Genomic DNA, 72089 nt, shown 5'->3' with positions numbered 1-72089 from the left:
GGTCACTAAACTAAATAGCAATGAAAGTAAATAAGCAAGATGAATTGAAAAGGGTTGTAAACAATTGATAAAAAGCACTAGGGTGTCATGGGGTCATAGGGGATTCATGGGAATTGATCATACAAACATGTTCTCAAATTATAAGCAAGCAATTATTGTTGTGATGGATTGAGTTGGGTTATATCTTACAATCCTAGGAAAGTTTGGGTCCCGGAGCCGAATCGATTAGATTGTACAACACCTACAAGTCGACTTAGTCTTCCCTACTCAACAACATGCATGGTCTAATGAGACTCGAGTTGGTTTATGTCTTACAAGTCTCATTGAAAAGGAATGTGATGGGTAAAAAATGCAAGGATTCATAGGCTCGCATTTCATCAAACATAACACATGCATGAGTTGAGATGAAAACAAGCAAGCAAATAAACCATGAAAGCATATTAATTTAAGCATGAATCATTCCCCATGTTGGTTTCCCCTAATTACCCATTAACCCTAGCTATGGAACTACTCACTCATTATCATGTTGAACATGCTAGCAAGGTTGTCAATCATACCAACAAAGTGAATCATGATGAACAAATGAGAGTAATTAGCAATAATTAAAAAGGGATTAAGAGAATTATACCTACTAATGATTCCAATAATAAAGCAAAGAATAAAAGAAGTACTTGATGCTTGATTGAGAGGTTGTCAATCTCCCAATAATAACCCAAATAATCTTTAATTACCCAAATAAAGGATGAACAAAACAGAGATTAAGGAAATAAAACTTGTATTAAAACTTGATTAATTGTTGATTACAAAACTAAAGAGAGATTTGATTGATATTAACTACTCAAAGAATTGATAAGAAGAACATGCTCTTCTAATTAGACTAATGGGGTATTTATAGTGGGGATTAGGTATAGGAATTAGGGTTAACTAAGGGCTTAAATGACGATTAAGTCCCTACTTAGGGAAACGCCGGTATTTTCTGAAGGATGGGCATCTTTCTTGAAGTTTGAAGAAACGAAGTTGCGCTGTCTTGGAATCCGTGCGTCTTTGGCTCGGGACGGCCAGATTCTTGTGTCTCTGCCTGGGCGTCTTTGGGAGAAGATGGGCGGATTCTGGTGTTGCTGCCCGGACGTCTTTGGGAGAAGACGCACGGATTGTGAAGGTGGAGGACGGCCGTCTTCTAGGGAAGACGCACGGGTTGTCATGCAGCTTGCTTTCTTCTTCTTTTCTTCCCTTTTTTTCATAAACTCCTTGGGGATTTCCTCGGGGATGCAAGGATCTTTTCTCATCATTACCCATCTACTATAGTATGTACAAAGGCCTTCTAATCTTGTCTCTCCTTGATGCTTGGTCATTGAATTCAATCAATTTAGTCTCATTTTACCATGAAAATGCAAGGTTTGCACTCCTTTCCTACCAATGACACAAAACCTCAAATAATATGCAAAACAAAGAACTAAAGACAATAAATGACCCAAATATGCACAAAAAAACATGGGAACAAGGCTAATTCGGGGACTAAATATGCTCTAATTATGGTCACATCAGTGGTCCAATGACAGTCACTGCTAGAGGTAATTATGACTATTTCATTACTTTTACCGATGACATGAGTAGATATGGGTATATCTACTTAATGAGGTATAAAAGTGAAGCTTTGGATAAGTTCAAAAAGTTTCAGAATAAAGTAGAAAACCAATTAAATAAGAAGATTAAAGCATTACGATCAGATCGTGGTGGGGAATATTTAAGCAATGACTTTAAAGATCACCTTAAAAACTGCGGTATTGTATCTCAGTTACCTCCTCCTGGCACACCACAATTAAATGGTGTGGCTAAAAGGAGGAATCGAACTTTATTAGATATGGTTCGATCGATGATGAGTCAAACAGAGTTACCTAAGTCATTCTGGGCTTTTGCCATTTTATTTGCTGTACGATCACTTAATATAAGTCCCACTAAAGCAACTGACAAAACTCCATATGAGATATGGAAAGGGAAGGTCCCGAATATACGATACATGAAAGTATGGGGTTGTGATGCTTATGGCAAGAGCAAGTCTGATGATAAGCTTGCACCTCGTTCTGAAAAATGTATTTTTGTAGGCTACCCTAAGGAAACTTGTGGATATTACTTCTACACTAGTAACGAGAATAAAGTGTTTGATGCTCGTGAAGCTGTCTTTCTAGAAAAGGAGTTTATTTCTAGAAGACAGAGTGGGAGAAAATTTGAACTTGATGAAGTTCAAGAGCCACAAACTGATGTGACAGTGCAGGAAGATGTTCGTTCTACGTCTGAATCGGTTATTGTTCCTGTTGAACCTAGGAGGTCAGAAAGGGTTAGTCGCCAGCCTAATAGATACCTTGGTATTATCGAGGAAGATGGTGACTATGAGGTTTTACTTTTAGAAAGTGATGAACCCAAGACCTATAAAGCAGCTATTACGAGTTCTGACACTAAGTTATGGTTCGAGGCAATGCAATCCGAAATGGATTCCATGTACGATAATAAGGTATGGGACCTGGTTGACATACCTAAAGATGTTCTACCTCTTCAGTGTAAGTGGATATTCAAGATTAAAATCGGCATGGATGGACATAAAGATGTTTACAAAGCTAGATTGGTTGCAAAAGGTTTTACTCAGGTTCATGGTTTACACTATGATGAAACTTTTGCACCAGTTGCTATGCTTAGACCTGTTCGGATAATGTTAGTGATTGGTGCATTTCATGATTATGAGATATGGCAAATGGATGTCAAAACCGCTTTCTTGAACGGGTTTCTGGAAGAGGAAGTGTTCATGACACAACCTGAGGGTTTTGTGGATCCTAAAAATCCTAACAAAGTATGCTAACTTAAGAGATCCATTTATGGTCTTAAGCAAGCATCAAGGAGTTGGAATCATCATTTTGATCATGTTATTAAACAGAATGGTTTTTTTTAAGTGTTGAGGAACCATGTTTATACATGAAGTTTAGTGGAAGTAAAGTTGTTTTCTTACTTCTTTATGTGGACGACATATTACTCATTGGGAATGATGTAGATATGCTTGCTTCTGTTAAGAAGTGGTTGGGAAATCACTTCCAAATGAAAGATTTGGGAGAAACTCAGCGCATCTTGGGTAACCGGATCTATAGGGATAGAACCAAAAGGATATTAGTATTGAGTCAAGAAGCCTATATCGAAAAAATTCTTGACCGATTCAATATGAAAAACTCCAAGAGAGGTTTTCTACCTATGGGCAGGGGGATCACTTTGAGTAAGTCATAGTGTCCTACTGAGCCTAAGGATATTGAACGCATGAAATCGATTCCCTATGCTTCCGTTGTTGGATCGATCATGTATGCTATGATGTGTTCTCGTCCTGACGTCTCCTATGCTTTGGGTATGACGAGTCATTTTCAGAAAACTCCAGGTGAGAGTCACTGGATAGCCGTCAAGAATATTCTAAAGTACTTGAGAAGGACTAAAGATTCATTCTTAGTGTTCGGAGGAGAATCTGAATTACGTATAAGAGGTTATACGGATGTGAGTTTCTAAACCGATAGGGATGACTTGAAATCCCGGGCTGGTTTTGTCTTTTTGTTGAACGGAGGGGAAGTTTGCTGGAGAAGTTTCAAAGAGTCTGTGACTGATGATTCTACAACGGAAGCTGAGTACATTGCAGCCTCAGAAGCTGCAAAGGAAGCTGTTTGGATTAGGCAATTTTTAGAGGCACTGAATGTAGTTCCGACGGCCGAGGATCCCATCACTTTATATTGTGATAACAGTGGGGCTATTTTTCAAGCAAAAGAGCCTAAGTCTAGTAACAATTCTAGACATGTACTTGGGAAATTTCATGTAATTAGAGATTTAATAGAAAGGAAAGAAATTACAGTTTGTAAGGTTGGGACAGCTGACAACATCGTAGATCCTTTAACCAAGCCATTGTCTCAATCTAAACAAGATAGTCATGTAGTTTCGATGGGATTGAGACGAATGCCAGAACTGTTGTAAGTTATATGATATGTAATAATTAAAATATCGTATTTATTATTTCATATATGATAATTGCATTTATCGTCATATTCAGTTTTATGTCTGAATTTTATATACTTTGTTTTATCCAAATAGATTGTAATGACAATGTCGAACTCTATTAAAGTGAACTGGATTAACATTGTATTTTGTCCCTAGTTACTTAATGAGGTGACGTCTCGGAGTGACTATATTGTAAGGCGACAGATGTCAGGTTCGACTGTCATATGGTCATAGTGATGACTGGTCAATTACATATGCAGATTGTGAGACAATTTGTCGGACATTGATCGTTTATAGAGTCCTTTTGTTTCTAGGTCGTGGCAAGGATTTCTATTTATTCCTTTGAGTCAATTCTTTAGACTTGTGACTATTTGTCTGAGTTGGTATGGTTTTCCGGTGGCTTTGGTTTTTGTTCTAGGTCGATCCATAAAAGAAGGACGATGAGCATTTACTGGGTCATTGTGATCTGTATCGAATGAAGAAAATAGGTCAACGGAATTGGCCTTTTAAGTCATATCTTATCTCAAGGCCACTTGAGGAGAGATGGCTGTGAATGCGTGGCCACGCTCGGATGCGATCAATAGTAGGTTATCCGGTCAGACAGTTATTCTCCTGATCGAGGAAACCACTTTATGATATGATCACGTGCAAGAACGACCTGAAAGACATGTTGCATTGAGTGGGAGATATTATTGGACAAGAGAATTGGTAACGCACACTTGTGTCGGACAAATGGGAGATTGTTGGAGTAGTGTCCTCCACAATAAGTGCGTTTACATAATAAATCTCGTAAAAGTAAGATCAGGGATTTGTTTATTTTTTTGTCAGCTGGTCATCGTTAATCGGTAATGATTGGCTGACTAGAGCTTGACATTACTGTCATGTGACGGCGGTGATCAGCTGATCCCTTTAGGTCACACCTATAGGATGATGCCCAAATGGAAAAACTAATTATTTGTATGAGATACAAATTAATTAAATCCTTGTATTAATTGCCTTTTAACAAGTCATGTGAGTGTTTTATTTGATGATGAGTTACGAACTCGGGCCAAGGGGATTTATTATTTAATTATTTAATAATTAATTAATAAATTTATTAATTAATAGTTAATTAATATGAGTTGTGTATATCAGTTTTGAGGTGAAGGTTATTAGCTATTTAATTTACAAGAGGTTGTAAAGTTAGCTAAATGGGGTAGTATTGACACAATGTATGTTGATAAAATGGTCTCATGATTAATTAATAGTTAAGTAATCATTAGTGTTTAATTTGTATTATTTAACTGTTAAATAATTAAATTAATATTTAATTATGTAAGATAATTAAATATAAGACTTATAAGCATTTGTGGGACAAATGTCGAAAATCGAAATGGACTAAATAAGGTTCATTTGGACCGAAATATATGAGGTCATTAGAGACCACTTTTGTCAACATTTGGTGGAAAATCACATGTGATGTTCCTCTCAATTGTATACATTTGAGAGGTCTATATATCCCCCTTATTTACACGTTTGCATGAGATGAAATTTTGTGGAAAAAAATCCTCTAATTATCCTCCTTTGGTTGGTTTACTTTAAAGAGAAAAAGGTGTCCATTTTCTTCATATTCTTCATCATAGCTTCATCAATTTGTTGATCATAAAAAAATCAAATATAATTCACAAATAATAATATTCATTATATAATATTATTAGTGTAATAATATTACATATTACAAGGTTATTACTATAATTATCTAGTTAGTAATTCTAGTAATTTTTGGGTTGATTCTTGGGTGTTACCATAGGAGGTACTCTTCTTTTAGTACTAGAAGTTTTTGGAGGATCATCCAATTGTAATAGCTCAAGAACTAAAAAGGTAGGAGGCCTTTGTAGTGCCCATATTTTGCCTTATATCAATGTAACGAACTTTTATCTTAAGATGGTTTAATACCATCTTTTATACTTTTATTTGCATGCATGTAGATTTAGACCATTTTAAATTAATTTGTATTTTTAATATCATAAGATGAGTATTAATATGGTCTAAATAACTAACAATAAAAATTCAGTGTCGACACGACGCAAGGGTGACTCTGATAGACTTTGTTTATGTAAGTGCAACTTCTTGCCAAGAATGGGTGACAACGCGTATCAAATCCCTGAGGTAGAAGGTCCGCTCGGCTGGGGAACACGAATTGATTATCTTCTCCGGACACATTTGCCTTCGCTTGCTTGTTTGAGATCCCTCCCTGAGGCATGACGATTCAGAGAGCGGAACTAAGACCTTCCCATCGTCTGAACCAAGCACTAGGCTATGGGCAGTTTTATTTTGGACTGTAGTTGAGACTCGAAAGATGTTTGAGGATAAAGGACGGGTGGCGTCTTGAAAGAGAAGCCCCCAAAGGGAGAAGGTGGGAATTTGACAAAACAAGGAATGAGCGACGTCTTGTAGATACCCAGTATCTGCTGAGACTCCAATAAACACCCGATGATTATCGGACTACAACATGTTTTGGGATCGCAGCGTTTGATCGACAGTTTGTGTACAACTTTACGTCAGAAAACATAAAACAATTTCGAAAACAAAACATTTCAAAACATTTCAAAAATACTTGGAGTGTTTAATGCACGGTGACGGGGTCGCGATGACACTAACTAGAGTCAAAACCGACACCGGACCAAAAACCGACTCGAAAATTCAAATCCCGACTCCAACAACGAGTCAAACCGAGTCAAACACAAAAACAAAATATCTCAAAGCCTTCTATGCTTAGTTTTCCCGGATTCATGTTGGTCAAGTACCAAACATGTGACTACAAAACCTAGGATAGAACAAATCATGATTGCGTTTGTTGTGAAAGCGACAACATAGCTCGAAGACCCGCGACGTGGCTGGCGCCTCTTTGAGCAGCCCAGGTGGCCACGTCGCTCAAAACTCACACAACCACTCATTCTCCTATAAATACCCCTCAAATGCCACCCATTTGAGACTTACGCGAGTGTCAGCCCCCTATTTTCTCCCTTAAAATTCTCGACTCGACTTCTAAAGTTACAATCGGACGCGTGTTTACGAGCTACCGATCGTAAACACGAGCCTTACACATTGTTTGGTACCGTCATCGTGCATTAAACCACTTGACCTACCACTTCGACCACTACACCATCACTAAACTTTTAAAAACACTCATTTTACTTACCAAAACGGTTTTAAACCGAATTTTTTCCGATCAAACAAGTTGTTACACTTACGTCGGTCACTCGCCATAACCAAACATGTAAGTATGAGGGTGTAAAAATCCTCTTTTATTATGTTTTCATTTGTTTCATGACTCTAACATGCTAAAACATGCATAATATGAACCAAAACATGGAATAAACGAGCCAAAACTGATTTTTGGTCTGAGGCAGAAGCCCCTTAGGTCGCCAAATGGCTCACGCCTAAATGGGGTACTCAGACCAGAGATCAACCGTGTTTGTTCTCGTCATTTCCCTCAATCCATTTTTCATATTTGTAATCGGTTTTTTACCATTTCAAGTATTTTCGAAACCTTTTTGTTTTATTTCACATGTTTTAACCATAAAACATTTTTCACCCTTGGTTCTTCATATCGTGACGGTTAAATCCGTGTTTCGGTGATAATATTTGGTTAATTACATTTAAAAGTTATTTTAAAGCCTTTTATTTCATTTCTTTACATTTTCAAACAAACATATTAGTCACCAACACGAAATCATCCTTGGTTCTACATACCATGCCGGATTTTAACCCGGGTACGATGATGAGTATCGACTAATTACATTCAAAATGGACTTAAAACAATTAGTACATGATCATTTTCGAAACTATTCATGTCAAGTTTGTCAAATCTAACCCGACACCGAATATTATCAAATAATGATGATTATTCGAGTCTAGTTCTTCAAATCAACAAATGCGGTCTAAACGACCCTTTCAAAATCAAACCGGGTTCAAAAACCCATTTTTAACACGTTTTATAACGTTTTCTAAACAGTCAGAACACGGCATACAACTGTTGGCTAACCCGCGCCTCAAGCAGGCCTTTTCCTTCTCATTTTCAAAACCAGAGGGAGGCTTCTTACACCGCCGGATGGCTCGCGCCTCTTATAGCCGTCTGGTACAGGGCATGTTCCCCTTCCAGCATTAGTCCAGGACGATCCCGACTCCGGTTAACCCAGATATAGGACGGATCAGACGACTATTCGATTATTCAAACCACATTTGCAAAATGCCATACTAAGACAAATAGATCATGTTATGCACCCTAAACCTAATACGGTAAATGGATGTTTAATTTCCGTTTTGCATGCAAATCAATCATTAATCCAACTCGACATCTTATACTTGATACTTGGATTAAATCAACCGACTTAGAAAGCTCTCACATGTTAGGTTTAAATCATTGGATGCGCATTCATGCATTTAAACCGTTTTATCAACTTTTGCATTTAACCAACCAAGATCGATCAGTAGAGGCCGCTAAACGCGGGCGGGATTGGGTGTCTGATTAAAGGGCTTCCCAATACGTACCTTCACCTCTTACTCAGAAACTTTGGATAGTGGACGACCTTATCCAGGGCGTACGAGAGTCATTCTAGAGATAGGATGCTAAAGAGGGACGATTTCCTTATCTTTAGTACATATGTCAAACGCTGCTTTGTGCTTCGATTTGACCGAGGTATAAAGTGGATTTCGAACGGGTTCCAGGCATCCCACAAATGATTGGTGGCAACTCCGAACATCTCTACTCATTTCGAGACCCTTACCGAAACGAAACCGACCGATCTAAAATGATCCGGTCGAAAGCATTTTTACGCCGCCGAGCGTGGCTTTCAAAACAGACCGCTGCCATTGTCCACAGATCGGCTGGGCATACGCAGGTGGGCCATGTCCACAGATTGGTGACTCCGCTGGGGAAAACTAGGACACTTACGTCTTTGTGATCCCTAGATGATGAGACTCGAACGAGGTCTTGGTTGGACTACATTAATTGATATTACGGTCACGGTCGGGTTCCTTGTCCACAACCTAACCGTTTTCGACCAATTGGCTCGTCTCGTCGGCGTGAGTTTTCTCATCCCCGCATTTCAAATCACGATTGAGTCAAGCATACCATTGACGTCACACATTTCTGTTTCGTCAAAGATCTTTCATCACTTTCGAGCACGAGGCTAGGGCACCCTCCTTACACATTTTGTTTGGATTGGTATCCCTCTCGCAAATCGGGGTTTGATTGCTTGGTGTGTAACCCACCCTTTTAAGCCAAAACCCGTGTCAGCATGATGCATAATATAATGAACTGTGAGTGCTTATGTGCTAGTTGATCATAAGTCCTTCCGTGTCATTTTCAAACTTTCAAAAACACCCTTTTTGCGCCGTTATAATGGCCATTTCAAACCTCGGTCTTTCGCCGGCCGATACACGCCTTTCTAGGCCGTCATAATGACGATTTTCAAACCCGGTTTTGTATAACCATTTCAAATCGCCTTTCTAGGCCGTCGTAATGACGATTTTCAAACTCGGTTTTGTATAACCATTTCAACACGCCTTTCTAGGCCGTCGTAATGACGATTTTCAAACCCGGTTTTGTATAACCGTTTCAAATCGCCTTTCTAGGCCGTCACAATGACGATTTTTTAAACCCGGTTTTGTATAACCGTTTCAAATCACCTTTTTACGCCTTTATAATCGCCACGTCTAGACACGGATTTTAACCCGTTTCGCGCCGACAATGGCTCTTTCAAAACCCGAGAAAAGCACACACCCTTTTCTCGAGACACTTTCGAGATCCCGAGGACCATGCACCGTCCCCGAGACCTTTTCAAACATTTCAAACTCGATTTTCAAAACATACAATTTCGAATTTCAAAACGGTCTTGGGAAGAGACACACTGTTTTCCGAGCCTACTCAAACTCAAACCGTCTTTTGCAAATAAACTTAAGACAACCCTTTTCAACTGATCGCCTTGCGGAGATTTCTATCTTCGGAAGCCGCCCATTAAAGCGACAAATGAATCTTTTTGAAAATTCCTATTTTCGAAAACTTCAGTCCACCATTCCAATTCCGCCTCGTGTCTATCGAGTCAAAGCAAACGTACTTATGGGTCTTTACTTATGAGTCGTCTCACCACGAGACCCGTCCAATGGCGTCACGCCGTCATGTTGGACCCATGTCAAAGGTTCGGTCAAACACCGTCACGTCATAAATCGAGTCAGCACCGAGGGACCACACACGGTCGCCCCGTCTTGTTAAGTCGGTCATTGTCTCGTCCTTTGTGTTGACTGCGTTCAGTCTTGGAATCATGTCGGATTGAGTTGTAATGTGAGCCGTTTTTCTACCTCAGAGCCGTTTTCCTTTGTGTTGACTTCGTCTGTCAACCACAACAACAATGATAACAACAGAGATGTGACAACTGATCAGCTAGCCAGCCTGCTTACCGCTCTTAAGGTCACTCTGGATCGCGTCGAGACCCTTATCGACGCCCTGGAGAACAAGAAAATTGGGGAACAAAATATCCCACCTCTGACTGAAACTAAGAAGAGGCTGAAACTCTTGGAAGAGCAGCTCCTAGCCCGGGGCAACAATAACCACCTTCAAAATAACTACCCTCAAAATAACTACCCTCATAAAAATCGCCCTCACAAAAATATTCCACACAAGAACTACCCACCGAGGAATACCCCTTCAAGGTATCCTCGAGACCCTGAAATTAACGGCATATGGCGGGACGATGTTGAAGATTTCTATGTCATCCCAGGGAAGGAAAAGCGGACGAAGGAAATAGGACACCTCACCCGGTCCGGATGTCCTTATCAGAATCCGAGCAACTCAACGACCGTTCCAACAACGAATGACCAAATCGTCCCAGAGGTGGACACTCAACCAAAGGCCCCCGAGAACTCAATCCTGAAACAGCTCCAGAAAGCAAAAGCCGAAATCTCAATTTGGCAACTAATCGCAACGTCTTTTGAGCATCGACAGGCCTTGCTGCAGGCCTTGGGAAAATTAACTGTGCTCTGCACCTCTTCTCCAGAAGAAATAGTGGCACACATGACGAGAGACGCCCCTGATCTGAGCAACCCGGTCGTCTTCTCCGACGAGGATATTCCCATGTTCAGAGCCAATCATAACCTAGCCCTGTACATCACCTACAATGCCTCCAAAAGAATGTACCAATGGCCCTCGTAGATGACGGTTCCGCCGTGAATGTCATTCCTTTCAAAACTGCCTACAGGCTGGGCATCAAGGAATCTGATTTAATCCCAATGAATCAGGGAGTACGCGCCTACGACGGCACTTGTCGCAAGGTCGCTGGGCTAGTCACTTTGACCGTCGTAACCGGACCCTTAGAAAGACAAACCATCTTTCAAGTGGTCGACATCGACGCGTCCTTCAACATGTTCCTGGGACGTCCCTGGATTCACGCCGTCAAGGCGGTCACATCAACGCTGCACCAAAAGATCAGGGTCCCCTTCAACGGGAAAATGATCACGATCCTCGCTTCCTCAATCAAAGCAGTTATGAGAAGAGGGGTGGCGTCCCAAGCCATTGAGGAGGGCGACAATGAAATGTGGGGTTTCCAAGCCGTAAACGCCATAACTGATGAACCTGCAACCTATGAGTGTGACCCGTTCACCAACCTCACGATCAGCCGTATCATGATGCGTCAGGGTTATTTCCCGGGTTTGCCGCTCAACCCACTAAAAGACCCAATGCCTCCCTTGAAATAGGCTAAGGTCCCCAACATTCCCTTTGGGCTGGGATACGAACCTACCAATGAAGACATCCGGGGGATGAACCTCCTAATCCAAAAACGCAAGAAGCACGGAGTCACCCTCCGTCCCTACCACCTGACTCTTAACGGATACTTTGTCCCCGAGGGAGAGTCTGAACTCTACCACGGCTTTCCGGAGCCGATCTATGACTCTGTGGCAAGGGCTAGATACCGGGAGTGGAAGTTTTCCAGGACTGCTACTTTATTCCCGACAACATCGAAGATGCATCAACTGAGTCCAAACCGTCACCATGCCTTGACGGATAAGCTGTCCACTCCTCTTCGTAGAAGATAACATCAAACACCTCGACTATGAGGACATCATCAACATCGCCCTGAAAAACAATCAGTTTGATCCAACCGCCTTGATCTCCGATACTGACCCGGAGAAAGCTACCCAGGGCTGGAGGAAAACCATCAAATGGACCGATCGCCTAGGCCGCATTGTCAAGATAACAACTCGAGAAGGCCATATGTTCAAGGAGGGAAGTGAAGAAGGATCCGAGTCTGAGTTTGAATCGGAGTCAGAGTCTGTTATAGCTCTTAACACTCCAGATGTCCCAGTCAAGGTCCCCTTCCCACTGTTTTATCACAAAGGCGTGGCTGATTCAGAGGCTGAGTCTACTAAGGTCACCCCCACTCCCATGAAAGTTGATGACCTGGAGTCTGTTCCAGGGGCCACTTCCTCTGTTGTGTCGCCTCTGACTGATCATGAGATGTCTGTCCTTTCCGAGCTTTTCACTCGTGTCAACTTAATGAACGCTAAGTTTGCTTATGACTCGTCTCAATTTAACTGCAATGCAATTCTGAATGATCATGAAGAACTTGACTTGAGTGACTACCCACCTCACTTAGCCAAAGAACTTGACAAGCGGGAAACCAGAACCCCCATCATTGAGGAAACCGAGCCTATTAACGTAGGAACCAACAATACACCTCAAGAACTTAGGATAGGGACAACCCTGGACCCCTCGGAAAGAAAACAGTTCATTAACCTCCTTCACGAATACAAGGACGTGTTCGCTTGGTCTTACAGAGATATGCCTGGGATTGACAGAGAAATTGCAGAGCACCGGATACCCATTAAACCCGGGGCTAAACCTGTGAAGCAGAAGCTACGCCGGATGTGTCCTGAATGGGCCCTAAAAATAAAGGAAGAGGTGGACAAACAGTTCAAGGCTGGGTTCATCAAAGTGTCTGAATACTCGGATTGGGTGGCCAACATTGTGCCGGTACCGAAGAAAGACAAGAGAATTCGGGTTTGCGTCGACTTTAGGGATCTGAACAAGGCGAGTCCAAAAGACGACTTCCCTTTGCCACATGTTGACATTATGGTAGACAACACTGCCGAGCATGCTCTCCTATCATTCATGGACGGGTATGCTGGGTACAACCAGATTAAGATGGCTGAGGAAGACATGCACAAGACTGCGTTCACTACACAGTGGGGTACATATTGCTACACGGTCATGCCTTTCGGCCTCATCAACGCCGAGGCAACCTATCAAAGAACCGCTATTACTCTCTTACATGATATGATGCACAAGGAGGTAGGGGTATATCTCGATGACATGATCGTCAAATCAAAAGAACGGGACGGCCACATCAATGCCCTCCGGAAATTCTTCGCTCGTCAGCGGAAGTATAACATGAGACTAAATCCTCAGAAGTGTGCATTCGGGGTCACCTCCGGAAAACTCTTGGGACATGTCGTCAGCAAAAGAGGCATTGAGATTGATCCAACCAAAATCAAAGCCCTTCAACAAATGCCTCGGCCTAGGAACGAGAAGGAGATTAGGGGATTTCTCGGTCAGGTCCAATACATCAGCTGGTTCATTGCCAAGCTTACTATGATTTGCGAACCGATATTCAAGAAGCTTCGTGCCTCCGATCACACCGATTGGGACGACGACTGTCAGAAGGCGTTCGACAGGATAAAAGAAATCCAATCCAAACCTCCTGTCCTCATGCCACCTCAACCGGGGATTCCTCTATCCGTATACCTGACTGTTACGAACATAGCCATGGGCGCAATGCTAGCACAAACAGTTGGCAACGAGGAGCGAGCCATCTACTACATCAGCAAAAAGTTCATTGAGTACGAGACGAGATATACCCAACTGGAAAAGACATGCCTTGCCCTAGTATGGTCAACAAAGAAGCTGCGGCATTACATGCTCAGCTACACGGTCCACATCTACTCCAAGATGGATCCGGTTAAATACATCTTCGAAAAACCCGTACTAAACGGAAGGATGTCTAGATGGACACTCATGCTGTACGAATTTGATCTCAAGTTTGTACCCCTCAAGGTTATCAAGGGAAGAGCAGTCGCCGACTTCCTAGCAGAAAATCCCGTCAACGAGGATCCAACGACCGACACATGGTCACTTCCTGACGAAGACATCCTTTGTGCCGACTCCGACGCATGGGACCTATACTTTGATGGTGCATCTAATCTGAGAGGGTTCGGGGTAGGAATCCTTCTAATATCACCAGAGGGAGAACACGTTCCGATCTCGGTCAAGCTAGACTTTGCCGTCACCAACAATGCCGCTGAATATGAAGCATGTCTCATCGGCCTACAAGCAGCCATCACACTTGGCATCGAGAGATTGAGGGTCCATGGCGATTCCTCACTCATCATCAATCAAGTATCCGGATCATGGAAAATCCGATCTGACAGCCTAGCTCCTTACCAAGCAAAGATCAGTCAAGAGACCGAGTTCTTCGACCAAGTCGACTACTTCCACTTGCCGCGAGAGGAAAATCAATTTGCTGATGCCCTGGCAAATCTTGCCGCGCTCGTCAACATACCTAACGACATGATATCGATGCCCCTATGTATCTAGAGGAGCAGCGAGCCAGCTCACATTTGTGCCATTATCGACGACGAGGAAAGCCATGATGAACCTTGGTACCAAGCCATCCTCAATTACAAAACCAAAAACGAATTCCCTCCCAACTCTGATTAAAGAGGACAAAGAGCCATCCGTTTACTTGCATCACTATTCGTGATAAACTAAAATCAACTCTACAAAAGAACACCCCAAGGAATTATCCTCCTTTGCATTGACCATCACAAAGCCAAAAAAGTCATGGGAGAGGTTCACGACGGAGAATGTGGCCCTCACATGAGTGCAATGATGCTTACACGAAAAATCATGCGGCTAGGTTACTACTGGACAACCATGGAAGCCGATTGCCGTAGCTACCTCAAACATTGCCACAATTGCCAAATCTTTGTCAACATGCAACACATACCGCCATCCCTTTTATACACCATGACATCACCCTGGCCATTCTCAACCTGGGGCATCGACATCATCGGGAAAGTCAACCCGATAGGCACCAAGGGGCATTGCTTCGTCCTCGTCGCCATCGACTACTTCACCAAATGGGTGGAAGCACAGTCATATGCAGTCTTGACCGCCAAACAAGTGGCCAAATTCATTCAAAACAACATCATCTGCCGATATGGGGTACCCCATGAAATCATCAGCGATCAAGGCTCTCACTTCCGGGCGGAAGCTCAAGCTTTGCTGGACAAATACAAGATCAAACGACATCGATCATCCCCCTACCGTCCCCAAACTAACGGAGCGGTGGAGGCAGCGAACAAAACTTTTGTTACCATTATCAAGAAAATGCAAGACAACTACCGCGATTGGCCGAGCAAACTCCCATTCCCACTCTGAGGATACCGAACCTCCATTCGGACACCGACAGGCGCCACACCCTTCTACCTAGCATACGGTATGGAGGTGGTTCAACCGGTAGAGTTAGAGGTCCCATCTCTACGCATCCTACTAGAGAGTCAAGTCCCTGAGGCGGAATGAACCCGTCGAAGGTACGAACAAATCACTCTTCTAGACGAACGGCGACTCAACGCCTTGCACAACGTCCAGCTATACCAACGACGTATACAACGGGCATTCAACAAAAAGGTTAAACCCAGAAACATCCAAGAGGGCAACTTGGTCCTCAAGTCAGTTCGAGCACCATTACCCGTCGATCCGAGGGAAAAATTCAAACCCAACTGGGCCGGGCCATACCTGGTCAAGAAAATACTTTCGCGGGGCGCAGTGAGACTGAGTGACCTAGACGGGGAGGACTTTATAAACCCGACCAACATAGACCAACTCAAGAAATACTACCCTTGAACCCTATCAACCAACAACTTTGCCTAGTTTTGCAACTAGCGTCGACCTCAACCCTTTTCAAGTCAAGTTCCTCAATATGTTCTGATTTGAAATTGCATGTTTTATCGAGTCTAAGCTGCGGCACCTTGCCCGTTTCAAATGTCCTTTAATCCGTCAAAGGCAACGTCCATAGCACTACCAAAAACAAACCCCCCTGAACTACGAGCATGGTTTGATTTCACCTCCTCAGGTGAATACGTAGGCAGTCACTCTTATGCCTGAGGGATATAACCACAAAACCCAATTCGAATTCACAAAACATTTCGAACTACAATCATGGTTTGATTTCACCTCTTCAGGTGGATACGTAGGCAGTCCTTTCTTACACAAGAAGGATAAAACCATCCCACAATCAAATACAATCATCCCACATACAAAAAACATCCCCATCAAAAAAGAGAAAGGGAAAACCATTCCCTTTCCCACAAAAATACAAAAAATGAGCCTTTCTCCCTTTCCACAAAATACCACTTTCCCAAATGCAAACGTTTAGGACGATTCAAATAGAATTGCCTTTACCAATGGATGGAAGAAACAAGCGTTCACAACTTTCTACACGAGCAATCCTCTTATTTAATTAATAATGGGAGAGATTACAATTTCAACAACAAATAAAGCTCGACGAGTCTACAACTTGTCAAAGCTAAGGTGTCCACTAACACACCTCACATAATAAAACTCTCACAAAACACACAATAACTAGCTAGTACAACATAATAAAAACTCACAACAATAATACAACATAATAATAAAGCGGGTAATGGAGGTCTTCACTCTTCCATTTTACCCTTGCCTTTTCCTTCGGGGTACATCTTCCCCTTGTTCTTCTTGTTGGCCCGCCTAGCATGGGTTTCCTCCTCAGAACGGATCCTCAACGGATCTAAGACGGCGGTGGCCTCCGGTCTAGCACAAGACCCCATATTTGACCCAAGACGAGCCAATGCACGGCCCACCATATTCTTGGGGCCGGAACTCCTCTTCTTCGGTGGTCTCATCACATCGGGGGTAGCTCCATCAACATACTCCTCAAAGAAAGCACGGTTGGCCTCGCCAACCTCTCGGTACTTCAAGTCGACAACCTCGTCCTTACGAAATTTGGATATCTCTTCCAAGGACGGAGCACGTGACCACTTGACATAAGCGGGAGTCACCCATGTCGTGGCAGCGGGGTTTGGCACCTCCCAAAGCGTCCGAGTGGCCCACCACCTTTCAAATAATTCAACAAGCTCGGAGTTCCGGAACACATTCTCTTGGACAAGAGTATCTTGAGCGGGCACCTTTTGTTGACGCCCCATTTGCCTTATGAGCCTTTCGGGATATATGAAGGAAACAACCTTCAAACCCACCGCTATCAAAGAACGAGGACTAGCACCCGAAGCGGGCAACCCCGTGAAGGACCTCAAGTTCCACCATGGCACTACCCAACGGATATGAGGACCACCCTCCTCCGCCAATCTTGCGGCCCAATAGGCCTCGGTGGAAGCAAAATTATCCGGGTACAACTTCTTCCTCATAGTGAGGTGATGGAAGGAGTAAGAAGAAGGATTAACCGGAGTCTCTACATACCTTAGCCTCTCCAATAGCCACACTTGGAGGATCCTTGGCGATCCAATAGAGGGAGCTTTTCCACAAGAGCCTTCCTTGTCCATAGCTTGGATAATCTCTCCATGCACCAACCATGAAGGATCTCTACCATGCTCCATTTGCTCAATCACATGGATACGGGTCATGCTACCATGACATCTTGGCCCCTCCTTCTTCAAGACATCAACAAAGAGGTACACATGGACAAGGCAAAATGCAAGAGCCCTTCTCCTAGCAACCTCCGAGACATTAGCATATAACCGATTCGAGAAGCTGTTGATAAGAGCCAACCTATCCACACCATGTGGAGCAAGAAGAAAGTTGATTTGGCTTGTTGATAAGCCCAACATAGAATGGAAATTCTTCTTGTACCACAACCAAATCGGAGGAAGCACCGGAGCACAACCCGGCCACCCACCAATGACTCAAATTTCTTCGGCGAGAGGACAAGTTTCATCTTTCCGGAAAACGAAAACATGATGTTTCGAATCCCAAAACCGAGAACATGCTTCAAGAAACGAAGGTTGCACCTTGACTTGACGAAGCACCAACAATTGACCAACTCCCATACAATCGAGTTGATACTTCTCGGGAGGCAACAAATCCCGGCACCATTGTCGCAAGGCGTTCTCGAAAGCATCCATGAAATATTTTTGTGGAAGAAGAGGAGTTTGTAGAGATGATTTTGTGTTTCGGATGATGAAACAACGAAGCGTAAACGTCCCTATTTATACAAAAATGATCAGCGCATTTTTCAGAAAAAGAGGAGAGCCGGCTCCCATCGCCAAGACGCTCGTGCCTCTTTGAGGCTCCTCCAGGATTCCCGCTGTTGACTTGTCTCTTTCAACATGTGTTTTCTCCTGACACCTCAAACCTCCCGCCAGGAACCTCGCGCCTCTTCGGGATGATTCCGGGAAATTTTGTGTTTTTTCACACTCACGTTTACATGTTTTCGCGTTTTACGAAATCCGACACGGTTTCCATGACGCAGCTTTAAACATACGGATTTTTCTTTCTTTTTTTTAAGGGAGGAAGAGGTAGTCGCCCCGATCCGCGATGGATCGTTTCCATGTCAGTCGAAATTCCGAAATTTTTTTCGCTTTTTCGCAATTTTCCGGCAAAAATCAAAATCGAAAATTGATAACACGACATCAATTTTCCTCAAAAATTCAAGCGCTCACAAATTTGAGTCTTGACATCAAAAGCCAAATATACTCGTAAAAATCCTTTTCTAAAATTCTTTCCTGACGGTTTGAGTTTTATATTTTTCGAGTCAATTTTCAAAAATTTCGATGCAATTTAATTCACGACACGAGTTAGTTGCTCAAATTTTCAGCAATTCCTTTGAATTACGAACGTGACGATTTGTAACGGAATTTTCAAAATTCGTTTCAAAATTTCAAATTTTAACTTCAAGTCATCTTGGTTAATTTTTGTTTTTTTCAATCAAATGCTTTTACGTGTTTACGTTTTTGCGTATGTGCTATCTGTTGCCTGTTTTCTACAGCTAACGATGCAGGAACTGATGCAAAGCAAAAGGAGAATCAACAGCCGACAGCGCTACTCCGAAACACAACACAAAAAAGCCAACAATCACAAAACAAACTACAGTCCAAAAACACATATATACACCGCCTCACGCAAAATGTAAATATGTACAGACAAGAGTCCAAGTCATGGACAAACTAGAACGACTACTCGACGTCTCCCGCCGGACCAGTCCAGGTCTCACTAGGAGTCACCGCCAATGCAGACACCACCACCAGCTCAGACTCCCTCTCCGGGGAAGTCTCCAGCGTCTCACGCTCCATCTCGACGTGAAGCTCCTCCGCTGCAGCCAACTGAGCCTTCAGAGAGGCAATCTCCGCGTCTCGGCTCCACAGCTCGTCCTCGTGACGCCTCAAGTCCTGGTCCCGACGGATGATCCCCAGCTCCTGGCCCGCGATCGTCGACCTGGCTGCCTCCAACTCAGCACGGACCCGAGCAAGCTCCGCCGGATCCATAGTGCCCTGCAAAACACAATAACAGATCCTCAAGATCTAAAAACGTGAAACACAACACCAAATACACGAAATACAACACACAAAACGTACCTGGGAAAGCCGAGCCTCCCTCGTAGCCAGGTCACTAGCAAGCGCCCTCCAGCGGTTGGCCATCCGCCACAAGTCCTGGTAACTGACAGTCGTCACCTGCAAAACAAAAATGTCCTTCAAAACAATTTAAGGCAAGGCATAAATGAAGAGAATGTTCAAGTCAGGAACTCACCTCAGAACAGTCAACCTCCACTCCATGCCAGTGTCGGCCATCGCGGGGTCCGGTAAGCGCAACTGAAGCTCCTCGCCACCCGGCCCCTAAAAAGTGGTCTCCGTCGGGAAAGCTGGGGGCTGAGTCCTCATTAGCGGGTCGACTCCCTGCCATTTGGATCCACATCAAAAATGACAAACCCTCCTATCAAGGGAGGCAATGAAAACAAAGAAAAGAGGAAAACATACCTCGATCGGGTACCAAGCAAGCCTCGACAACCGGAAGGAGTCGTAGTCGGCGTTTCGCAACAACAGCTCCTTACCTCCTCGACCGTGAAGGTGCTCCTTTAGCTCACCAGGAGTCGACTCCTGGAACAACACCCAGGAGGGTCAACCGGCACGACGAAAGTCTCGGTAAAGCACTGGCGAACTAGACGCTCGCCTAAGTTCCAAACCGGCTCAATCGCCTTCTCCAAGTACAAGCGTAGAGAGCTGCGAGGTCGCAAACGCTCCGTGATGGCAGCCGGCACACCCGTGTAGTGCTCCTAGGGCCGCCCAACAAACTGCATTCGAAACAAAGCTACTCAGCTAACTGAGGGCTCTTTAAGCTACCTAATCGTCCTATCTCTATCTAAGGGAAAGAGGGGAAGAGAACAAGAACTTACATCAGCAACCCAAAGTTTGTTCACGCGACGCCTGCAGTCCTCGTAAGTCGACTTGGTCGACTTCTTCCGAGACACCGTTCAACCCATCAAAGCAGGGTAAGTCGAGGGAACACCGTCTGTAGTCCCCGGATGCAGAGGAGTGAAGTAAGCATAGAACCAAGCCTGTAATCAAACACAGCAAACACAAATTAGCCAATTTCTCAAAAATTGCCAAAGTCAAAACCAAAATCAAAAATAAATAAAAAAACTACCACAAAAAGCGCTCGTACCTCGAAGATGAGGCCGGGACCAACCAGAGCAGGAGCACTACCCGCTCCCACTGTCTCCGGACGCACCGCCGCGTGCAAGTACCGGGTAAAACTCGCCAAAGCCGGCGTAACCCAGTCAAACCGACCTAAAGTGTCAAGGTCGGCATAAAGAGGAAGCACCTTGGTCGACAAGCGCTCGCCCTTGTCACCAAAGTACGTGGAACCCAAGAAGTACCACAACCACAGCCGCGCCTCCCTCGCGTCAGCCTCAACCTCTGCCTCCGGGCTCGCCAACGGCGCCGGAACAACACCTGCCATCCTCTCAGTGAAGTGGTCCTTCACCTAAGAACTCGCAATCAGGTACGGAGTGACGTCGGAAGGCTCCGGCAAAGCAGTACCGATCAAAGCAGTGACCGCAGGGGAGGACACTCTCTCCGGAGTCGCGGTAAACTCAATGGGCAGCTCACCACAGGGAAGGCCGGATACCATGGCAAAGTCCTCTAGAGTCACGCCAACATAGCGCGGATCAAACACAGGTTCGACTTAATCGAGGACCTGTGAATGTCTCGCCAAGCGGCCACCAACGGCCCAAAAGCCGACCTCTCTATCAACGCCCTCGACCCAGCTCGGAGAACGTCTTAGAGGCCCAAGCAGGTAGAAAATCCCGAGAAAGTCCTCATGGTGCCGATTTCCTGAAATCAAAAATAGACAACGTCAGAATGCCTATTTAGGCTCGACATTTCAAAAATGAAAAAATTCAACCGGGGAATGCGACACACCATGCCCTCGTGAGCACGGTAGAAATGGTGTCGGTCCAGTCGAAACAACAACTGGCTACCGTCAAAACCCTCGGCCCACTCAGGCGCCGCCCGTAAAAGCAACCCCCGCGGGGCAGTAACTCGCCTGGCTCTCCAGGTCGCGACGTCAGCATCGTCCTCAGCCATCTCCGCTCTCCGCCTTTTGTGACCGCGAGACTCAATGTGGTGGACAGGGCCCAACTCAACAACCCTGTTGACGTCCTGCAACGTCCGCCTAGTCGCCCGAGGACGTCGCTCCCTCAAAGAAACCCTCCTCCCGGAGGTACTCGCCTCAGCCCCAGCCTGAGCTCTACCGGCGCTAACAGCCCCAACAACACGCTCCTCACGCTCCTCGACGGCCCCTGAGGCCCCGACAGTCTGCTCAGGAGACCTCTCCTCCTCAGTCACGTCCTCCACAACCACAGCGGGCGTGCTAACCGGAGTGCTAACCGGGCCCAACCCGAACAACTCCTCAAGAGTCGCAGCCATGAACTCGGCCTCCTCCGAACACTCTCCTACAACAAAAAGCGTCAGCCGAAATTTCGGCATTACGACGGCATGAAATGGATAAACCCAAAAAAAAAAAAAAAAAAAAACAACCTGCAATACAAAAAACAAGAGGCAATCCCGCCCCAAACCATTCACAAAAAAAAAACAAAAAAACGACTCGCCCCTCTTTTCAAGCAAAAGACGAGTCAAAACCACAAAAACGGCATTTCAAGACCCATACAAAGTCCGCCAACAACCCCAAAATACATTCCCGAGACAATGGGGATTTTTCTACGGTTCAAAAAGGCAATTCATACGCTAATTTGAGCCCAAACCGGTCAAAAATTCAAAAACGACCGCCAAAAGGCAAACGTGAATTTATCACGCCCCAAGGTGACCTAAAATACCAATAAGGTCCATTTCAAGGCAAACTGACTCAATTCAAGCCCAAACAAGCGCTTATTTTGTAAGACGTAAGACCGTCGCAAAAGGAAAAACCCAATTTTGCCCACAAGCATCCAACGAAGGTCCTTAGATGGCAAACACGGGTTTTCCCAACTACAATGCAACCTAGTGGGACCCACTACCCGAGCAAATAAACTTGGCATTGTGAAATGAGACGGTTTCTCGCCTCACTCACGTTATAGGGAGCGGGAACGGGGACCAAAATGCAAACTAAAAGCACCCCTATACTCCTAAACAGGTTTCTAACCTAATGCAAACATCAATTTCACTCGAAATTGGCTCAATCAAAAACGCCCAATTCGATTTTTAGGGCAAAATTTCGCCCTAATTTAATCAAGCTAAAATCGACAAATTTGAAAGGATTCAAGAGGAAATACTTACCTTAAGATGACATTTGTTGACAATGGCACAGACGAAAGCAACCTAGAAGGTCCTTTAATGACGATTTTGCGAGATTGTTAAGGTTGAAGATGAATAGTCATCCGCAGCTCAACCTCGCATCTTTTTAATAGAAAATAGGGAAGCCGGCTTCTATCGCCAGATGGCTCGCGCCTAAACCAGGCCTCCCCTTTGCTTTTTCAGCGAAATTTGGGCTTTGGCCCAATTACCCACAATAAATTCGAATTTTCGTTGACGATATTGAATGTCGTCATTTCCTCGAAAAAAACAAAACCAAATAGTGAAAATTCAAATTCGCTATTTTCAAAAACTTCAAGCAAAACGGCGATGGAAACCACCAATTTCAAAAATAATAGCGAAAATTCAAAATCGCTATTTTCCTCCAAAAATAACAGCGGAAATTCAAAAACCGCTATTTTTCAAGCAACAACGGCACATAAACTATCACTTCAATCAATAGTGAAGATTCTAAATTCACTATTTCTTTCAAATAGCAACGGCGGCACATAAACCGTCACTTCGATCAAAAGTGAAGATTTCAAATTCACTATTTCCATCAAATGTCAACGGCGGCACATAAACCGTCACTTCAATTAATGATGAAGATTCCAAATTCACTATTTTCACCACATGTCAACGGCGGCACATAAACCGTCACTTCAAACGCTATAGAAAACTCAAATTCGCTATTTTCCTTCAAAATCAGAACAAACGGCGATCAAAACCGCCACTGCAAATTCAATCATTAGTGAAGATTCCAAATTCACTATCCCTTCAAATACCAGCAGGGGGGCTTCGTCGCGGAACCCACTCATTCCAAAAAATAGTGGTAATGAGATTCCATACCCACTATTTCCCCAGCGACATCACGAGTTCGCTATTTTTAAAGCAAACCCATTTGACGCGGCTACTCCCATGGTCCATCAACCGACCTTATCATTTGGCTGGCGAGCCTTTGTCCGCAACCTTTAGAGGACACATCCCGAAGATGCCTCGGGTACATTTCCTTGTCTCGGCTGGCGATCCTTACAACGCATCACGGCTGGCGAGCCCTCCTCACATACGCACCATGGCTGGCGAGCCTTTGTCCGCAACCTTTCAAGGACACATCCCGAAGATGCCTCGGGTACATTTCCTTGTCTCGGCTGGCGAGCCTTACAATGCACCGCGGCTGGTGAGCCCTCCTCACATACGCACCATGGTTGGCGAGCCTTTGTCCGCAACCTCTCAAGGACACATCCCGAAGATGCCTCGGGTACATTTCCTTGTCTCGGCTGGCGAGCCTTACAACGCATTGCGGCTGGCGAGCCCTCCTCACACACGCACCATGGCTGGCGAGCCTTTGTCCGCAACCTCTCAAGGACACATCCCGAAGATGCCTCGGGTACATTTCCTTGTCTCGGCTGGCGAGCCTTACAATGCATCGCGGCTGGCGAGCCCTCCTCACATACGCACCATGGCTGGCGAGCCTTTGTCCGCAACCTTTCAAGGACACATCCCGAAGATGCCTCGGGTACATTTCTTTTTTGTTCAGGTTTATCCGGAGTCGGACCAATAGGTTGCATCATTCCTTCTGAAGCAAGTATCTCCAGAGCGGTGCCATATGTTATTCCCAGATCTGTGAATACCCTTTGATGTTTTCCCATGGTTCCAACATTGGTGTTTTTTGGGATGTTTTTGTGAGTTTTGTTTTTGTTTTTGTCAATCCTGGGCGGAAGCAGGATTTGGTCGTTGTCAATGGGAAGTTTTTGGGATGTTGATTGATATTTTGAAAGAGATTTTTGTGAGGTGATTTCAAGTTCTTTTTCGGTAGGTTTGTGGGTATGGGAACCATCGGATGACTCCTCATTTTCAACAGCTGTTAGTTGGTGAATGGAGGTTTGGTTTTCTCCTTGATGGCCAAGTTCATTTTTGGTGTTACCCAATCTTTTCTCCAAATTAGCTACACGGGTGTTCAAATCATCGATAGCCACTTCCAGCTTTGAGAATATGTTGTTGATGGAGACGGAGAGCATCATTATAGCACTTTGTATGCCATCCTCGTCAATTGCATGAATTTTCTCGTCAGGAGAGATGAGATGAGAGTAGTCTAGGAAAGATTCCTGACTGTGTCCAATAGGGTTTTCTGGAGGATTTTTTTTGTTGTTTGTTGAGGAAGGTAATGGTAATTCTCCCTTTTCGATCATATCAAGGATGGCACCTTTTAGGGGGAGACACATTTCAGTATCATGTCCGCGACCATGGTGATATTGGCAAAAGAGGTTTCCATCCCACATTCGACCTTATTTGTTTGGTAGAGGGTCTGGAGTTGGACCAATTGGTTTGAGTTTTACTTGCGAGATTGGCCTTTCCAAGGCTGTGGCATAAGGTGTAACCATGTCGAGGAAGGACCTATGAGGTCGTCTTGTTTTGGTTGGTGGAGCAACTAAGGAATTGGCTTCAATCGTTTTGGTAGCCCTCCAACTAGGGTTCGCTTTGTCGTTGGCAAGTAGCCGGCTTTCAAGGAACTTAACCTTTTGCTCAATATCAGAAGATGAAAAATTCCCAGTTATCATTTTGTCCTCAACTTGGGAGAGACGAGTGCTCATGTTTTCCACGGTAGCTACGAGTCGAAGGACCATTTTGTTGGTTTCAGCAGAAGTCATGGTGGATGCAGATTGATCGGCTTCTTGAGTTTCCTCTTGGTTTGCGATTGATGGCACCCAAGGGGATTCCTAATTGACAACAATAGGTGTTATAACTTGTCTTGGTAAGGTTTTGCACAAACAAAGGCAAGTGCGACACATATGTATAAAAGGCAGTTATGTCGTGAAGACGCGACGGTGTGACTAGGTTATGAGTTCATTAAAGATCGTGAATGACCTCTTGTGTTTGAACTCTTGGTGCATGACTTTGAACTTAGACTCGAGCGTCACCTTTGGTATAGTGATGACTAGACAGACGACTTCTGACTTAGTTTGTGTTGGAGCTTGTGTCCTCCAGTTAGTGCGGATAACGTCATTGCACATACACTTGTACGGACAAGTGGGAGCTTGTTGGGGTTGGTGTCCTTAACAGTTAGTGCAAGGACTTATAAACCTCTAAAAGGATCAAAGGGCATACTTTTGGTATTATTATCAGTTGATCCACGTTTATCAATAACGGTTGGCTTGCTAGATAAGTTTGACGTTATTGTCATACAGATGGCGGTGATCAACTGGTCCCTAAAAGTCACACCTATAGGACACGTTCGAGAGACGTGACCGTATGAAAATACAGTCATGTAGATGCCAAATTTGACTAACCAGTTAGTCCGAGTTATTTGACTAGTAATTAGTCAAAAATGTGATGTTGAGATATTATATTTAATACGGATTAAATATCATGGGCTAAGGCGAATTAACCAGTTAATTCGTAAAATTAAATATAAGCGTTTTATATTTAATTAAATGTATATTGAATATTAATTATACAATATCGTTTTTGTCGGACATGTATTAATACTTCAACTAACCCGTGTTATTAGTTGATGTTTTAATAGCCGATAACCGATGACGATTTATAATAAGAAACCGCGTCATATACATTTAGCGAGACGAGTCGGGTCAGTCGGATCACGAGTTAAATGAGGAGAAAGTGGAAAGCCCACTCCCCCCTAGTGACCGCGGACCGAGGTCATCAAAAGGAGAGGTTTCTTCTCCTTTTGAAACCTAATTCATTTGGAAAAATAAACTAGGGTTTTGAAGAGCATTCTCCTCTGAAAAACCGAGATCTCTCATCTCGAAAAACTCACATCAGTTCTCCCAATATTGCAAGGCAATCGGAGAACACCATCTAGCACAAGGGCATATCTCGGACAAGTCTTGGGTGCAACAATTAGGAGGGAATCTCATTTGATTTCTGTTCTTTACGCCGCACTATAAGGACCCGAGGTTGATTTCTAATCTTTATCGTTTCCTTGTTATTTTGTTTTATGACTATAAATTACATATGAAATTTGCGTTATAGTCCTACAATTAAAGGGTAGTATACGGATATTAACCCACAAGTGGTATCAGAGCGAGGCCACGTAATTTTTCTATGTAATTTTCATTAAACGAAATGAATCGATGATTTTTTGTTTAAAAATTTTGTCTCGGCAGCCAATTTTTACACGGCAGAAATTTTTTTCCTGTTGTTGCTGCGTTTTTGGTTGCATTGGGAACCGTGTCCTGTTTACACGGTTGCTCTTGTTGTTGTTTTGTCTTGAAAACCGTGCCGTTTCATGTTTTACACTTTGTTTTGTTTCAATTTTCATATTGTTTTTACATGTTGTTATTTTATACGGAGATTATAGCAACATGTCAAGTTTTTGTCAATTGTTAAATTTGTTTTGATGCGTTTTGATCAAAATTGCAATTGATTTTGTCTCGACAAACTGTTTTCACGAGGGTTTTGAAGTTTTGACCATGTTTGCATTCGATCGAGCGTATTTCTACTCGATCGAGTGCTATTTCTGTCTTGGTTTTGTTCGATCGAGTCCCTGTTGTACTCGATCGACCCCTTTAAAACCCCTCTTGCTCGATCGAGTTGTCCTCGTATTTCGATCGAGCAGCTTTGTCGATAAAAGTACTCGATCGACCACCAGTTTAGTCGATCGAGCACCTTTGTTTGGCAATCCTCTCGATCGACTTGCAGTTTGATCGATCGAGCCCTTTCGTTCCTCGATCGAGCACTGTGTCCCTGGATCGAGGGATTTCTGTTTTGATGACTTTGAAAATTTATTCCTTTTGCTTTAAATTTTCGTTTGGCCTTAATATGTACATTATACGGATATTGTACACTCGCTATGATTGTGAAACGGTTCACCACGTACCATTAAGTTATTTTAAAGCATATTTAAAGTAACGGACTGTATTTGATTAAAATTAAATTGATAGAAGCGGTTTTATCACATGAATTTTAATCATTAAAAGGTGGTTTGGATAATTTTAACATAATTACGGAATTATGTCACGAATGAATTTGTTTTTAGTTGATGCATTTATTTTCGTTAATTATGAATGCCTTGAATGCCTTTTATTACGTATTTATTTATTTTGCAATCAGTTGTAACTTAGTGTGGCCTTAGTGGAACGTGTTACCGTAATGATGGAACACGGTCTTGGTTGTATTTTGAGATCTCGTATCTCCGTTTTGGATTTTTCACTTGTAATTACAGTTTTTATTAGAATTTAATTAGGTTTATATTTTGTAATTTTAATTGTAATTTTTGAGAAGACCAAAGATGGAGACCGGATGCTCACTCCCGCTACTTGGATCAAGATGGAACATCAAGACAAGCTTCTCGGGTCCAACGGTGGATTCCAAAGTTGTTTTATGTTTTATTTTACTAGGATAGGCCACACTAGGAAATTTTATTTACGTATTGCATTCAATTATTTATTTTATCGTAACGATAGTATGCATCATTTTCCGCCTAAAAACCAAACCACCTAATTATTGCATGAAAACTGACACATATAGAGGTCACGAGTTAGTTTTCATTGACATTCTCATGTCACATGTTTTTTAAGCCATCACCCAAATTGATTCATTCACGCAGACGCTAGTTATTCGTTCACTTAATATGAATTATAATTTAGTTGATGGGATCTTCCTCGTACAAACAAAAATTGAGAACGGTCTTTATAGGTCAAACTCCAATGAGTCCCTTCTTCGTCGGTAGGCATAATATGACCCCTTCTACGTCGGGTAAGTTGGAACCGATTGACCTATTTTATCTCAACACTATGGTCACTCGTACGATCCTGTGACTATGGTGGACTATAGATAGGATTTACGGAAATCTATCGACCAAGAGTTCTTCCGGAAGAATTAGCTAAACAGTTGGCTTATCAATTTACAGAAATTGAGTCTTGGGATCACTTGTATCATTCTTGAGGGAGATCAATTATGCAAGTGCGAGAGTCTACATGTTTAAAATGAATTTTAAAATAGACTTAAATCACCTCGATGAGTTGCTTATTTCGTTTTGTTTTTCTTTCTTTTTCAGTGTAGATCACGATTTTAAACTGCTAAACAACAAATGGCTGGTTCTACTGAAAACCCAATGCCAAGTGCCACATTGGACCGTGAGTCCTGGCTTCGGATCTTCATGAATCGGATGAATCGTCTACTCGATCAAGAATGATGGATCCAACTTCGCGGACCGGGAGGCGGCATTACGGAATGTGCCGCGACGGGAAGCTCAAATATCTATTAGAGCCCATCCCGGCAAACCCAGGTCCCACGGCTAGAGTCTTTGAAATCACCAAGTTTAATGATTTCGTATGGAAGCAGTGCGATTAAAAACGTACTCATTTTTGCAATGGAACCCAATTTGCAGAAACGCTTCATAGCCCATGGTGCAAACAAGATTTTCACCACGCTCACTAAGGAATTCTCGAAAGCACCGAGAATCGTGACCTATGAGCATACCACTCGCTTCTTTGATGCGAGACTCCAGAAGGGCCAACCGGTTAGCCCACACATTCTCAGCATGATTGAGAATGTCGAGAAACCGGAGACCTTTAAATCGTAACATCAGCGAGAATATTGTTATCGACCGCATTCTTCACTCACTCCACGATGGTTATTCGCAATTTAGAGCGAATTACTATATGAATGATTTGAAGAAAACTCCGCATGAACTGCACTCCCTCCTCGTACAGACCGAGAAGGACATGAAGTTCAGTGGGAGCATGAAACAGGATGTTCTCGTTGTGTCGAATAAAGGGAAAGGTAAGGGCAAAGCTCAGGCAAACCTAGCAGTAGGTAAGGCGAAGTTCAAGAAGTCGGGTTCAGGTAAGAGTGGGCCTGGTGAGTCGAGCACCTCATCAGGCGTGACAAAGAGCAAGAATGAAAACATGGAATGCCATCATTGCCACAAGACTGGGCATTGGAGACGCACATGTCCTGTTTATCATGAGGACTTAAAGGCAGGTCGTGTTAAACCTGTTGGTATGTCTTCCTCTTCTTCTACTTTTATTCATATGATTGAGATTAACCACGCAAGTTACGGAACTTGGGTACTTGATACTGGTTGTGGTTCTCATCTGTGTAATCATGTGCGGGGCTCAAACATCGAACCCCTCGTAAAGGGTGAGGTGGACTGCGTGTTGGGAATGGAGCAAGAGTAGCTGCCATCTCCAAGGGGACATATGTGATCCAGCTTCCTAGCGGATTTGAGTTGTCATTATATGACTGCTATTATGTACCTAGTCTTTCCAAAAACATTATTTCAGTTTCTGCACTTGATAAACTTGGTTTTTCATTTGTAATAGAAAATAATACTTGCATTTTCTCATTACACGATATGATTTACGGCAATGCAGTCTCCATGAACGGAATTTATGTTTTAGATCAGACCACGGAAATATTACACGTAATGAATAAAAAGTTAAAGGTTGGTGACAAAGATCAAACGTATCTATGGCACTGCCGCATGGGACACATTAATGAGAAACGCGTAAAACAGCTCATCAAACATGGAGCTATCTCGGCCTTTGATTTTCAATCATTTGGCACGTGTGAATCATGTCTCATCGGCAAGATGACTCGGATTTCCTTCAAAGGTGTTGGAATGCGCGCTGCTGACCTATTAGGGCTCATACACACGGATGTATGTGGCCCTATGTCAATCACCGCACGAGAAGGCTATAGGTATTTCATCACTTTCACGGATGACTTAAGTAGATATGGCTATGTCTACTTAATGAAGCACAAAAGTGAATCCTTTGAGAAATTCAAAGAATACCAGAATAGGGTACAGAACCTATTAGGTAGGAAGATTAAAACACTGCGTTCGGATCGTGGTGGCGAGTATCTTTCTCACGAGTTTGATCAACACCTCAAAGACTGTGGGATTGCCCTACAGTTAACTCCACCTGGAACACCTCAATTGAATGGTGTGTCCGAACGGAGAAATCGAACACTACTTGATATGGTTCGATCCATGATGAGTCACACGGTTTTACCTGATTCATTATGGGGTTATGCTCTTTGTCGCCGCTCTAATACTTAACCGAAGTCCGTCTAAAGCTGTTGACAAGACTCCATATGAACTATGGAAGGGAACGGTCCCTAACTTGTCCTTTATACGGGTTTGGGGCTGCGAGGCTTATGTCAAGTGGAGACACGAGGATAAGCTCGGCCCGCGTTCGGTCAAGACATACTTTATAGGTTATCCTAAAGGAACGCTTGGTCATTACTTCTATTCGCCAACCGAACAACGCGTTTTTGTTGCGGCTAGTGCGACATTCTTAGAGAACGAATTTCTCGAGAATGCAAAGAGTGATAGAACCTTCGACCGTCGAGATTCCAGAACCAAACACCGAGCAACCATTGGAGGAACCTATTCCTTCAATCCCGGCTGCGGTGAATATTCTGAAGAACCTAGGAGGTCGGGAAGAGTCTCTATTCCTCCGCATGATACATTGGTATGGTCGAGGAACATGATATAGACGACGTTCTACTCTTAACGAGTAGTGAACCCGCAACCTATAAAGGTGCCATGACCAGTTCTGACTCGAAGCTATGGCTTGAGGCCATGCAATCCGAAATGGACTCCATGTATGAGAACAACGTGTGGGATCTTGTTGACTTACACCGTTAAGGTTCGTCCCCTTCAATGCAAATGGCTTTACAAGATAAAGCATTCTGTGGAAGGTCAACAAGATATCTACAAAGCAAGACTAGTTGCTAAAGGTTTCACCCAAGTGCCAGGTTTGCACTACGATGAGATTTTTGCACCCGTAGTCATGCTGCGTTCCATTCGGATTATCTTAGCGATCGCCGCTTTTCATGACTATGAAATTTGGCAAATGGATGTGAAAACCGCCTTCTTAAACGGCTTTTTGGAGGAAGAGTTGTACATGGTACAACCCGAAGGTTTCATCGATCCACAATATCCTAAGAAAGTATGCAAACTTAAGCGTTCCATTTATGGACTTAAGCAAGCATCTCGGAGTTGGAATCATCGCTTCGACCAAGTGATAAAAGAAAATGGATTTACTCGATCGGTCGAGGAACCATGTTTATATATCAAGTCGAGTGGGAGCAAGATTGTCTTCCTAATATTGTATGTTGACGACATACTCCTGATTGGGAATGACATACCTCTCTTAACTTCGGTGAAAGTATGGTTGAAAAACCATTTCCGGATGAAAGATCTGGGAGAGGCACAAAGAATTCTAGGCATCCGTATCTATCGAGATAGATCACGTCGGATGCTATCTCTCGATCGGGAGTCTTACATAGACAAAGTCCTGGAGAGATTCAAAGATGACTAACTCCAAGAAGGGGTTCCTTCCTATGGCTCCAGGGGTGCATTTGAGCAAGTCTCAGGCACCAGAGACACCGGAAGAGAAAGAGCGCATGACACGGATTCCTTATGCGTCGGCTATAGGATCAATCATGTATGCCATGATATGCACACGTCCGGACGTGGCATATGCATTGAGTATGACAAGTCGATTCCAACAAAGATCCAGGTGAACCACATTGGCTGGGCTGTCAAGAACATTCTTAAGTACCTACGGAGGACTAAAGATTGGGCATTGACTTATGGAGGCGATCAAAAGCTATGCGCAACCGGTTACGCAGATGCTAGCTTCCAAACGGATCGAGATGACTCGAAATCTCAGTCTGGATTCGTTTTTACTCTTAATGGCGCTGCATGATCAGTGGAAGAGTTCGAAACAAATTACAAAGAGATTCTACGACCGAGTTCGAGTACTATGCCGCGTCGAAGCTACAAAGGAAGCGATATGGATGCGTCAATTCTTACATGGGCTATCTGTAGTGCCTAGTTCGAATGACCCGATCACCATCTATTGCGACAATAGTGGTGCCATCTTCCAAGCTAAGGAGCCAAAGTCTAGCAACAAGTCTAGACATGTACAACGGAAAGCTCATCTAATCCGGGATTACGTGGAGCAAAAGACAGTAGTGATAGAAAAGATTGCTATAGATGATAACATAGCAGATCCTCTCACTAAAGCATTACGACAAGATAAGCATGAAGGGCATGTTAATTCCATGGGAATTAAACGTGTTCCTAAGTTGTAGTACTCTTTTATGGATCAGATTCATTCTCTCTTGTACTCTATACGACATCATCGTTTTGATATTTTATATATATATTTTGTTTTTCATGTGGATTTGTACGACAAATTTTGAACACCACAAAGTGAACTGAACGAACATTATATGTTTCAGTCCTTAATTGCCCACATGAGCTGATAACTCTGGCAATTATTTTGTGACGTTGGTTGATGGTGGGTTCAACGAGCCATAAGTCAACCGGTTGACTGACCAATCACAGAGGCGATTTATACGGATATTTCGTAGGACACAATTGTGACATCGACGTGGAGTCCTAAATGTTTTATAACATTCGGTGCCCGGTCGTGGATAGGACCTCCATGGTGATCCTAAGAGTCGATTCTTTTGACTATCGACTGTCTCTTGAGACTAAGGCAGATTTTGGGTGACTTTGGTTTCTTTCTCACGGTCATCCGTAACAGGGGGCCAAGTAGATTTTTTCTGGGTCATTTCATGCTGTGCTTAGATCGGAAGGAGTTCGAGTTGAATGTAATATTCAGCCTTTATCAGGTACTCGATATTTCTCAGGGCCACTCGAGGAGTCAGAATCGAAATGCATGGCCATGCTCGGATACGGATTCGTTTTATCAGTTAAGTTACTCTCTAGTCGGGGAAACCACTCTAGATACAGATCGATTGTAAAATACGACCTTTGTGGATCCGGATCTGCAAATTGTTTTACATTGAGTGGGAGAAATTTTAAATTAATATGAGAATCGGTTATCGCACATACACTTGTACGGACAAGTGGGAGTTTGTTGGAGCTTGTGTCCTCCAGTTAGTGCGGATAACGTCATTGCACATACACTTGTACGGACAAGTGGGAGCTTGTTGGGGTTGGTGTCCTTAACAGTTAGTGCAAGGACTTATAAACCTCTAAAAGGATCAAAGGGCATACTTTTGGTATTATTATCAGTTGATCCACGTTTATCAATAACGGTTGGCTTGCTAGATAAGTTTGACGTTATTGTCATACAGATGGCGGTGATCAACTGGTCCCTAAAAGTCACACCTATAGGATACGTTCGAGAGATGTGACAGTATGAAAATACAGTCATGTAGATGCCAAATTTGACTAACCAGTTAGTCCGAGTTATTTGACTAGTAATTAGTCAAAAATGTGATGTTGAGATATTATATTTAATACGGATTAAATATCATGGGCTAAGGCGAATTAACCAGTTAATTCGTAAAATTAAATATAAGCGTTTTATATTTAATTAAATATATATTGAATATTAATTATACAATATCGTTTTTGTCGGACATGTATTAATACTTCAACTAACCCGTGTTATTAGTTGATGTTTTAATAGCCGATAACCGATGACGATTTATAATAAGAAACCGCGTCATATACATTTAGCGAGACGAGTTGGGTCAGTCGGATCACGAGTTAAATGAGGAGAAAGTGGAAAGCCCACTCCCCCCCCTAGTGACCCGCGGACCGAGGTCATCAAAAGGAGAGGTTTCTTCTCCTTTTGAAACCTAATTCATTTGGAAAAATAAACTAGGGTTTTGAAGAGCATTCTCCTCTGAAAAACCGAGATCTCTCATCTCGAAAAACTCACATCAGTTCTCCCAATATTGCAAGGCAATCGGAGAACACCATCTAGCACAAGGGCATATCTCGGACAAGTCTTGGGTGCAACAATTAGGAGGGAATCTCATTTGATTTCTGTTCTTTACGCCGCACTATAAGGACCCGAGGTTGATTTCTAATCTTTATCGTTTCCTTGTTATTTTGTTTTATGACTATAAATTACATATGAAATTTGCGTTATAGTCCTACAATTAAAGGGTAGTATACGGATATTAACCCACAGTTTGGATGTACGTTGATGGCGTGTCGCCATTGGACAAGACATGTTCACAAACTTGACCTTTGACTCATAGTGTAGGGGAAAAGCGGGTTTAAAACCCGACAGGTTTTGACTCTGCTAACGCCATTGAAGATGTCTCCACGATTAGGAGACACGACCTAGACCAGAAGGTAGGTACTAACTTCGGCGGAGACTCGACGTTTTCTAGACGACTTGACTTGAAATGGACTGGACTCTAATCAACTCGAGACTAAATCGGAACGGTGGACTAAAATTTTTGAAAATAGAAATTTTCAAAAAATGATTCATTTGTCGTTTTATGGACGGCTTCCGAAGAGTAAGGATCTTTAGGAGTTCGGCCATTTGAAAGGGTTGTCTTAGGTTTGTTTTCAAAAGACGGTTTGAGTTGAAATTGCGGCGGCTCTGAAAACAATGTGTTGTTTCCGAAAACGGTTTTTGAAATTCCGAATCACGAATTTGAAAATCGAGAATCGAAGAATTTGGAATCGTCATTACAATGGCCATGAAAACGGTTAAACTTGTTTTCAAAGATTTGAGATTGGGTTGAAAATTTGAAAACGGTTAAATTTGTTTTCAAAGATTGAGTTTTGATTTGAAATCTGAAAACGGTTAAATTTGTTTTCAATGACTTTATTTTGAATTCAAATTTGAAAACGGTTAAATTTGTTTTCAAATGATTTGAAATTGGATTGAAATTTGAAAACGGTTAAATTTGTTTTCAAAGATTTGATTTTGAATTGAAATTTGAAGACGGTTAAATTTGTTTTCAAATAATTTGAAATTGGATTAATTTGAAAACGGTTAAATTTGTTTACAAAGATTTAATTTTGAATTTTAAATTTGAGAATGGTTAAAGTTGTTTTCAAAGATATGACTATGAATTTGAAATTTGAAAACGGTTAAAGATTAATTTGAAAACGGTAAAATTTGTTTTCAAACGATTTGATTTTGAATTTGAAATCTGAAAACGGTTAAATTTGTTTTCAAATGATTAAGTTTTGATTGGAAATTTAAAAATAGTTTAAATTGTTTTCAATGAATTGAAATTGGAGAATTTGAGGATCGAATTCGTCATTACGACGAGTTAGAAAACCGTTTTAACCTTTGAAAGATGGTACACAAATCGAAATGTCTGAGAATTAAAATTGTCATTACGACGGCTTAGAAAAGCCAAATTTGATTTTGAAAACGAGATTCGAAATTTGGAAAGTTGCAAGGGTTGAAATCGTCATTACGACGGTCTGAAAAACGTTTTATTTGAAAACCGATTTCGAATTTTTGAAAATTCGAGGGTAGAATTTATCATTACGACGGCGTAAAAGGGCGCTTTGAGAAGGCAACGGTCGACGAAAGACCGAGGTTTGAAATGGCCATTGTGACGACGTAAAAGGGTATTTTGAAATGGTTTGTGATAACCGGGTTTTGAAATGGCCATTACAACGTCATAAGAAGGTGATTGAAATGGATATAAAAACCGAGTTTGAAAATTGTCATTACGACAGCCTAGGAAAAGGCGTGTTTGAAATGGTTATAGAAAACCGGGTTTGAAAATCGTCATTGCGACGGTATAAAAAGGGTGCAACGGTCGGCGGAAGACCGAGGTTTGAAACGGCCATTATAACGGCGCAAAAAAGTGTTTTTGAATGTTTGAAATGACACGGAAGGACTTATGATCATATAGCACATAAGCACTCACAGTTTCATTATATTATGCATAGTGTCGACACGGGTTTTGGCTTAAAAGGGTGGGTTACACACCAAGTGATCAAACCCCTATTTTCGAGAGGGATACCAATCCAAACAAAATGTGTAAGGAGGGTGCCCTAGCCTCGTGCTCGAAGGTGATGAAAGCTCTTTAGCGAAACAGAAATGTGTAACGTCAATGGTATGCTTGACTCAATCGGGATTCGAAACGCATGGATAAGAAAACTCACGCCGACGAGACGAGCCAATTGGTTGATAAAGGTTAGGTTGTGGGCCCGGACAAGGAACCCGACTTATGACCGTTATATCAACTAATGCACTTTAACCACGACCTCGTTCGAGTTTCGCCTCCAAGGATTACAATGACACAAGTGTCCTAGTTTCTCCAGTGGAGTCGCCAATCTGTGGACATGGGCCACAAGACGGTCTGCGGGCAAGAGCCACCTACCGGTCCGTAGTCACGGGCCACCTGCATGCCAAGCCAAATTGTGGACATGCAGCGGTCTGAAAGCCACGCTCGGGGGCGTAAAAATGCTTTCGACCGGATCGCTTTAGATCGGTCGGTTTCGTCTCGACAAAGGTCGGGAAACGATGTTTAAGATGTTCGGAGTCGCCACCAAGCATTTATGGGATGCTTGGAACCAGTTCGAATCCACTTTATACCTAGGTCAATCAAGGCAAAAAGTGGTGCTTGACATAGGTACTAAAGATTAGGACTCGTCCCCCTTTTTGCATTTTATGCCTAAAATGACTCTCGTACGCCCTGGATAAGGCCATCAATTATCCAAAGGTTCTGAGTAAGGGGTGAGGGTACGCATTGGGAAGCCCTTTAATCGGACACCCAATATCGTCCGCGTTAGCGGCCTCTACTTATCGATCGTAGTTGTTTAAGTGCAAGAGTTGATAAAACGGTATAAATGGATGAATGCGCATCCAAAAGTTTAACCTAACATGTGAAAGTTTGCTAAGTCGGTTTGTTTATCCACATAGCATGAAATTGATGTCAAAGTTGGATTTAGATTGATTTGCAAGTGAAAACGGAAATTAAACATCCATTTACCAAGTTCGGGTCATGATGCTTAACATGATCCATTTATTTGAAAAAGGGTGTCGAATGACAAAGTGTAAAAACACGTAAACTTGTCAATCTGATCCGTCATATATACGGGTTAACCGCAGTCGAGACCGTCCTAGACAAGTGCTAAAAACGGGACGGAACGGTGCAAGGTAGCCCCATTGGGCCGCGAACTTATTGGCGAGGGAAACGGCTCTGCCCAGGTTCTGAAAGATGGAAATAGGCAGGCTCTTCGGGCGCGAGCCAAGAGGTGCCTCCTGGTTGTTAAAAAGGTTGTTTAAAACCGTATTTGTGTTTAAATGATTGAAAATATTGTTTGCATGACTCGGAATAATTAATATTAGGTTAGTAATACTCGTTGTCGGATGGTAACTAACACGCCACTGTTAAATAAACGATAAAGTTAGAAAATAAATTTCATTGTAAATAAATATAAATAAATGAATAAAATACCTTATATTAAAACAAATGACAATTGCTAATACCTCAAACCAATTCCACCAATGCTTCTTTATAGTAGATGATGCCATTTTCCAATTAGGAGCATGTTCTTTGTAGTTGCATCCAATATTGTCCGATATCAAGTTCACAACGGATGCATCAGTGAACCTGAAAAAAAAAATGACAATATAATATATATATATATATATATATATATATATATATATCGTTGTAAAAATAATTAGTTACGAAAAAAATGACATACTTACCATACGCCATCTTGCTCAAGAGGATTGAGATGAACTTTCTCAATTGGCGCATTTTGTTGTTGCTCTTGATGACCTGTTGGTACTTCTTCATCCTTGTTTTCATTTCCTCGGTTTCTTACATTACTATTACTACCTCTTCTTCGTCCCCTCGTCACCATACAAACCAACTAAATTCTTCAACATTGTTAGAAATCAAATAGTAGCAACAAAATAAAAAATCAAATAATAGCAACAGGTAAGAAATTAAATAGTAACAACTATGTACGAAATCAACAAAATAAGAAATCCAATAATCAAATAATAGCAACAAAGTAAGAAATTAACAATGTAAGAAATCAAGTAATCAAATAATAGCAACAAAGTAACAAATTAAATAGTACTCCCTCCGTCTCAGTCATGTAATCAAATTATAGCAACATATTAACAAAATAAGATTGAATGAAAAGCAAGATTGAATGAAAACAAACTAGATTTCATTAAAACTAAGCCCTATCTACAACTAATAGTACCAATAAAGTAACATTGAATGAAAAGGTACAAAACATCTACACTAATATAAATCCTAGTCGTTGTCATCATCATCATCATCACTTAAATTATTGTCTTCGTTGCCTTTAAAAAGCGAATCTAAAAAATCCTCATCACCTACTTCTTCTAATACTTCTTCAAAGCCTCCTCCCCCAACTCTTCCTCATCTTCCATACCATCATTCTGTACTTGCATTTCATCTCCTTGCATTTCTTCTTGTTCCTCCACATTTTCATTCTCATCTTCTATTTTAATTATTGCCAATGTTGTATCACCATTATTAACATCTTCTTGAAAGATAGATTCATTAGTAGGAGCATCAACTTGTGATCTAGCTTTTGTTTTAAATACTGATGACCACTGATCTTTATCTCTTTTGATATTTGGATAAGGAGCATAGCAAACTTGTTCCACATTATATGCTAACACAAATGGGTCATATTTTGGAAAACTTTTCCTCCGATTAACATCCACAAGTTTATATTCCTTATGTACTTGCATTCCTCTTCCTGAGTTATCTATTCAATTACATTTGAATAAAATAACGTTATAAGTGTCTTTCTCGCCAGTATAAGACAGCTCAACAATTTCATTTAGGGTTCCATAGTAGTCAGCTCCTTCACTCGAAATCACACATACCCCATTGTTAATTGTCGACTTTTCCAAATCTTTCCCATTTGTGAAAGCTTGAAATTTGTAACCATTGATGGAATAACGCTTCCATGTTCTTACCTTTCTTGAAGGTCCATTTGCTAAGGCAATTAAAACTGGATCTTTTAAATTATTTACCTAGTATTAATAATAATGAACCAATTATTGACCAAATAATAATATAATTTAAATAAGCATTATAGAATATATATTATTTACTTACTTGACCTCTAAACCAGTCAGGGAATTTTGTTTCAAATTTGTTCCAAATATCCTCGGCCATAGAAAACTCAGGATATTCTCTTTTGATATAATCCTCAAACAACCTATTCAAAAATGGCGAATTAATTTTTGCATGTTTTACTTTTTAAACAACATTTAAAATTAATTTTTTTTCACTTACCTTTCCTTACGTTTCAATTCATCAGAATCACAACTAGATAAAACATAGAGGTGTGCACGTTCATATTCGTTATCTTCCAAAAATCTTTCACGACATTTTCCAGAAGTAGTGCCCTCGTGATCTTGAAATACCTCAGGCAAGGTAGAATACACCGGCTTTTTATGACCTATGTCAAGGTCTTTTCCCTTCGTGTCTATATGTGCTTCAAAGTAAAAAGAACAAAAATTTGCTATTTCTTCAAGCAAATATGCGTTGCATAATGACCCTTGAACACGAGCTTTATTTCCAATTTTTTGTTTCAAATGATTAAAGAACCTACAAAAAAATGGGTTAAGAATGAATGGCATTCAAGTAATAACCTTAAAAGGTTTCTTAATAGATATTAATATTACCTTTCAAAAGGATACATCCACCTATATTGCACAGGACCACCCACTTTCATTTCGTATGGCAAATGAACTGGCAGATGTTCCTTTGAGTTAAAAAAGGAAGGCGAAAGTATTTTTTTAATTTGGAGATTATCTCGGCAGAATGAGGGAACCGTCACAAGGTCAGTCGCAGGATATTATTTGCTACGGACTATGTGTCCGTCGCAATGTCTCCGTCGCAATGGAACCTTTTTTTTATAGTGGAACACGAATATTCCGTCTGGGGCATCCTTTTCCAAGGCATTCACTTCGTCATCAATTGGCAGGATGAGGTGTTAGCAATCCAAGGTTGGCTCGTCATCAGAGATGGCATGGATTCCCAAGGGGTTCGTCTTGTTGTTTGGTTTGGTGGGTGGAGGTAAAGGTAATTCCCCTTTCTCAATCATATCTTGAATAGCGTGCTTCAGTTTAAACCAAGCCTCTGTGTCATGACCTTTGCCCTGGAGGTATTGGCAATAGTCATTGGGATTCCAGAAACGAGTTTTCATGGCCTCGGACGGGTCCGGAGTGGGTCTAATTGGCTGTAGTTTCTCTTGGTCCATGAGTCTTTTTAGGGCACTGGCATAGGTTGTTCTCAAGTTTGTGAATATCCTTTGAGGACGCTCAGTTTTCTTTGTGGTTGGTTCGAGGAGGTTGACCTCGCTGATGCTGTTTGTTTGACCATAGGGTCGAGATCCAGTTGATGTAGATCCCTGTTAGCCTTTACCGGTGGTTTTAGCTAGGACACCCTTGCGAAGGTCGTCTTCAATGCGGGTTCCGAGGATTTGTAGCTCCTGGAATCTTTTGATGTTTTGATATCCCAGCAAGTTGGCATAAACTGGACGGAGGTTGTTGACAAACTTCTCTACCAGAGTCAATTCGCTCGGCTTACTGACCAATTGAGTGCTTACCCTCCTCCAACTGGTTAGGAATTCTGTGAATCCTTTCTTATCATTCTGAGTCATGACTTCAAGAGTGCGGGTGTTGTCTTGGATTTCGACGTTGTCGGCAACTGTTTTGTAAATTCGACAGTGACTTCGTTCCAAGTAGTAATTCACTTGGGGTGAAGAGTTACTGCTTGACCCCCTTGATAGATATTTAGTCCTTAAAGGCTCGAATGTGGTTGAGTGGGTCCTCCACTCCTTTGAACTTGGGTACATCAGTCAAGGTAAAGTTGTCGGGTAGTTGATCCCCAACGGGTTCGAATCTTCGATTGTTCTCAAGGTGGATGTTGTTACCACCCGCTAGGAGTTATTCCTCCAAGAGCTTGAGCCTTTTCTCAATTTCGGTCAAAGGCGGAGTGTTGTGTTCTCCAGTTTCCTTGTTTTCCAAGGTGTCGTACGGGTCTCGACATGGTCCAGGGGTAACCTTGAGAGCTATGAGTAGGCTGGCTAGCTGAGCTGTCGTGAGATATCTCTTGTCATTGTTGTTGTTCGACGAAGCTGAAGACGAGGCCATGGCTATGAGGCAGAAAATGGCTCACGTTACATCCCAATCCGACACGGTTAAACGACTAAATGTAGACAACACAAAATACAGAAAAACACTCTTAACTTAACAAGACGAGGGTAACCATGTGTGGTGCCTCGGTGCTGACTCGATTTATAATGTGACGATGTTGACCGGAATTTGCGTTGCGTCCAACGTATTGGCGTGACGCCGTCGGACGAGTCTCGAGGTAAGACGACTCATAATTAAAGACCCATAAATACGCTTTCTTTGACTCGATAGTACCGAGGCGGAGTTGGGACGGTGGACTGAAATTTTCAAAAAGATTTGTTTGTCGCTTTATGGACGGCTTCCGAAGAATAGGGATCTTCGAAAGTCGATCAGTTGAAAAGTTGTCTTAAGTTTGTTTTCAAAATACGGTTTGAGTTCGAGTTGTGCCGGCTCTGAAAACAATGTGATATTTCCAAAGACGGCTTTGAAATCAAAATCGAGTTTTAAAAGGTTTGAAAAGGTTGTGGTCTCAGGGACGGTGTATGGTCCTCGGGATTTGAAAAGCCTCAAAAAAGGGTGTGTGTCATTTTTGAGTTTTGAAAGAGCCATTTTGTCGGCGCCAGATGGGTTAAAATCCGTGTCTTGACGCAGCGATTATAACGGCGTAAAAAGGTATTTTTCAAATGGTTGTAAAAACCGGATTTGAAAATCGTCATTACGACAGCCTAAGAAGGCGTACTTTTTGAAATGGTTGTGGAAAACTGGATTTTCAAATCGTCAGTACAACGGCTTAAAAAGGTGTGCTTTTTGAAATGGTTGTAGAAAACCGGGTTTAAAAGTCGTCATTACGACGGCTTAGAAAGGCGTGCTTTTTGAAATGGTTGTAGTAATTCGGGTTTGAAAATCGTCATTACGACGGCCTAAAAAGGAGTACGTTTTTGAAATGCAATGGTCAGCAAAAGATCGAGGTTTGCAATGGCCATTATAACGGCGTGGAAAGGTGTTTTTGAAAGTTTGAAATGACACGGAAGGACTTATGATCACATAACACGTAAGGACTCAATGTTTCATTATATTATGCATAATGCTGACATGGGTATTGGCTTAAAAGGGTGGGTTACACACCAAGTGATCAAACCCTTATTATCGAGAGGGATACCAATCCAAACAAAATGTGTAAAGAGGGCGCCCTAGCCTCGTGCACGAAGGAAATGAAAGCTCGTTGGCAAAACAGAAATGTGTAACTTCAACGGTATGATTGACTCAATCAGGATTCAAAACGCGGGGATGAGAAAACTAACGCCAATGGGACAAACCAATTGGTCGATAAAGGTTAGGTTGTGGGCCCGGACAAGGAACCCGACTTATGATCGTAATATCAATTAATGCATTTTAACCAAGAGCTCGTTTGAGTCTCACCATCTAGGGATCACAAAGACACAAGTGTCATAGTTTTCCCTAGTGGAGTCACCAATCTGTGAACATAGGTCCACAGACATGCAGCGGTCTTTTGAAAGCCACGCTCAACGGTGTAAAAGTTTGCTTTCGACTAGATCGTTTTAGATCGGTCGGTTTTGTCTCGCCAAGGGTCTCGAAGCGATGCAAGAGATGTTTGGAGTCGCCACCAAGAATTTGTGGGATTCTTGGAACCCGTTCGAATCCACTTCATACCAAGTTCAACTAAGGCAAAAAGTGGTGCTTGACATAGGTACTAAAGATAAGGAGTCGTCCCTCTTTAGCATCCTGTCTCTAGAATGACTCTCGTTCGCCCTCGATAAGGTTGTCCACTATCCAAATTTTCTGAGTAAGAGGTGAAGGTACGTATTGGGAAGCCCTTTGATCGGACACCCAATCCCAGCCTCCGTAGCGGCCTCTACTGATCGATCTTTGTTGGTTAAATTCAAAAGTTGATAAAACGGGTAAATGCATGAATGCACATCCACAAGTTTAAACCTAACATGTGAGCATTCTATGTCGGTTGTTTATCCAAATATCAAGTAATTGATGTCAAATTGAATTTAGAGTTGAATGCAAGACTAAACATCCATTTACCATGTTAGGTTTATGGTGCATAACGTGATCCATTTGTTTTAGAAAGGCGTTTTACAAATACAAAGTAAAAGGGCAGTCTTGCCATTTGATCCTTCCTGTATCCGGGTTAACCGAAGTCGGGATCGTCTTAGACAAATGTTGGAAAGGAAGTAGGACCTGCGTCAGGCAGCCTATTGACGCGCGAGCCGTCAGGCGATTCAAGTAGGCATGTCCTCGTTTGAAAACAAGAAAACAGTTGGCCTGTTTAGGCGTGTGGCAGCAGACGATCCAAGGGGATGTCTTCTGACTGTTGAAATCGTTTGTAAAATGCTTTGTAAAGGGGTGTTTAAACACGTCTTTATTTGAAAAGGTCGTTTAGACCGCAATTATGCCAATATGAAGAACGGGACTTGGATATTAATCATCGTATTGACGATAATCGTTGTCGGGTTCGTTTTGCAAGCTTGACATGAATAGTTTTGAAAAATGATGATGAACTAATTGTATTAAGTTCATTTGTTTGTAATTAGTTAATGTTTATCATCGTACTTGTGAACCCCCGCAATAACGGTAAGAAAATACAATAAGAAAATGCGGAATTTTAGGAAATTTTTGAAACTTTTAAAGTTTAAAGCGCGGATTCATTAAAATCTAAAACATAAAATAAAGAATGCGGAAATAAAGTTAAGATTATACAAACGAGATAGCCAAAGGTGAGGGAAAATATATCCCTTGAATAACAAAATGATAAAAGGCGAGTCTAAGTAATCCTAATGAACCGACTACTAGTCGAAGGTGCTAGCTAGCTCACACGTCTAATACCACAAATGCATCTTCACAACCCTGTCATTCATGTAAACATGAAAGCCACCGTCAGTGGGAAATAACTGAAGGTTCTCCCAACCACAAATTGTCAAAATGAACATAACAAAGAACTCAATTAAATAAATCATGTAAGATACTTACAAAAGACATGAACATCAAGTTTTTATTTAAACATGGCAATTAAATGAGATGGAACAAGACGGATCAACATTAACATAATAATGACTCAACTATTCATGTGAAATGATTAAATAATATGAAAGACAAGAATACGGTCATTTATACAATGGCACGCGTTTCAAGGAAATATGACATAGATATGAGATTAGGCATCGAATCATATAAAGTAGATAAGTAAGGGATCAACCAATACAAATTATGAGAATAGAAACCATAGCCATTACTTTGAAAACCTCTTAACAAACATTGCAAGGGACGTGGCTACTAACGTCACATTCATACTTATGGCTTGCATCTCACCCTAAGAACGGATGGGAATATCGATCCCTGCGATCATATCGCAACTAGAAGGCTTGCATCTCACCTCTAGTATCCGATAGGACCAAGACTCTCACATCCAAACAATGACGATATCTATAACCAAGAAAGACTTTTACTACTCATTAACTATAATTCCCCTGGTAGGACGACAATGATAATCATAAAGACTCAGTCCTAGTCTAAATCAGGCCAGACTCTTGGGACAGTACAGTTCCCGATTCGACATGCGGCAGGACAGTCAGCATCCAAGACTCGTACAACATATCTAGTAGTCGAGAACCCACAATCAGCAAGACAGTCCGAAACAGACGGAAGATATGAGCTAAACCCAGACTTGGCAGATCGGCACAAGTAGGGCGTAAAGATAAGTTAAGCAGTAAGGTATAGCATTAAGGCATTATCACAAGAATACGACTCACTACGAGTAAGTATTTATAATAATTTTTTCATACTTGTATTATATTAATAAATATCTCATTTCATAATTGAACATGTCGGTTAAATAAAATATAACAAGCGCTGATGAATAATTCACGTTAAGTAGAACTATGGGATAAAATGTGACCAAGCCTAAGTGACTCATTTATGAGCCCAATAAACAAACTATAAGAAGCCCAACAATTGAATCACATTAAGCCCAACAAATAAGATATGTTAAATCCAACATATTACTCATGTAAAACCGAACCAACAAATGTATACAAGCCCAACCGATAGAATATGTCATGCCCAACAATTAAAACATGTTAAGTCCAACAATTAAAACATAACAAGCCCAAAAGAAGGAAGTATGGTAAGTCCCGCATATAAATTATAGTGAGCCCAACCTATAGAATATAATGAGCCCAACAAACAAAACCAACTGGGTCCAACAGGTAAAGCCAAATGAGCCCAATTTTGGGTTCTCATAAACCCGTCTCAAGCACCCATTTTGGGACCAAAAATTATGACGGAAAAATAATTAAATAACTGGATTCCACAATTATAAATCATGAGAGAAAATATATGTAAAGAAACAATATTTAACGAATTGTGTTATATAAAGCATGAGCCGGAAATTTAAATATTTCAAATAACTAAACTGCGCTAACCGAACTATGACACAACTCAAAGGTATTACCGTGACCAGCCAAACAAGGTCCGATTGCCGCCCACAACAACTATCACATCACCCCACCTTGCTCCCCCACGACCCCCAACAGCATACCCTCCGTACCACCACCTGAGCCTCGCTCAAAGCAGCCCCACAAACGCCCTATCTCGTCCCAAGATGGTCACCATTACGACCCAAAACAACCATGATTTAGGTTCACTTAAACCTGACTCAATCACTCATTGGGAACCAAAATTAAGATGGAAATTGTTATCGACATTATGTCCTAAATCAACCACTTATGCACACCACAATAGCCACCCATGATAGCCCTAAAACAGTCCACCCAACCCCTATTACACGGCTGCCAATGGTCTGCAAAAAAACACCAAAAACGTGCCAAGCACGGCCATGTCGTGACAACCTGCAAAACCGTTAAAACATGACCCAACCCAGACCGTGATAGGCCACCCAAGAACCACCATTTTGACCACCAAAATTTTACAACAACAATCCACATGACCGTTATTTCGACTGTCCAAAACAGAGGATAAAACCATCCCATATTATCCTAATTTTGCATACACACAGTCCAATAAGAGGCCATACTAAGACGACATTTGAGACAAGATTAAGACGGAAATTCTCATGTATAAAGCAAGCTCAAAAACAGTCTCGAAGACCATAAGAATCGTTCCAAAACAGTCTAAATTAATAACGCATAAAAACATCCCATTTCAAACATCAAGTTGAGACGGAATTTACCATACAAATGAGAAAATTGTAAAGAACCAAACTTTATCAAACCGTAGCATATAAAACGACACATAAGACGGAATTTCGATGTTTTTGACGAGCAACCTATCACTGTTACCTCCAAATCTCTTTAATCTTCAAATAAACGGTCCACAAAGCACGAGTCTTCCTTCAATTTCTTCACCTAGAACGAGAAATACGGGATCTTTAAGCTCAAAACCGAAATTCCCATAAGAAGGGTCATTTTGAAAACTCAACAAAAACGAAGCTTTCTTACCTAGAAAGTTGAAGGACGGAGAGGGGAAGCTAATGGCGTAAAAATCAAAGGGAAAGGTTGAGAAACGATGGAGAAATCTGAGGTTGAAGATGGGTGATTAATGGTGTTTTTATGCTTGAGTTGTATGCTGAGTGTGTTGCATTTGTTCGAAAAAAAAAGGAAAGTAAGTTGCAGGGGGATGGGGGCGGGTGAGGGATAATAATAATAATAATAATAATAATAATAATAATAATAATAATAATAATAATAATAATAATAGTAATAGTAATAGTAATAGTAATAGTAATAGTAATAGTAATAGTAATAGTAATAGTAATAGTAATAGTAATAGTAATAGTAATAGTAATAGTAATAGTAATAGTAATAGTAATAGTAATAGTAATAGTAATAGTAATAGTAATAGTAATAGTAATAGTAATAGTAATAGTAATAGTAATAACAATAACAATAACAATAACAATAAAAATAACAATAATAACAATAATAATAACAATAATAATAATAATAATAACAATAATAATAATAATAATAATAATAATAATAATAATAATAATAATAATAATAATAATAATAATAATAATAATTATAATAATAATAATAATAATAATAATAATAATAATAATAATAATAATAATAATAATAATAATAATAATAATAATAATACCAATTAAGCCTAACCTTTACAGACTTATCAAAGTAATACATGAAAAGGTGGTACACCTAAGTACGTACATTACTAGTGATTAGGACATTAACAAGATTGATGCTATATGTAGGAAATTTTTGTGGCATGGCAATGAGGCAAAAGAGAGTCCTGCTTTTGTGTCTTGGGCTAAAATCTGCAAGCCAGTGAAGCAGGGTGGTTTAGGATTCAAAAATTTGCATAAGTGGAACATTGCCACTATTGGGAAATATGTATGGTGGATTGAAGCAAAAGCAGATCACTTGTGGGTTAGATGGATTCATGCTGTCTATCTGAAGCATCAAGATTGGCAGAACTATAAACCTTCGCCCTCTTCCAGCTGGGCTTGGAGGAAGATTTGCTGGGTGAAGGAGTTACTTAATCAATTCCTTTTTTACGCTTCTTGGATGGCTACAGGGAGACAGTACACGAGTAAAATTGGCTACAGTTGGTTGAAAGAAGAGGGGATATAGGTGGAGTGGCACCCATGGATGAGTAATAGGATGTTGCAACCAAAGCTTGCCTTCTTCATATGGCTAGCTGCTCAAAACAGGCTGTTAACTCAAGACAGACTGTTTAGTATGCGCATTATTCAGACTAACTGCTGTTTCTTATGTGGGAATGCAGTGGAAACACTGGAGCATCTGTTTTTCAGGTGTGGGTTTAGTAAGAGATGTATGATGCTTTTGGCTCAGTGGATGCAGATCACTGTACCAGAACAGGGGGTGATTCATTGGTGGATACATCTGAGAGTACGTTCTCTGATGGTGAAGCATGTAATAGCTGCTGGAGTTGCTGCGTTGATGTACCAGATCTGGTATTGTAGGAACTGTAGTAGAGTTGATAAGCTAGTTCATAGACCTGGTTTTGTTTTTAGAATGTTAGGACTCAATTATGAAACAGAATTAGATGCAAAAGTGATATTAAGGTGTCTAGTGTAGCTAAGCAATGGATGGATAGTCTCATTGCTCGGCAGTAAGTTGTCAAAGGAGGATCCCTCATCAGTGTAATTGGTGATTTGGCTTTAATATAAACTTACCTTTTCCCAAAAAAAAAAAAAAAACCTATAGGGGACTGCAAAACAGCCAGCGCCTTCTATCGGCATATAGCAAACGGTGTGGTACACCCAGACATGTCGTTAGTTCAAACTGGACACATTATGTACCCTCACTAAACCCTCATAAATTATGATGATAAGTAATAAAAACCAGTTAGAAAAATAACATAACCATGGTCAAATAGGTAGTTTAGTCAAGTCTTGTCATAATTCAACAAAGGATTTAGCCTATAAGGCTCATCCTTGGAGTATGTAAAATAAAAATAAAAACAAAAATTAAAAGAAACAACTTACAAACTTAATTTGTCAACCAGTAGATGAGGAACGCTTAGTAAACTTTTATTATAAAGAGAGAAGATTTACAAGTGAGAGATAGAGAAGGAGCTAGGAAAAAGCCTGCCTCTAACAAATAAAAACTGCATCTTTTTATAAGCAAGGAGCGGAAAAAAGACAATTAAAACAAACAATATTTAAACTGTAAGCTTTATAAAAGCATAACCAAAATTCAACAAAGCTAACCATAAATTCAACAAAAGCCTATCAAACCACTTATTAGTTTTTTGAAAATGCTCCAATAATGCATGCACTACTTTTGTTAGTGCAAAAATACACCGTCTTCTTCATTAGCTATTTATGAAACTTTTGATAGGTATTATAATCTGAGTGTCTTTAGTGATATCATCTTCTACCATTTTCTGAATATCAGTATCCTCATCAGGTGCCTGGCATCTTGTGAAAGAACAAATTTATGCTTCTTGTTTGATGCAATCGATGTTGCCATGGACGTATCACTTTTCTGAGATTTATTATCCTCTTCTGAAATAGCTTTCTGAGATAGAGCTTTATTAGTTAAAGCTAAATAATATTGGACAATTTCTTCCTTTGATTTGTCTTCAATATTAAATTCATCATTAACCGACTGAGTGTCCTCGTTATCCTCTTTATTAAGATAAAAAATAGTATAACTGTCAATTTTATATTGAATAAGGTCAATTATATATTGTCAATTTAACTCATTAGTTTACTTATTTTTCCTGAGCATAGTATCCGAAAAACGAGAATATGATTCTCTCTTTAAGCAGAATAATTTGTCTTGGGTATAATCCGTTTAAGGACAAAATTTCCAAATCCATGGAATAGAAAATCCAATAAAGAAATTCATTTGAATAATACCGGTGATATCATCTTCGGGTGTTTTTGGTATAACCTCTTTCCTTTCCTCAAAAAGATTTTTAAATAATGGAGGTAATATCTCTTCCGTTGTTCCATAGAACTGCCACCGTACTATAAGCCAAGTTGTCAATGTTTGGTTATAAACCTCTTGGCCAATTTTAGTATGCCAAGTATGACTCTTCTTATCATTCTCATAGAGAAAAACATTGTCAAAATCTTGGATATAATCCCAAAAATTATATTCAATACGATTGCCTTTATTTACCAAAATTTTTGTTTTGAGAGGAGTAACACCCCATTCTTCAATAAATATAACTCTTTTGATATAAATTTTTGAGAAATTATAAATTTCTGGATCATTGCTATTAAAATGATGGATATCATAACCATTAGATGAGAGTATATTCTCGAATCTACTTTTGTAAGATTCCATAGTATACTGATTAATAATCAGATATCTTTCATAGAGAACCCAAGGATTATCTTCCCACTTCTTATCAGAATTATTTAGTAGGAGTATAACCCTTTCTTCTTAGTTTTTAACCATTTTTTCTTTTTTATCAATTGATTCCTTCGTTATCTTCCTAAAGGAAGGAGAGACTTTATCTTCTCCCTTTTATTTCCATTGTCTGAACTCTTCGTGTTATTCTTTTTTCGTGATTTCATCACTAAAAGTTTAGCTATAAGCTTCCTGCTTCCATGCTGGATCAAGATATTACTTGGTCCTGGTTCTGAACTGCCTCCCTTATTAGGAGAGTATCTTCCTCTCCCTCTATTAGAGGGATAAGTGTCACGGCCATTACCACGATACATTCCTGAAAGATTAAACATTAAACAGATAAATACTCCCTTGTTAAAAAAATCTGGGAGATGATTTTCAGAACCTTTTTTTATAAAAGATTTCAAAATAAAAAGGGGCTAAATGCGCTTGTCATCTTACAAACATCTGTTTGGAACATCATGTTTAAAATCCTTTTGGAACATAAATTTCGCAGAACTGCAATCTGTCCTGATTATAAATTTTTGATTATATAAATCATTTTGAAATTTTAAAACACATCTTACTATCGCAAGAACTTCTTTTGCAATAATTGCATAATTAGATTGGGCTGGATTCCATTTTCCTGAATAAAATAGGACCAAATATTCTTTTTTATCCAAAGGATTAACCTGTTTAAGAATTCCTCCATAACCAATGTCTGAAGCATCAGTCTCAATAATTTTATCCCAATAAGGATTAGCTAACATAAGACATAGTAAAGATATAACTTTACTCTTAATTTTTTTAACAGCATTAATATGATCTTTAGACCACATATTAGGACTTTTTTTCAGTCTATCATAAAGGATAGCTGTATCTTTTGCTAGATCAGCGTAATAAGGGGAAATATAATTCAAGCTTCCTAAAAATATTTGAAGCTGAGTTTTATCAGTAATTTCATCTGGAAACATAGAACCAAACTCAATACTTCTGTTTATAGGAATAATTTTTCCTTTTTCAATATTATGACCTAAGAAACGGATTTTGGTTTAAAATAGAGACATTTTAGGTTTAGATATATCTAAACCATTTGAAATAACAATTTTCTTAAAATTGTTAAGATGTTTAAAATGATCTTCTATGGTTTTAGATAATACAAAAATATCATCAATATAAACAATAATAAAATTATTGTAATCACTAAAAATATTATTCATAATTTTCTGAAATTCAGAAGGTGCATTTTTTAATCCAAATGGCATAACGTGCCATTCATATTGTCCAAATGGCACATTAAAAGCAGTTTTGTATCTATCTGTTGGGTTAATTTGAATTTGCCAATAACCATATTTTAAATCAAATTTAGAGAATATGATCGCATCGTATAATCGATCAAGTAAATATTTTTTGTTAGGTATAGGATACCTAATCCATTTAAAAACTTTTTTTAAAGGTTTATAATTAATAACCAATCTATAGGAACTCCTCGTTCCTTCTCAGCATTTTTATTTACATGAAAAGTTGTACAAGACCAAGGTGATTTGGATGGTCCTATAAGTTTTTACTCTATAAGAGAATTTATTTCTTTTTTACAAAAAGATAAATATTCGGAATTCATTTGACAAGGTCTTGCCTTGGTAGGAATATTTTCTTCTTTAAAATTTTCTTCATAAAGGAGGTCAACTATATGTTTTTTCCGACTCCAAAAAGCATTTGGATGATCATTGCAAATAGCTAAAAAAATTGGTTTTCAATTTCAGAAATTTTTGCTTTTAACTTAGGATTATTAAGTTTTTCATCTATAGTCAAAATATTAACCTCATGTTTTAAAAAGCATAATTGATTTTCTTTTAAAGATATTTGATCATACATTTCATGTATAGTCTTAACAAAAGGTTTCATTATAAAATTGAATGTAATAGTTTTATCCTTATAAGTTGCAATTAACCTATTTTTATCAACACTTTGAAAAGGATAAATTTTATTGATGAAAGGTGTTCCAAGTATGACTGGAACTGAAAGTTTATTTTTAACAAGTAAAAAACTTAAAGGAATACAAGTGTCATTGACACAAACATATGCTTTTGGAAGTTTAAAGTGAATATCAAGTTTATCTCCACCTGCTTGAGATAAAGTGTGAGTGGTTTTTTCAAAATATTTGGTAGGAATTAATCCTTCCTGTATGACATTCAAGTCTGATTCAGTGTCAATTAAAGTAGTAAATTCTTTAAAATATTGATTATCAATCCGAAGTAAATTTTTTACCTACCATTTCTTGCCTGTGATAATTTCTAAAGTTTGAAGAAACTTATTAGATTTATCAGGGGTTTTATGTAATTGATCATCTCCCATATCAATCCGAAGTAAAATTTTTACATACCATTTCTTGTCTGTGATAATTTCTAAAGTTTGAAGAAACTTATTAGATTTATCAGGGGTTTTATGTAATTGATCATCTCCCAAATTAATAATCTGATTATCATCATTATTAACTAAATTATTATTTTTAAAAATTTCTTCTTGGAAAATAACTAGAGTTTCCAAATTGAAATTCTTTTGTCATTACGTTTATCTTGAACTTTTAAATCTTTTATCCCAGACTTTAAAATAGCTATTTCTTTTAAAATATCATGTAAAGAAGTAGGAATAGGATTAGAGTCGTTTTCTTACTCTGAAGAAGCTTATAAACTTCTTTCATAGTATAAGGATTTCTATCAGTAACGATATTATCATTATTGTACTTATTAGTACTGTAACACCCCAAGTTATTGAGAGTAAGGTTGTCCCACATCGGGGAATTGAGGAGGTTGTGATATGTTTATAAGGGATTCCACCCACCACTTAGTAACAAGGCCTTGTGCTTTTGGGCTTAAGTGAGGACAAATAACTGGCCCAAAAGTGCACACCCATCTTATTGGGTTGTGTTACGACAGTGGTGAGTCGGTTTGTTATAAATAGTATCAGAGCGACCCTGCGACCGTGTGGTGAGCCTGTGGTCGGGAGTACCCGGGTCACACACCTAGCGGGGGGGGATTCGGGCTTGGCTGCGATCAAGTTGGAGGCACAACGAGGACGTTGTGTTCTTTAAGTGGGGGAGATTGTAACACCCCAAGTTATTGAGAGTAAGGTTGTCCCACATCGGGGAATTGAGGAGGTTGTGATATGTTTATAAGGGATTCCACCCCCACTTAGTAACAAGGCCTTTTGCTTTTGGGCATAAGTGAGGACAAATAACTGGCCCAAAAGTGCACACCCATCTTATTGGGTTGTGTTACGACAGTGGTGAGTCGGGTTGTTATAAGTACTTTGAGAAGTGCTAGGAATATTTTCAATAATCTTAGACCGTGTTTCAGGGTCTTGAAGTGTTTTCAACAAATTTATCCATTAATCATTATCAGAGTATTAATATAATTTTCTTTGAATTCAGATACCAAATTATAAAAACCATCCTTAATTGGACTAGTATAAGGTTTTCCCATACCGCAAGGTGTACATTCTGAACTGGATGATTCAGAAGTATCGGAATCATTATCAATGATTTTGATATTATCATTACTAGAACTACTTGAATTGCCTCCAGTTTCACTATAACTTCATTATCGTCTAAAAATAATTTTGAGAGTTTATCTTTAAGATCATCATCAATCTCCAAATTATTGATCTGCTTCTGAGTCCATCATTTATTTGCTATGTGACCCTTTTTATTTCACTTAAAACATCTTATTTGTTTGGAAGGAGTATAACCCTTTTTTCTATAATTCTTTTTATAGTGTTATCTCTGAAATTTCCTTTGAGATTTATCCTCTAATTTTTACTTGGAATACTTCCTTTTCTTATATTTACGGTAATTATGATCAATATTATTATTCTTCTTTTTCTTAGACGAAGAAGGCATATCCATACCAAATTGTTCACAAATTCACCCAATTTGTGTTTCTCAACTAAATTTTGGTGCTTTAGCTGTTGATTAAGCTTAATCTCATTACAAAGGTTTAAACCTTCTTGAGTATAAACTTTTATTAGTTATCCATAATTATAATGTTCATAATAAATAGAAGCCTCATTACCTCTAAGGGTCTTCCTAACTCTCTCAGCAAACAAATGGGGTTAAACATCAATAAATTTGGCTTTTCAATGAGAGCTATTAGTCTCTGGTAGTATCATAACTCTACTAAGGAATGTGTCTTTATACCATCTGAAATCAGTTAAACTTTTACACCTTTGATTCTGTAAAAGTGTCCTAGTTGATTCTTGATTATTAGCATATTGACCGATAAAATGGTCAACAATATTTATGACCAAAGTATAAACAACCTGATGCGAAGTAACACCATTTTCAATTTTAACAGTGTTATACATAGTCTGTCTTTCATCTTCAGATAAGTAATGACCCCACCAACCCTTTAATTGGCCAGTAAAACCTGCTACTATCATTTTAGCAACAGTAACGTTGTCATTATTAGCATTTTTACAAATAGTTAAATACATAAGCATCCTATGAACATGATTATGAATTTGCTTTCAGAATAGCAATCTATATTCCATTCATAAATATGGGTTCCACTATAACTATTATTAATGTGATATTCTTGCTCTTCATGAAGAAGATCCATTGGAAATGGTCTAGTATTATAATATAGTCTATTAATCGGCTTATCAAACCATTTATTCTTTTTTATAACATTAACACTATCATCATTTTTTGGATTTAATTCATCTCTAGGGTCTAGATACTACGACTGACCACCTTATCAGCCAAAGTACTAATTAACTTTTCAGTTAATGTTGTTTCTTGATCAGACTTGAATTTAAAATTCTTTATTTCAAGTGGATCCTAAATATTAGGAATTCTAGAAGATGCAGTTTTAAACTTGTCCATTCTATCTTGAACAATATTATTGATCAAACTAATGACTTTGTCAATCTTTTTATGTAAATCAACAATATGATCACCAAGAATTTTTAAATATAGATTAGCATAGTTATTTTGCTGAATCAAACCATTAATATGATTTGTAGTAATTACGACTACATCGTTATCAAAATTTTTTGAAAGAGTCATATAACAGGATCCATCAAGCATAAAAGATTGTAAAGGAGGATAAACTCCTTTTAAATCATCACCGTTTAAAAGTTTGAAATTTCTCTCAAGAACTGTTAAATAATTAGATAGATATGTAGCACAATACCAAGGAACAAAATGTATAATTTCTTTTTTTAGAATACAAAAATCATAAAATTCATCTTGAAGAACCTTTTGTTGACTATGATCAAAATTGTTAAAAAACCAATTTCTAAATTTTTCCCATATAGGAGAATTGAATTCACTACTAATAATCTTTCTGGCTTTTGAACCAGAGGTGAAATCCAATAAAGATGTATTAATCGTTAAAATTAAAACTCATTTGAGACATAGTCTCCATATCCTTTTTGGGTTGTCTTTTTAAAATTTTATCTGAATGAAGTATTAAAACATCTTCATCACTTTCAATAATATCTTCATCTCTTATTTGAGAAGTTGAGTATCTAGATGGGCTAGGAATATCTAGATCATTGTCTGAGACTGAAATAAAAGTTCTATTAGAAATAGATCTAGTTAACCTAGAAGTACTACTTCTTGGTCTGAAATGATTGTCACCAAAATTTAGAGTAACCGTTCCTTCTGGAGTTTGCTTAACATCTTGCAAATTAGTTTGCATAATAGGTTGTGGAGGTATTGCCTTAACAATTGTCCAGTTTTTAGGAAAAGATATTTCTTCCCACTTAATAGATTTTCTAGTTGTAATATTAGATTTATTACAATTAGTCTCAATAACAATAATCTCATTAATAGACTTATCAGCTAATCTGCAATGGGAATTTAATGTGTATAAAGGTTTAAAATAAATTCTATAGCAAATACATATTAATTTGGATCCTTTAGCATAATTATAACCATGAGTCTTAACATTTAATGTTAAAGCATCAAGAATATTAGTATTTGTTAAAGATAACTCTAAATTTGGGTAAACATAAAAAAAAACTGGGCCATGAGCTAAACTAGACTTGACCACTCCTATAATTGACTTTTGCCAATCTAAATTTCTACCATCTCTTAGAGCTGCTATAAAGCTTTCTGGTAATCCTTCAAGAGACTGGCCACCTCTGCCACTCCTATAATTAACTTTTGCCAATCTAGTTTTTATTGTAGGGCTTTGAATTTTTCTTTTCTTCTTCCCGTGTTGCTGGTTGTTGCTGCTCTCTTGTCCTCCGTTGTCTGGCCACCTTTGCCACTGCTGTTGGGTTGTTGTGTGGGTGTTACGGGCTACGGCTGTTTTGGAGTATAGGTTCCTTCTCGGCTGCTTTTGTGGCCGTTTTGGTTGTTACGTTGATTATTGATCTCTACCGGAGTGGGTGGTGCGTTGGTGGTCAACTGGGCTGCCGTTTGGTTGCTAGTAGCGGGTACATTTTGAGCTCTTAGCTGCTTGTGTGTGGTGGTTTCCGCTCAGGTGGTGTTTGTTGGTGGCTCTATAGTTTTCTATGCAGGTTGGTGGTGTGTTCATTCATGCCCGAGCTTGTGCGGTACCATTGTCCTTTTTCGAGTCTTCATGCTTGTCGGGATGGTTTTGGTAAGGGTCTTACTAAGGCAGCTTGGCAGAAACATTTTCAGGACCGACATTGCCAGAATGGTGCGTTGGAACTTACGCGTCGACTCTCTTACCGATAGTTTGACTGTTTATTCCAATGCCGAGAGTGTTCTGAGACGGATGGGGCTCTGGTTGTGTGGGGTGTGTTTTATGACCCGTACCACTCGTGCTAGATGTCGACATAGTCGGGGTGATATTGTGTTGTCTCCGGAGCGTGTTGATGGCCTTTATAGTTTTCATATTTATGGTATTCCGAGACCTTTGGCTCCCTCTACTTCAGTTTCTTCTGATGATGGTGTTGAGCCTGTTCAGTGGTCTATATCTTCCCTTGATCATTTATTGTCTTTGGGCCTCCGCACCGTCAAATCTATTCCTCCTAAGTTTCGTCTTTGGTTTGCTCGGGCTTTGAAAGGAGCTCTGGATGATGTGGCTGATTCCCCTAGTGATCTCTCCCGCTGGATTTGGTTGCTTGTTTTACCGTTGTGTCTGCTTAAGACTTTCGCTCCTCGGAGTAATGTTGAGTGTAGGACGGCTATTCGGCGTCAGCGTCAGGAGGAGAGTATTGCCAGGGCTATCCTTGCTTGGGGGGTTCCGGGGGGGTTGCAGCTATTGCAGGAGTGTTTTGATGAGGGTCCTTCTTTGTTTAATGTGGAGGAGGATCTGGATTTGGGTGAGCATAACCTCCGTCAATGTCGGCGGAAGATTTCTGATGGTCACTATACTGCTGCTGTTCGGGTGCTTTCTTCCTCTAGGGTCGCCCCCTACTCCGATGCCACTCTTGTGGCCCTGCGTGAGAAGCATCCTGTCGCCCCACCTCCTTCATTGCCTCCTTTGTCTGGGGATCATCATCCTTTGGCTGCTTCTGAGTCAGTGGTTTTGGATATGATTCGGAGTTTCCCTCGCGGTACTTCTTGTGGGAGGGATGGTTTTAAAGACACCTTATGGATTGTTTGAGTGGCGCTGCTGTGGCTATTTCTGATGAGTTGATCACTTCTATTACTAGGGTGGTTAATCTTTTTCTTGAGGGTCGGTGCCTCCTTGCTTTGGGAGAGTACATTGCCAGCGCCTCTCTCACGCTGCTTGTGAAACCAGGTGGTGGGGTCCGTCCTATTGCTGTTGGCACAGTCCGGAGACGGCTTGTCTCTAAGGTTGGTGCTTTTATGGTGGGTCCTTCTTTGTCGTCTTATTTTGCTGGTTATAGTTTGGGGTGGGTGTGTCCGGTGGAGGAGAGGCTATCTTGCATGCCTTGAATCAGCTCATTGAGGCTCGGGGTGCAGAGGTGGGACTTTCCATGTTACTGGTTGATTTCCAGAATGCTTTCAGCCTTGTTGATCGTACAACCATGCTTCTGGAAGTCCGCCGACGTTGCCCGGTTCTCTCCCGTTGGGTGGAGTTTTGTTATTCCAGCCATGCCCGTCTTTTTTTATGGGGAGCATTGCTTGTGGTCTTGTTAGGGAGTCCAGCAGGGTGATCCTTTGGGTCTGTTGCTTTTCGCTTTGGTTTTGCATCCCTTAGTATGCAAAATCCGGGACACTTTTGACCTCACTATGCAGGCATGGTACTTGGATGATGGCACCATTGTGGGGGATACTTTGGAGGTGGGGAAGGTCTTGGATTTGATTATGGTGGATGGCCCCCGTTTTGGAATACACCTTAATGTCTCCAAGACGGAGGTCTTTTGGCCTGTTTAGGATCCTCAGAGTCGGCTCCATAGGGTTTTCCCCCCCTCTATTGCTCGGCCCATGAGAGGTGTTACAGTTTTGGGTGGACCTATCAGTACTTGCCCTGGTTTTGGCAGTGAGATTGTGGCGTGGTGAGTAACTAAGACCATTGAGCTAATGGACTTGGTTGCGAGGATTGAGGACCCGCAATGTGAGTTGCTTCTACTTCGAGCTTGTACTGGTATTTCTAAGCTCTATTTCTCCCTTCGTACTTGCTCCCCTAGTGTCTTTGGGTCCGTCCATCTTCCTTTTGATGCTGCTCTTCGTTCCAGCTTGAAACGTATCGTCACCGCGTCTGGCCCGGGTTTTGGGGATTGGCAGTGGCGCCTTGCTACTTTCCCTTTTCATCTTGGTGGTCTTGGTGTCTATGCGGCGGGGGATGTTTTACATTATGCTTTTATTGCGTCGCGTTTGCAGTCTGCTGATTTGCAGGCTAAGCTCCTCGGACCCTCTGGTATTGTAGCTGTGGCCCTGCTTTTGATGATGTCGCGCGGGGTTTTACTGCGACTACAGGCTCTGATATCTTAGGTAACCCTAGTGAAATTGCTGCCCCCAAACTTATGAAAAAATTGGCAGACATTTATTTCGCGACGGTTGTTGCTGCTTCAGGGTCTGTTTTCTCTTTGACGCCTCGCCAGCTTGCTTTGTGGCAGTCACAGCAGGGTTCCCACTCCTCTGATTGGTTGCGTGTGGTTCCTATCTCGGGGTTGGGTCAGACTATGAACGGGAGGACTTACCGTAGTGTGCTTGGGTATCGTCTGGGTGTTCCGTTATTCACGGTCTCTAGGCCCTGTCCAGCTTGCTCTCGGGTTTTTGATGATGATGTTTTTGGGGACCACACTGTTTCTTGTACTGGTATTGTGGGGGTTAAACATCGGCATAACCTCGTCCGTGACACTCTTTTCGACATCTGCTATAGATCTGGTATTTCTGCGGGAAAGGAGGTTGATATCGGTTTGATTGACGAGCATGTGGGGTTCTCTTCGTCCTGCGGATTTGCTGCTTTATTCTTGGGACAGGGGGCGTGATGTGTGCGTTGACTTGACCGGGTCTTCTCCTTTGACTCAGATTGGGATGACGAATTTTGTGTCTGGCCGGGTTGTTCTTGATCTTCTTTCAGCGTAAGTGTGCTAAGTCACGGGGATTTGTGCGCGCAACGGGTTATGGTTTCCTTCCCTTCTCTTTCTCATCAGTTGGGGAGTTGGGTTCGGATGCTGTTGCCTTGCTCAAGCGGATCCAGAAATTCTCGGTATCTCAGGATGCGGGGGCTCGGGTGGCCGCTTAGATTTTTATTAGACTTAGCTTTGCTGTTGCTAAGGGTGTGGGAGCCCAGTTTGTTTCTCGGCTCCCCACCAATTTCATGTAAACTTCGTTTTTCTATTAATGATAGCTGCGCGCATCCTATAATAAAAAAAAAGAATAAAAGAATAATAATAATAATAATAATAATAATAATAATAATAATAATAATAATAATAATAATAATAATAATAATAATAATAATAATAATAATGATAATGATAATGATAATGATAATGATAATGATAATGATAATGATAATGATAATGATAATGATAATGATAATGGTGATAATGATAATGGTGATAATGATAATAATAATAATAATAATAATGATAATAATAATAATATAATAATAATAATAATGACAATAATGATAATAATGATAATAATAATAATAATAATAATAATAATAATAATAATAATAATAATAATAATAATAATAATAATAATAATAATAATAATAATAATAATAATAATAATAATAATAATAATGACAATAATGATAATAACGACAACAACAACAACAACAACAACAACAACAACAACAACAACAACAACAACAACAACAACAACAACAACAACAACAACAACAACAACAACAACAACAACAACAACAACAACAACAACAACAACAACAACAACAACAACAACAACAACAACAACAACAACAACAACAACAACAACAACAACAACAACAACAACAACAACAACAACAACAACAACAACAACAACAACAACAACAACAACAACAACAAAAACAACAATAATAATAATAATAATAACAATAATAATAACAACAACAATAATGAAAGCTGCGCGCATTTTTATAATAACAATAATAACAATAATAATCAAGGGTAAATTGATAATTTATACCTAGTATAATATCAGTTTTCAAAATTTTATACCTAAGATAATTTTTTTTGAAAACTTATACCTAAAATCCTATTTTTTTCTAAACTTCATACGAAATGTCAAAAAAAAAAACTTGAAAAGACGATTTTGCCCTTCCTATTGTAGTCCACCACAATTTCTCCACCACCTTTACCCACACCAACCATAGTCCATAAACAAGATTACAACGCCCGCCCTTCTTCCACACCGGCACCACCACCAATCCTATCAACGACACATCATCACTTCCCTCATGTCGGCGAACCCCTCTAGCTCCACCCCTAACCCATCGAAACACCCACATCCCCACAGATTAAATCTTAACACTTATTATTCAACAAAAAAACCTTCTTCTTCTTCTTCTCAAAAGAATTCAATCCACCATACACCATGTTACCTCCACCGCCGCTGTCACCACACCAGACAAAAAAGAGGAAAAGCACCACGCTGGCCTCACCTTCCTCTGCATCATCATCACCACTCAATGACGAAATTGAGAAACTTTTGAGTATTATTCAAATTGGACTAATGCAGACAAGCATCTACTCCAGCTTTCAAAAAATAAATAGTGGTAACCCACATGTATGTATATTTTCAACTCAGGAGTCACATTCCCAACAAACATCTCTTATTGTTTATTTCAGCAATAATAAACTTTTGTGTACTAACGAACGAGTGGTCAAAGATTCACAAAGGGTTCGACACTGTATTAGGCATCACCAGTGGAAGGAGATCGCCGACGAAAAGACATCGGTGACGCGCTTGTCATAGGATTAGTGCTGGTGTCAGTGGGCAAAGAGCGGTTTTCGGGTGATGGTTATGGTGGATGTGGGGTTAATGGGTCAAGTGGTGGATAAAAAGGCTGGGTGGAATAATTAGTAAGGGTGAAACAGTCTTTTTAAGTATTTTTTTGAGATTTGATATTAAGATTAGAAGAAAACGGGATTTTAAGTATATGTTTTTAAAAAAATTTATCTTAGGTATAAGTTTTAAAAATCCCCCCTACTACTAAGAGAATAAAAGTTCTCAATAGTTTTCCCACGAAAAAGAATCTCCTTAAATACGGAAACAAAAGTTTATCTTTATTAAATTATTATCTTTTAGTTAATTTGTAATCTTAAATTATTATCTTTTAATTTATTTATATCACTAAATTATAATCATTTTATTAAAATAAAATAAAATTGGTATAAGTCTAAAAATTTGTAGATGGAAACTATAAATTGATATTATTAGATTTGTATAAAAAAAATCACCACGTATTAATTCGTATAAAAAAAAATTATGAACTGACATTATTAATTTTGTGACAAAAAAATTTCTTTAAAACTATTTGAGAAAATTTATAAATTGAAATCATTTATTTTGTGGTAAAAAATTTCATCAAAATACACATTTTATTTAATTTTTTGATTAGTTTTCCATTTAAGTTTTGTATCCTTATTAAAATATGAAAAATTAATAATGTGTCAATTTCAAATCTATAAATAATAAATTATAAATTAAATGATCTAGAAATACCGCGCATACATGCGCGGGATTCATACTAGTTGATCTTATGGTAGGTATAACTTATCAATTTACCCTAATAATAATAACAATAACTATTATAATAATAATAATAATAATAATAATAATAATAATAATAATAATAATAATAATAATAATAATAATAATAATAATAAGATTTTGGATCATATGAGAATGGCACAAGCGTGAGAACCGTGAGAACGCGCGTCAGTCGTTGGATCTTGTCTAACGCGACTAATCTAAGGGCCTATAACGCGCGCTCCTTTACCAAAACTTGAGGGCTTTGTCTTTCTTTTTCCCTGAAATTTACCTCGCGCTTCTTCGTTAAGCTTTCAACCATGGATTCCGACCTTCTTTGTTAAGCTTTCAACTATTTCTCTCTCCTTATTCTCCGTGGAGTTGCATTTTCGTCTTTCTGTTTGATTTTCTCTTACCTATTTCGTCATGAAGGTATATACTGTTTAGCTTCAAGCTTTTCACGATTTCGTCCTTAATTTATGTAACTCTACTGTAATCTAAATTAATGTTTCTTATGTTCATTTTGCCGGATTATTCATTTATTGATGAATTTTGAGTTCAGTATTGTTTTTAAAATCGAAATTTGCGTTTCATTTTCATGCTATCGGAATTTGTATTTGTCGCATTGTTTGTTGATTTCGTAACTTGCTTATACATTTCGATTTGTTTGTTGTTTTTTAGTTTGATCTAATTTGTGCTTTTTTGAATTTTTGTTGAATTTTAAGTACTTTTAACGTAAGTAGCATCAATTTAAGACCACATGCAAAAAGTCATAATTGCATGCACATTATTGTTGTAGATCATGCACATTTCAATAAAACTGATAGGACATTTCTTCGTGAAACGTGTACAACACAACACAACTGATTAATATTATATGCAAAACTACTTTCAGTTATTGAAGCGCAAAGGCGATCCTGGAACTGTTACACGCCGTATTTCTCCGAGGTTGAACAACCTCGGTCCCCTCGTTGATGATCCTACTCCAACGTTCTCCCGTATTACCACCCGGATGTCACCTAAAAGTTTTGTTGATGTCCTTCAATACCTTGATTACAATCAATGGTGTGCTCTGGAAGAGATTGGTTTTTCTTCATTGTTTTGGCTAAGGGTTACAAGGCTTCCTTTACGCCTTGGTTATTGGTTAATTGAGAACTACAACCCGTATTCGGATTTCATCATTCTACCTGATAAACAGCGCTTTCGTGTTTCTGCTTCTTGTATTCATGATGCTATTGGCCTCCCAATTGGAGGAAAACCTGTTTTACTTTCATGCTGTAGTGATGAAGATGCAGAATGTGATGCGTTTTACACGCATTGGAAAGCTCAATTTCATGTTGATGGTCAAGTGGATATCAAGACCCTTGCAGAGCATATTATTTGTCATGATGATTACAATGATCAATTTAAGATTAATTTTGTGGTGCTTGCTGTGTCTTTGTTAATGCGCAACAATCAGAAGCCGTTCGTCAATCACCATGTACTAAAATCGCTGAGGAATGTGTCTGCCATTGGTGATGTGACCATAATTAGCCCATATTTAGCCCCCGAATTAGCCTTGTTCCCATGCTTTGTAGTGCATATTTTGGTCATTTATTATCTTTAGTTCTTTGTTTTGCATATTCTTTGAGATTTTGATCCCTTGGTAGGAAAGGAGTAAGAATCTTGCATTTTCATGGCAAACAAGACTAAATTGATCGAATTCAATGACCAAGCATCAAGGAGAGACAAGATTAGAAGGCCTTTGTACATATGATAGTAGATGAGCAATGTTGAGAAAGGATCCTTGAGTCCCCAAGGAAATCCCAAAGGAATTTATGAAGAAAAGGGAAGAAAAGAAGTAGAAGCCTTGCTGAGGCACAATCCGTGCGGATTGTCTACAATCCGGCCGTCCTTCACCTGCACAATCCGTGCGGTTTTCCACCAAGACGCCCGGGTTCCATCACCACAATCCGCCCGGATTCTCTTGAATCCGCTCGGATTCCATCGCCAGAATCCGCCCATCCCGACCCTAATCCGCCCGGATTCCTCTACAGCGCGATTTCCTCTTCTCCAAGCTACGAAGAAAGAAGCCCTTCCTTCGGAAAATACCGGCTCCTCCCTGCTCATTCTAAAAAGTGTAATTACTAGTTTAGCCCTTAGTTAACCCTAATGCATCCCCCTAATTTCCACTATAAATACCCCATTAGTCTAATTAGAAGAGCATGTTCTTCTTATCAACAATTAGAGTAGTTAATACCAATCCAATCTCTCTTTAGTTTTGTAATCAACAATTAATCAAGTTCTAATACAAGTTTTATTTCCTTAATCTCTCTTTTGTTCATCCTTTATTTTGGGTAATTGAAAATTATTTGGGTTATTATTGGGAGATTGACAACCTCTCAATCAAGCATTCAAGTACGTCTTTTATCTTTGCTTTATTATTGGACTCATTAGTAGGTATAATTCTCTTAATCCCTTTTTAATTATTGTTAATTACTTTCATTTATTCATCATGTTTTATTTTGTTGGTATGATTGTCAACCTTGCTAGCATGATCAACATGATAATGAGTGAGTAGTCTATTAGGTAGGGTTAATGGGTGATTAGGGGAAACCAACATGGGGAATGATTCATGCTTAAATTAATATGCTTTCATGTTTTATTTGCTTGCTTGTTTTGATCTCAACTCATGCAGATGTTATATTTGATGAAATGCTAAGCCTATGAATCCTTGCATTTACTACCATCTCCTATCTTTTCAATGAGACTTGTAAGACATAACCCAACTCGAGTCTCATTAGACCATGCATGTTGTTTAGTAGGGAAGATTAAGTCGACTTGTAGGTGTTGTACAATCTAATCGATTCGGCTCTGGGACCCAAACTTTCCTAGGATTGTAAGATATAACCCAACTCAATCCATCACAACAATAATTGCTTGCTTATAATTTGAGAACATGTTTGTATGATCAATTCCCATGATTCCCCTATGATCCCATGACACCCTAGTGCTTTTTAATCAATTGTTTACATCACTTTTAATTCATCTTGCTAGTTTATTTTCATTGCTATTTTAGTTAGTGACCTTCTACATCAACCCAATTTGTGACACCCCCAAGACACCACTAGTTTCAATAGAAATCTCATTTCAATACCCGTCCCTTGGGATCCGACCTTTACTTGCCTCTTTACTAATTGTAGAGTTGTTTGTGAAGCTATAAATTGTGTTTTGATTCGGACGTGACCCAACGACCACACCTTTAATTGAGGACACGAAACGGACCGATCAAAAAATGGCCGTTGCCGGGGACGGTGTTTGTTTGATTTAGATTTCCTTTTTATTGTTATTAGTTGTGTCTTTCTTCGCCTTGGGGAAGTGAAACTCCTCAAGGTTTGTTCTAATCATTTTCAAGTTGTTCGATATTGTGCGAGATGGATTTTATAGATTGTTTTGTAGAGGACCACTTGAGTATACCTTTCTTCAAGGATCCCATGCAAGCATTGGAAGCCTTGGAAGCAAGTGAGGCTAACAATATGTATTGGGAATTGGAGGTGGATCTTTTTTAGGCCGCTCTAGCTAACAAGGAACTTACTCGTGCACAATCCGAATTAGTGCATAACATTCTAGTGGAAGCATGTCAACCCATAGAGGATCAGCAATCCATCCTAGAAGAGATTTTACAAACTCAAGAGCAAGAGGAACCCATCATGGAATTTGAATATGATGAGGTTGAAAATGAAGTTGAGTATGCTATGAGAATGGAATGTCTAATGGAGATGGAGCAAATTCTCAATGAAACTCCAAAGGAGGAAAGTAAGGTACAAACCCCCACTTTAAAACCCCTTCCCCCAAATTTGAAATATGCTTACCTTGATGAATCAAAGACCAAATCCGTGATTGTTAATGATAGACTTGATGATGACCAATTGGGAAAATTGCTTGATGTCTTGAAACAACATGAGAAGGCTATAGGTTATAGTCTAGATGACCTTAAGGGGATAAGTCCCAACTTTTGCATGCATAGAATTCATCTAGAGGAAGACCATAGACCTACCATTCAACCTCAAAGAAGATTGAACCCCCACATGCAAGAAGTTGTCAAAGGAGAAGTCATGAAATTACTTGATGCGGGAATCATATATCCCATATCGGATTCTTTGTGGGTTAGCCCCGTCCAAGTGGTACCTAAGAAAGGAGGTACTACGGTTGTGACAAATGAAAAGAATGAACTAATACCCACAAGAATGATCACCGGTTGGCGTATGTGCATTGACTACCGGAAATTAAACTCCGCAACAAGAAAGGATCACTTCCCCTTACCATTCATTGACCAAATGCTTGAGAGGTTAGACTCCAACAAATTCTTTTGTTACCTTGACGGGTATTCGGGATTCTTCCAAATCCCTATACACCCGGATGACCAACATAAGACCACTTTCACATGCCCTTATGGCACTTTTGCTTATAGGAGGATGCCTTTTGGATTATGTAATGCCCCTGCCACTTTCCAAAGATGCATGATGAGTGTCTTCTCCGATTACCTAGAGACCATAAGGGAAGTTTTTATGGATGATTTTAGTGTTTATGAAAAGGACTTTGACTCATGTTTGCATAATCTTTCTCTTGTGTTGCATAAGTGTGAAGATGTTAGTCTTGTTTTAAATTGGGAAAAGTGTCACTTCATGGTCAATGAAGGAATTGTCTTGGATCATTTGATTTCGGAAAAGGGCATCGAGGTCGATAAAGCTAAAGTTGAGGTGATAGAGAAACTCCCACCTCCCGTGAATGTTAGAGGGGTGAGAAGTTTTCTCGGTCACGCGGGTTTTTATCGTCGTTTCATAAAGGATTTTTCAAAAATAGCGAAACCCCTCACTCAACTTTTGCTTAAAGATGCCCAATTCCTCTTCACTGATGAGTGTGTTGAAGCTTTTAATAGAATCAAAGAAGCACTAATCTCGGCACCAATCATCCAACCCCCGAATTGGGAATTACCTTTCGAGATTATGTGTGACGCTAGTAAATACGCCGTTGGAGCGGTTCTTGGCCAACGGGTAGGGAGAGCTCTTCACGCCATCTATTACATAAGCAAGACCCTCGATCCCTCCCAAGTGAATTATGACACAACCGAAAAGGAGCTTCTTGCCATTGTATATGCTTTAGATAAATTCCGTTCCTACTTGCTTGGATCCAAGGTGATTGTATTTTCGGATCATCGCGCTCTCCGACATCTCTTGATAAAGAAGGAGGCAAAACCAAGATTGTTGAGATGGATTTTGCTTCTCCAAGAATTTGACTTGGAAATAAGAGACAAGAAAGGAGCCGAGAATGTAGTGGCGGATCACTTGTCAAGGATCCGGTTTCATGATGAAAATGGAGAAACCCCGATCAATAACTCATTCCCCGACGATATTTTGATGGCCATTCAAACACAACTTGAAAGGCACATCACCCCATGGTTTGCCGATTATGCCAATTATATTGTTGGAAAGGTACTCCCTCCAAACTTGAACCACAACCAAAGGAAGAGATTCCTATTCGAAGTGAAGAGGTACTTTTGGGATGACCCAAACCTTTACAAGGAGTGTAGTGATGGGCTCTACCGGAGATGCATCCCTCAATGGGAAATCCAAGGAATCTTGGAAGGATGTCATTCATCACCCTACGGTGGGCACCATGGAGCAAGGAGAACCGTTGCAAAAATTCTCCAATCGGGCTTCTATTGGCCTACAATGTTTCAAGATACAAGAGAATTCATCATTCATTGCGACGCTTGTCAAAGAACGGGAAATATCTCGTGGAGGAACGAAATGCCACAAAGGGGCATTCTAGAGGTGGAGATCTTCGATGTTTGGGGAATCGACTACCAAGGGCCCTTTGTGACATCCAATGGGAATAAGTACATCCTTGTGGCCGTAGATTATGTCTCAAAGTGGGTGGAGGCAATTGCCACCCCAAATGATGATGCAAAAACGGTCACCAAGCTTTTCAAGAAGATAATTTTCCCAAGATTTGGAGTTCCTAGAGCGATCATTAGTGATGGAGGAACGCATTTCCATGAGAAGAAGCTTGCATCCCTTTTGACCAAATATGGTGTCCAACATAGAACCGGCTTGGGATATCATCCTCAAACAAGCGGTCAAGTCGAGATTTCAAATAGAGAGATCAAGCAAATCCTTGAGAAAGTTGTGAACAAGACTCGGAAAGATTGGAGCACAAAGCTTGATGATGCTCTTTGGGCTTATAGGACGGCCTATAAGACTCCCATAGGAGCCTCCCCTTACAAGCTTGTCTATGGAAAAGCATGTCATTTGCCAATCGAATTGGAGTACAAAGCCTATTGGGCAATCCGAGCACTTAATCTTGATCTTAAATTGAGCGGTCAAAAGAGGATGATTCAAATCCAAGAGTTGGAGGAGTTCCGACTAAAATCCTATGAGAATGCAAATATTTACAAAGAAAGAACGAAATTGCTTCATGATAAGAGAATTAGACAAAAGGCCTTGCACAAGGGAGACAAAGTCCTTCTATTCAATTCCCGCTACCGACTCTTTCCGGGAAAATTGAACTCTAGATGGATGGGTCCCTATGTGATAACCGAAGTTGGAAAATATGGAGATTTCGAACTCAAGGCGGAAGATGGAAGCAAGTTCAAGGTAAATGGTCAAAGGTTGAAGCCATACTATGAAGGAGCGTTTGTTGGAGAGGTCGAGGTCACCTACCTCGGACCTCCTCACCCTTGAAAGGACCATCTAAGGGAGAGTTTAGTGGAGTCCTCCCTAAACCACCACTTGTAAATATAATAACCCTCTAACTTGTATTTATCGTTTTATTGCATTTGTTCTAATAAATAGCATGAACTCTTTTCATGAGCGTAAGTGAGGGAGGGTTACTAATGAATTTTGAATGAAGGAAGGAACGAATTCTCGAGTATCGGGATGCATCTAAGAGAGGAGAAAAAGTCAAGGGAAGAAATTCACAGCCCGAATCCGTGCGGATTCCCTGGAATCCGGCCGTATTGCTGGAATTCGGACGTCTAGAGGAGAATCCGTCCGTCTAGCTACGCTGAGAATTTGAAGATTTTTGGACTGAGGTTAAATCCGAGCGTCCAAGGAAGAAAAACGCCCGTCTTGTAGAATCCGGCCGGATTTGAAGAAAGACGCCCGTCTTTCTACCTGTGCATTTCAAGGAAAATCTCTGTAGAGGAATCCGTCCGTCTTCAAAAGGAGACGCCCGTCTCGGTGAGAAAGAATCAGAGCGTCCTAAGCTCGGGACGCCCGTCTTTGAGGCGTCAAAATTTTGGAAATTTTTCGCTGTGACAGAATCCGGGCGTATTGCCCAGAATCCGCCCGTCCCGAGGAGCACCAATCCGAGCGTCTTCAGTACGAATCCGCTCGTCCTCCCACGCTGTTTTGACCCGACTTTTCCCTAATTAAATTACACCCCACCACACATATAGTGACACATCACTACTCCTTCCACTTGCACTATAAAACCCACCTCCTTATGACTCCCATACATACCCAAATCATTCTCTTAACCCACAAGATCAAAAAGCCCCAATTTTCTAGGGTTTCCAAAAGGGCAACACTCAATCAACAAGGAACATCCTTACCCTTTTCACAAATCCAAAGAATCCAACTTAAGAATCAAGAATGACACCAAGGAGATCCTCTTTTCGGAATGCAAGAAGACCAAGGATGATGGGAAGTTCTTCTACCTCCCATCTCAACACACTAAGAAGGGAACATGAAGAGATTGTAGATCTTACAAGGCTTGATGACTTCTCAAATGTGAAATTCCTCAATGATGTGCAAAGATTAGTCTTCCACCGGCTTCTAAGTAAGAATATTCTTCCCACTAAGTTTTTATGTCATGCTACATTGAAGAAACTTGGGATTTATCACCAAGTGGAAGCTCTCTTTGAGGTTTTCGGTCTTTCAACCCTCTTTCGCATGTATGAACCAACCTATCGGTCACTTGTGCTTGAATTTTTGAGCTTTTTGAAGATTACAACCTTGAACAAAGTGATATGCATAGAGTTTAGGTTGGAGAATGTTTCTAGGATGATGACCCTTGTAGAATTCGCAAATGGGTTTGGACTTGATGTTTCGCCTACCCGAACATCGAAACCCAAAAAGTATAGTGTTGAACCTTTGTGGAGGGCCATGACGGGCCGGGATTTCATTCACACCAAGGAATGTCTTGCTTTTCATATCCAAAACCCGATCTTGAGGCTTACATATCGATTTCTCTTGGGCACTCTACTTGCCCGCCGATATCCGGCCATCGTGAACCAATTAGACCTTGTGTTTATGGAATCCTACCTCAACATTCAAGGGAGAAATGGGTATCACTTCAATGCACCTCTAGTTTTGCTAGAGAAATGGGCAAAGTTTAGAAATGGGGATGATGATGGAATGAAGCACATAGTGAATGGAGGACTCATTACTAGACTTGCAAAGCACTTCAACCCAAGGTTCAATGAGAACAATGAGTACACTCCACTTACGGGAAACACGAGAATTAATGAAGATCTCCTTCTCGTCCATCACCATTGGATAACCCTTTGAGGGGGTCGATAAGCGGATAAAGTGGTTGACAAAAGGAAGCGATCCGATTTATCTTCCAATGGCCGATCTACCACGGATCTCCCCAAGAAGAGGAAACTTGTCTCCAATGCCATCCTACCTCATCCCAAGTCAAACAAGGCAAGCACCACCACCACCAAATCCACCACCACAAAAACAAGAACAACAAACTCAAAATGAGAAGATAAAAGTGCCTCCCTACCCTTTCCCCTATCAACCGTATAACCATCCAAACCCCTTCATCCTCCCCCGTGATGACTTTGTCACGGGAATCTTACAAGATCTACACTACCGTCAATACGAGACCTCCGTGGACACTTACTATGCACTCTATCCTCAATATCACGAGATGACTCGAAGAGGACGGATTAGTGAGGAAGGAGCTTTCCCCTCATGGGCTCAAATGGATTTGCTCTTCCCCAACTCGGAGAGAGCTAATGAAGGGGCGAACGGTAGACAAGAGGAGGAGAGTGGCAATTCTTGTGGAGGTGACACGGTGGAACTTGAGAGTGAGGAAGACGAATTCATGGACCCAAGTTTGAGTGATGCTTCAAAGGATATTTGGGATAGCGATATCGAGGGAGATGATGCCGATGTCTAGAAGACTACTTCATCACTAGGTGGAGCGGGCGAGAGGCACCCACCTAAGTTTAAGTGAAGTTTTCTCATCTCTCCTCTTTATCTTTCAAAGTTTCATGAAAAGAAGTTTGTGTCTTGTTACCTTGTATTTTAATTATTTTCTTGATCATTGTTGGAGTAGTCCTAGCCCCATAGAGGACTCACACCTCGGTACCATTGA

The sequence above is a fragment of the Silene latifolia genome, chromosome 10 (genome assembly GCF_048544455.1).
Source record: "Silene latifolia isolate original U9 population chromosome 10, ASM4854445v1, whole genome shotgun sequence".
NCBI classification, from domain to species: domain Eukaryota; kingdom Viridiplantae; phylum Streptophyta; class Magnoliopsida; order Caryophyllales; family Caryophyllaceae; genus Silene; species Silene latifolia.
This window is presented reverse-complemented; position numbering follows the sequence as displayed.